At 35.8% G+C, this 72089-nt stretch overlaps 3 protein-coding genes and 2 non-coding genes across 10 annotated transcripts; all 5 read left to right on the top strand.

Annotated features, from left to right (window-relative positions):
• Positions 1 to 5669: 5669 nt before the first annotated feature.
• Positions 5670 to 29280, top strand: LOC18432050 (casein kinase 1-like protein HD16). Of its 6 annotated transcripts, none has more exons than XM_088868167.1 (19): positions 5670 to 5921; positions 6410 to 6523; positions 6946 to 7555; positions 7872 to 7997; positions 8130 to 8203; positions 8310 to 8379; positions 8514 to 8569; positions 8658 to 8729; positions 8825 to 8919; positions 9165 to 9231; positions 9419 to 9548; positions 9648 to 9866; positions 10493 to 10623; positions 18458 to 18632; positions 19069 to 19159; positions 27754 to 27911; positions 28184 to 28372; positions 28844 to 28936; positions 29154 to 29280. In XM_088868167.1, the coding sequence occupies exons 3-18, from the start codon at positions 7151 to 7153 to the stop codon at positions 28901 to 28903; spliced, it is 2118 nt and encodes a 705-aa protein (XP_088724293.1). In that variant the 5' UTR covers positions 5670 to 5921; positions 6410 to 6523; positions 6946 to 7150; the 3' UTR covers positions 28904 to 28936; positions 29154 to 29280. The 6 variants fall into 6 exon arrangements, with proteins under 6 accessions (XP_088724293.1, XP_088724291.1, XP_088724292.1 ...); XM_088868165.1 differs by having other exon boundaries at positions 29051 to 29280; XM_088868166.1 differs by lacking the exon at positions 6410 to 6523.
• A 5939-nt stretch (positions 29281 to 35219) lies between these two features.
• LOC148782135 (uncharacterized) lies at positions 35220 to 35561 on the top strand. The gene has a single exon (XM_088866289.1). It carries the CDS (start codon positions 35220 to 35222, stop codon positions 35559 to 35561), a length of 342 nt encoding a protein of 113 aa, XP_088722415.1.
• Positions 35562 to 56402: 20841 nt separating this feature from the next.
• Positions 56403 to 56479, top strand: LOC148782134 (small nucleolar RNA snoR53Y). The gene has a single exon (XR_016056738.1). It is a non-coding gene; the product is annotated as a small nucleolar RNA snoR53Y (small nucleolar RNA).
• Positions 56480 to 57020: 541 nt separating this feature from the next.
• Positions 57021 to 57110, top strand: LOC148782133 (small nucleolar RNA snoR69Y). The gene has a single exon (XR_016056734.1). It is a non-coding gene; the product is annotated as a small nucleolar RNA snoR69Y (small nucleolar RNA).
• A 5456-nt stretch (positions 57111 to 62566) lies between these two features.
• Positions 62567 to 65851, top strand: LOC18432054 (disease resistance protein RPS2). The gene has a single exon (XM_020665768.2). The coding sequence runs from the start codon at positions 62866 to 62868 to the stop codon at positions 65749 to 65751; it is 2886 nt and encodes a 961-aa protein (XP_020521427.2). The 5' UTR covers positions 62567 to 62865; the 3' UTR covers positions 65752 to 65851.
• Positions 65852 to 72089: the final 6238 nt, after the last annotated feature.

The following is a 72089-nucleotide window of genomic DNA, read 5'->3' as shown; positions in this document are numbered from 1 at the left end:
TTTTATCATTTTTGAGAAATGTGAACATCCTTTCCTCTGTAGCATTTCTAGTTGCCGAACTAGGGATTGCTTTACTGAACAATAAATTTCAACTTCTGGCAACGAATTTCCCATTCCCCGATGTCTGTGAAATTTCTTTAAACACCTTTCCAATTCACTATTGGAGGTTTGCATTGCCACTAGCCTCTCACATGATCTAAGTCCATTTGATGATTATCACTTGTTCATTGTCCTGGAGTAGTTTTATAACCCTAGAGCAAAGACAGAGCTTCTGCATTGTTCGACTGCACATGGGTAATGCGTTGAAGTAGCAGATTAAAGTTCTTCATCATGGTCTCAAGTTATACCACATACTCCTGCCTATCCAGGATTGCATCTTATGTTGCGATTGAAGTTAACTGAACCTGCACTAATAGATGCAATTCCTGTAGAAACGAAAAACAATCTACGAAAATAAGAAAGAAGAAACAAACATAAAAGAAAGAAATAACCAGTAGTTAGGCAACATGCCTATGTCCATAGGAGATTAAAGCTTATTTACTGATAATGGAGAATAGGGTTACACTTTGCTCTCTTCCTCACGCCTCTCTGTTTTTATCTAATTATAAAGATATATGTGTTTTTTCCTTAACCCTTAACCCTTGATTTCAATTGCAACAATATATATCTTCAGGCCTCTTTGTTTTTATCTAATTACAAAGAGATATGCGTTTTTCTCTTAACCTTTAACCTTTGATGAACCCCCAATCACAATAATATATATCGAGTCTTAGATAGATAGTACAAATTATCGAAATACCCTTGTATGGATATACATTAAGTCCCAGATATATCCCTGCGGGCCTTCGGCCCTTTGAGCTTTTAACGGCCATCCGGAGTCGTCTTTTTTACTTCACCTTGGCAGATCTATTTCCTCATAATACAATACATCAATCCTCAATAATTCCTTTACCCAGAAGAACCATAGGTAACTTTCTTTCATGTAAACATTGCCTTTGGTGTTCTGCATTTTAGTTTTTCTATCTCAAGAGTTTTGGTCTTTTGGTCCCTTTCTTCAGCTAACCTACACATGGGATGATTTTTGGGATCATCAATCTCCTATTTCTGAAGTGGTTGACCCAAATATCTTGTCCATAACTGATAACCACAAAAATGCCGGTGTTTTGTGTGGCCTAAGGCATTTATAGACCAAAGAGGTGTTGGGTATTTATGGCTATTAAAAGGTTTTATGAGAGCATGTAATCAAGTTTTTGATATAGTGGAACAAAGAATTCTAGTGAGAGTATGGTCCAGTGGGACCAAAATTAGTAAATGATGTTTGTCAGACTTAAACTAGGCTTAACGAACTAGGCCAGTCGAGTTACAAAATCCTAAATACTTGGGTATAGAGCACAATCGATAAGAGTTAGTAGGATAATTCCTTGATGAGGTCGGAGTTGCCTAGGATAGTGAGCCAAGGGATTATATGACTCTGATGTGTGATAGTAGGCATGTAGGGATGAAGGCCAAAGCCTCATCTTCAACCATCATGTGGCGTGTATATATGATAGCCATCTCCAAAAAGCAAATCATCGTTGAGGGTGATATATGTACATGTGCGAGAGATGATCCCCATATGTACCATAGAGTTGTATTGTGTGTGCACAGGTCTGTGTGACCTTGGACTTGTCTTACCTGTAATCCATAGGCTAAGATTATGTCATCTCGTCTATTAGCAGACTTTGGTAGCCCAATTATAAACCATTACGATTGTTAGTAAGCCATGGGAAATGTTGGATTTGTTTGAGGCAGTGAGTGTGAATTATGGTCCGCAGTGGAATATAGAGTGCTTTAGTAAAATTAATTATTCCTTCACACAGTTGGATCAAAATCCTATCAAATTAATTTATAATTGAGAAATTTGATCTTAAATGATTTTTAAATTGATAGATTGAATTTTTATAAGTCTTTGGATTTTTTATTTTCTCAAAATGGATTTTATAAATAGAGAGAAACTTATTTTTCACTATTTTTATATTCAGAGAGAAAAATAAAATAATAACTATTTTCTAAAATTATTTTTAATTTTAAAATTACTCTTACACATGGGGGGTATTATTCTTCATCCACTAAGATAGATCATGTGGGTGGTGCGTGGGGCTCACTAGAGGCACACCTCACATTGTCCACTTTGTTTCCTTATTTGTGTTGAGGCCATCAAAGCACTCAATCCAAATGAAATAAAATCGAAACTTTTGAAAATTAAGAGATATGATTTTCAAATTAGAGTATGTATAAGAGAATTATGGAAGAGATAGGAAATTATAATATATCTTTCATATTAATTTTATTTGAAAGGATTAGGTTAACGAAGCTGAAGGATAATGTTATAACAAATTACTTTTAATTATAATGACTGACTTAATGATTGTGAGGCTAATATCTCTCACCTCGGTCTTCTATGATCAATATTCTAGATTTATTCTCCATAATGGCTTACCCTAACAAACCATGACCTTGGAGAAACCATACAAGGCATTGAGGCCTTCTAGTTTGTGCTTATTCCACAAATGGTTTAATTTGATTAAGGGTGATAGTCTAAGGTTTACCATATTTTGAAGGTATGAGATAAACCATTGATCTCATGCGCCGTTGGAGGAGGTTTACCATATTTTGAAGATGTGAGATAAATCATTGATCTCATGCGTCATTGGAGGACCTTTACCATATTTTGAAGGTATGAGATAAACCATTGGTCTCATGCACCATTAGAGGAGGAGAACCGGAGTAAAGTCTAATTGAAGTAATTTTCTGGCAATTTACTTTATACTTTGCATCGTTGTCCCAAGAGTATTATGCAATTTTGTTTATTGAATAAAAGAAGTTTTATTAAGTGGAAGCAAGTGAAAACATCTTTTGTAATTGATCTTTGTTTATTTTGAATTGAATTTATTGTATTTGGACATTTGTAAGTGTTCTAACCATTAAAATGAAAAAAAATTAAAACAATAAATACTATGCTAGATCACCCTATCCAACTTTCAGGAGGCTACAAAGCTATCATTTGATGCACCTGCAAGAAGATACTCCATTGATTTTATAAAGCATTCTGGTTCCAAATTAAGTTGTTCTCCATTGCAGGTGATAAATCATGTTGTTGCTCCATAGGCATCAGATTGGTTATGTATTGATGATTCAGTCACAAATTATTTCAGACAAATTCTTTGAGATGTAGTTCAATGGATCAACTTGCGTTACCATTTATGCACTCCTCCTCCATTGTTGTTCCGGAATTCGTGGTCATGATTTAGCAGGACATAGCCATTTATCCTGCTAGAAATTGGTTATGCTACCATATCCGATGGATATTCTTGTAGGGGCATGAATAGCGAGTGGTAGTCATTGATTTCCTTCCAAATCGATGAGTTTATGCTCAGTCATTGAAATTCTAGATGAATCAGGTAGATGCGTGTAAACCATATTTATTGGTCGTGTTTATTTCCATAGGCTTTTACTCTACTGTTCCGCATCGATGCTTACACCTTGAGTTGCCTTGAAGAACCAGCTTGAGGTTTCACTGATCAACAGTAGAAAATGAGTTGAGGATGAGCAGCCATTAATCCACTTTCTCCATCTTGCGCCAAAGCCCGGGAGGGCCATGGTTTTGTCTAGATGACTTCAATATACCTTCTCAACGGTTTTTTGGAAGTTCAATTTACATGTAATGCCCAGTGATCTTTCTCGATGTGGAATGCACACACTCATGAGCTATGCAGTCTACCGAACAAGAGAACCCCGTAATCTTGGTTTTTTTTAGTGACCAGTGCAAGCCAACATAAGACGAGCTTTAGGTCCTTCATCTTTTTTTTACTTGCATTTTAAAAGATAAGAGTATCATCAATATATTGAAAATATAATTTATCCAACCCTCCAGGACACACCCTAAACCCTATTAGCGTGCCCATTGCGATCATCCTACCAAGCCTATGAAGCCCATTGTTTTGTCTCGATAACTTTACTCGCTCTCCCATAGGCCTCCTCGAAGTCCAATTTACAAATGATGCTTACTAATTTAACCTAAAATGCGCATGTTCATGAGCTATGAGCACCCTGTTCGATGCGTACCTATTCTCAACAAACACAAACCATGGTACTCAGATGTTTCTAATCTTGACCCTCATAATGTCTGCTAAAATCTTTGTCAATATTTTATGGAAATGAATATGATAAGACCAACTACTTTTGATATAAAGAGGTCACCGTCATCATTGGCCGTTAGATTTGATATTGTGCGGTTGATGATGTTTTATTGTTTGGACACAAAGTCCAAAATAAAATTTTTCAAATGTTGTGACATTTTTTCATCTATTGGATTTCACATCCAATGCTTAAAAATAATTGAGATTTCTTTATACTAAACAAACTTATAAGCTGGATATCACCGAGTGGTTCTCTCCATTTTTGGGAATAAAGCTACAAAGATTGGCATTCATAGCTTCATTTACTCTCGCTTTGATGAAATGCGGAGCATTAAAACATAGTTTCATGAGAGAGGGGCATTTTTTTTTTTGGGCAAGCCAGTGGGGATTTTGGGCTAAAGAGAGGAACGTTGATAGAGAGATAATACACACTCAAGCTAGGGGTGGCAATGGGTCGGGTCGACCCAGATACGACCAGACTAAGTTTTACATGGACCTAGATGTGACCTCATCCTAGGTCCGGTCCAAGTCACTTGGATCCATACCCGACCTGCATGGTGTTGAAATTTTAAAATAAAAAATTTAATATATATATATACTTCATAGGAATATATTTTATATACTTTATACCAAGTTGGCTCGACCCCGACCCAACCCACAGGGTCTAAAACATAGACTTGGACTCAAGCCGGTTCGGGTTGACACACTGACCGGCCTGATTGCCCGCCCTCACTTAGGTGGCAGAGAGAATGGGCACCCGAGGGAATATGGGCGAGAGAGAGAGAGACACACTTGGTCATCACTCTAAGCTCGCACCCACACGCTTGCGTGCACTGCCGACTTACTCGGGTCCTTTCGAGTTTTGAGTAGAGAGAGAAGGTGAGGTTTAGAGATAGAAAGGATAAGGGAGCCCCAAAATCCCTAAAAAAATCTGGCCCTTTTGAGTTTTGAATAGAGAGAGGAGAGAGTTTTGAGAGAGAAAGGAAGAGGGAACCCCATAATCCCTAAAAAAAATTGTCTTTTTGAGTTTTGAGTAGAGAGAAGGAGAGAGGTTTAGAGAGAGAAAGGAAGAGGGAACCCCAAAATCCCTAAAAAAAATTGTCCTTTTGAGTTTTGAGTGGAGAGAGAAGGAGAGAGGGTTAGAGAGAGAAAGGAAGAGGGAACCCCAAAATCCCCAAAAACAAACAAATTAAAAAGGGCCACACTCACTGCCTCACTAGACATTAATCGTAGCGGGTAAAGTAACGTTTTACACCACCGCATGTTTAGGCCAGTAAGAAAGGGTACGGTTCCTTTCTCTCTCTGTCGCTCTGTCTCTCTCTACCTTCTCTCTTTCTCTTTCTCTTTCTCGCTCTTCCTTTCTCTCTCTAGAGCTTGCCCACATTTATTTTCCTTTCTCTCACATACCCTAAATAATTCCCATCCCCTTGCCATGAGAGAGAATCACTCAAATCTGTTAGAAACAGTATAGAGGAGGAGAGGAAATGTCCTTCCTCCTCCCAACCAATATCTCCTCCTACCCATTCAGATAACCCAACCATTCTCTCCCCCTTTATCTCTCTCTAGAAATCTACATGTTTTCTCTTTCTCTCTCTACAAACTCATTCACTCACTCACTCTCTCTCTATCCTTCTCTATAACTCTCTATCTATCTATTTTCTATCTACCCATTTGCTGGTTCAGTTTTATCGGTCTTCTGTTTGTGTAACAGTAGCCCACCTTGATGCTCTTTCTGATCAAAAGGTACATGTTTCATCTATAGCTTATTTCATTTTAGATCATTGTTTGGTCTATTGCATGGGTGCATTTTTGTGTTAATGGATTATTGCGATGATTCTTTGGGTGGATGATGGTGTATTGACCTTGCCGATGTTGATTTTATGTCTGGTTTTTTTATGTGAGTTTCTTGGAATTTCACTGGTTTTCTTTTCTGGGTCTTTGTGGGTTTTAGTGTTAATGGATGATTGGTGTTTTGGAAGGCTTAGGGTATTGGTACCTTCATGATTTGCTTCAATATTATTTTGGATGTTCATATAAGTTAGTCTGTTATGCATATTTGTTTTGGATTAGAATGTTTTGCTGATCAAAAGCTAGGACTCTGACTTGATTAATGCTTCAGATTTATTGATCGAACCCTGTATCTCTTCTGATTACTGATCAAACAGCCATTTTTGATTCTCTCGTTGTTCTCTCTTTATCTAATTTATTCCACATTATTGGATCTTTTGCAGAGTGTTCCCTGATTGGAATCCAGACATGATATTGAATATGCAGATTTTGTGTTGCATTTCTTTTGAAGAGTGTTTCCCACAATATCTGTTTGTCTAGCTCTGCGGGATTATGAAGTATTGATTTTCTTATATATTTTGGAAAATGGCTAGTTTTTTATTTTTTATTTTATGTTCAGATTATTCTTTATAGCATACTTCCAGTTTTTGTTAGGGATTATAGGGATTTACTGTTTAAAGCTTTTATCTCTGGTTGGTTTTGCTTGATTATACTTCAGTGTTCTCTGATTTCCTTCTGCATTGAGGTGGGGTTTTGTGCATTCTTTTTAAGCTTTCTTTCTCTCCCGTTGATTTTTTCCCATCAAAATTAGTTTTTTTCTGAAATTTTTGTTGAGAGTTTGCACCACTGTGTGCACTTGTGTGTGTGTTCTGAAAAAAGAAGATTGGTTTTATATTGCTAATAACCTCAAGTGCCTTTTTGATGAATTATCATTCCACAAATCAAGCTATATCTCATGAGATTGAATCGATTGATACAGGTTATCAGAAGTGTAAGGACTGGAAATTAATTACCCATCTTTAGATCCATCAGGACAAAAGAAGAAGAACAACAGAAGCCTAAGAATTAGCAAATCAAAAGTGAAATTTATTGCGAGCCTCTTAAGAGGCTAGAAGGGAGGACAAAATCTCTCCCACACTCTCTTTCTTTTCTCTCTCTCTACTGTATTTGTGTATGGGGAAAGAATGCCGGAGCTGCGTAGTGGAGTAAGGCAACCTCGGCTTAGATCGAAGAGAGTTGAGGAGTTACAAAACCCAGTTGTCGAAGCCATAGCTGACCCTTGGGGTCCACCCATTCCTAATAAAACCACCAAGAGAGGTTCAGGTAGAGGCAAGAACTGCAATGGCACAGTAGTAAAATTACCTTCTCCTAAACAAAGGGTGGGTGGGAGGGGCCGAGGTGTTAGATTGGCGAACTTGGATCAACCTTGTGAGAATTTACCGATTGGTGTTGGAGGTAGGGAAGAAGCCAATTTGAATCTAGGGGTTCGAGAGAAAGTGGCAGTCCCAGACCAGGCAATGGAAGAGAGAAGCGCAGATAAGTTGTTGGGAGCTGAAGAGGAAGGAAGCACAGCGAAACTTCCTGAAAGAGTATGTATTTTGAGCTTTTATTTTTTTAATCTTTTAATCTCACATATCCAGGTAGCCTTGTAATGTTTGTTGCTTGAAGAAATAGAAGTATACATTCTGAATTGGACTGTATGCCAATGCGATTTCCTTGGTAACTTTCCCAAGGGAACATTGTCTCGGCAGCCTCCTCTTCAAATGAGATGAACCCATATTAAAATAAATTACTTTCCCTTACTAAAAGAAAAACAGTGGTCTTCGTAGTTACAAGACTAATATTTTTCATTTGAGTAGCCTATTACCAATCCAGTAAGAGTTTGCTTTAATTTTTGTTTTGCAGATACAGTTAGGCAACTCCCCTGTTTACAAGCTAGAAAGGAAGCTGGGTAAAGGGGGTTTTGGTCAGGTTTATGTCGGGAGAAGGATTACTGGTGGAACCGAACGGACTGGACCAGATGCTGTTGAAGTATGAGCTGACTCTGCATATTTTAGGGACAATTCTTAACTATTTTCATATGTTCGACCTTGTTAAATTAGGAATGGAATCATGAACAACATAAACTTTTGGGGTTAATGAATTTGGTGTTGTATTTTGAAGGTTGCCTTGAAGTTTGAGCACCGCTCCAGTAAGGGATGCAATTACGGGCCTCCTTATGAGTGGCAGGTTTACAAGTGTGTATTTCTCTTGGAAAGTATTTAATGTCTATTTTGAACAAACTGGCCCTATTTTAGATCTCATTCATCTAAATGATGTACTATCTTCATTGTGATTCACTAGCACACTGAATGGATGTTATGGGCTGCCTTTGGTTCATCACAAGGGGCGTCAAGGGGACTACTACATTCTGGTTGGTTTTTATTTGGCATTTGAATGAGATGAAGTTTCCAACTACTCGACGTTTATGTTTTGGTTAATTTTACTTGAATTTATATAAATCTAGTTAATGAGTTTTTATTTTTTCGTGTATGATGCGTATTGCAGGCCATGGACATGCTTGGTCCGAGTCTTTGGGATGTCTGGAATTCTTCAGGCCAAGCGTATGATGAGCCAGCTTCTTTTGTATTATATTTATTGTCTTTTTCTAGCTATTGATACCATTTCGTTTAATACTGAGCGAATGAACAGGATGTCTACTGAGATGGTTGCTTGCATCGCAGTGGAGGCAATATCCATATTGGAGAAACTTCATTTAAAAGGGTACACCTTGTTCATCAGTCTCTGTTTGGTTTGTGGGGACATTGTCTACATCATGCTCTTATCACTGATTGATAGCTACTTTTCTCTTGACTTAGATTTGTTCATGGTGATGTAAAACCTGAGAATTTTCTACTGGGTCAGCCAGGATCAGCTGATGAGAAGAAGCTTTATCTTGTGGATCTTGGATTAGGTATGACAGCATTCACCAGATCTCATGTTCTGATCGAGTGTATCGCTTGGAGAGGGTCTTTTTCGAGATATTAATTCTATTGCCGGGAAAACTCATTCTTTCCTTTTCTTGTGAAAACTCTCTTGAAACTTAAGCTTTCTGCGACACATTGTTGTTAAGAATATAATGTGGTTTGTGTAATGTGGGAACCTATGAAATATTACGAGATCATCTGCATTTTTATTTTAACGCTATTTATTTTCCAGCATCTAAATGGAAGGATGCATCATCTGGTCATCATGTCGAATATGATCAGAGGCCTGATGTTTTCAGGTTTGTGCTTCCATCAAAAGTTTGATACCTTGTTTATGTGATGGATGATACACACGTAAGACAAATGCACATAAGAAATGTATAGATTCATACATACTCTCATATATACATCCATATACACATACATTTATATTGCTATTTTAATGAGTTTATGTGATGAGAAATATTAAATTGATCTATTTTGCAGGGGTACTATACGTTATGCAAGTGTGCATGCTCATTTAGGTAGAACAGGGAGCCGAAGGGATGACCTTGAGTCATTGGCATACACTTTGATATTTCTTCTCAGAGGGAGGCTACCCTGGCAAGGTTATCAGGTAGTTTTTTTTTTTCTTTTTTTTAAATAGTTTTTGTTTTGATATTTTGATGTTCACACCACCCTTATTCTCATTCTCGTTTTGTATTTAAAACTGTAGGGAGACAACAAAAGCTTTCTTGTGTGTAAGAAGAAGATGGCAACTTCTCCAGAGATTCTTTGCTGCCTTTGCCCTTACCCGTTCAAACACTTTCTTGAGATGGTGACAAACATGAAATTTGATGAAGAGCCAAACTATTCAAAACTTATTTCCCTTTTTGAACGTATCATTGGACCCAATGCATCTTTGAGGCCAATAAGAACTGATGGGGCTCTGAAGGTGGTGATTCTATTTGTGGTGTATTTGCTAAGGTCTTTCCTTTCAAAAGCAACCTAGGTGACCACCTAGGTTGAGATCTTTTACGTACTAGTAGGATGGCTCTAGGTGATGGTTGCCAAGCAAGTACCTAGGTTTATATTGATCTAGTGATGAATAGCTTTAGTTATATGTTGTAAGGGATGTTTTCTATTAGACTGTCTAGTACTTATCCTTGGGTATGATGTTTTGTCAGTTGTATCATATCATGCTATCATTGATCATAGTATATCATTGTGAGTGTTATATTTTTGCTGTGGACATTTTTATTTATTGTTTTTATTTTATTTAAAGTTATAGATATGCTAAGAATGCAATATTATATAGTTATAAATTGCCCCTAATATTTTTATTTACATCAGAGTGGGATATTTTCCTTTAATATAATTTTAACTGGTGTTATTTCTACTATACAAACTGTGAATTCATGGTTTGTTTGTATTATTGAAGTTCGTCCTTGCTTGATTTCTAAAAGCTAACTAGTAGGGGAGTCTAAAGATGTCGTATGCATATTTTGTGTATTCAGGCCTTCCATTTGTGGGGTTGACTTTTTTGCATTTTTCCAATGTTCTTGCTCTTTGGTTCATCAGGTGGGACAAAAACGTGGAAGATTACTTGTTGAACTAGAAGATGATGACCAACCAAAGAAGAAAGTTCGTCTAGGCACCCCTGCAACCCAATGGATCTCAGTGTATAATGCCCGTCGGCCCATGAAGCAAAGGTAAAAAGTACCATGCTTCAAATTCTAGAGGTTTTTAGTGTGTTTCCTTTTGATATGCTAGATACTTGGCTCGCTCTGGACGTCAGTCATATGTTAGAACTTAATTGCCACTAACAATAAAAGCTAAAAAATAACTGCCACAGTTGATTTGGTTTGGTTACTTTGGAATGGACAAATGTAGGGCTGGCAATGGGTCGGGTCCTGCTGGAACCGTACCCGGACCCGTACCCAATGGGTCCAAAATGGTCCTTCTCGTACCCGTACCTGATTGAAGATTTTGGACCCCGGACCTAGACCCGTACCTGAGCAAAATCCTACTGTGGAGAACCAACCCATTCCAAATCCTAGAGAGGGAAAGATGAGCGAAAGGGAGAAAATGCAGGCAAGCCAGTGGAGGAAGCCCTAGACGATGCAGAGAATGGAGGAAAGGGAGAAAATCAAACCTCAGAGAGAGAAAGATGAGCGAAAATCATCAAATTTGTAGGTGAAGACCAGGCAGCTTGAAGAACACATCTTGCAAACATTAGAGCAAAATCAAACCCTAGAGAGAGAGATGCGCGAAATCCCTCCCTTTTCTTTGAAAGAACTCAGAGATCTTTTTGTTTTTTGAAACGCAGAACAAAGAGATATTCATTCATTCATTCCAAATCCATCCCTTTTCTTCAACATCATTTACATCCCGCTAAAAGTCAAAGAAAAGAAGTAATAGAAGAAACTCTAGATCAACAAAAGATCCAGCTTCCATTGTGAGGGCATCCAAGAGAGACAACAAAGCTGCCATTAACATGGCAAGACAGTAAGAGAAAATAACATGGTGAGAGAGAGAGAAAGAGGAAGATGAGAGGGAGACAGAGATGAGTGGGTTAGAACTGCAAAAAAAGGTAAAATCTTAACCCCCAAAACCATAGAGGGTTCTCCCCTGCCTCTTGAGAGCATAGACCACATCCATGGCTCTCACAGTCTTCCTCCTTGCAGGCAAGCTAGTGGAAGAACCCTAGACGATGCAGAGAATGGAGGCAGATAGGCAGTTGCAGAGCAGGCTGAGCAGCAGAGGAGTGTAATGGCATTTGGGAATTTAGGGTTTGGGTGAAAATAATGTTAAAACAATGGGAAACCCTAACTGGTAGGTTATAATTTAGTTAAAATGTTAATTATAGTTAGGTTAATTATTTAACTTAAATATATAACATAAAAATTTATTAATTACGGGTCCTGGGTTGGGTATGGGGCAGGTCCACTAGTACCCGGATCCGTACCTGAGAATTTTTGGGTCCATTTTGACAGACCTGGACCCTACTCGCAGGTCCAAATGCTGGATCCATACCTGGACCCATGTCAGGTATACCCGGCAGTGCCCGGGTTGGGTCCGAGTCCAATGCCACCCCTAGACAAAAGCTAATCTGCATGGTTTGAAGTGAAAGCATTTGATACTCATAAGTGCTTCATCAATTATATATAAATCTGGATACAGCCAACAATTACTAATTTGACTCTTGGGTTATGTGTATCAAAATTGTCCTTTTCTCAACTAATCAATTATCGTAAACATTATAATGGTATGTCCATGATGTGCTCGGACCAGATTTACTAAGTTAGGGCTTTTTTTGACGGATTAATGTGCACACAAACAATTTGAATGTAAATTTGCGATGTGCATGCATGCACCTGTATGGTATTGTGCCGCATGGTTAAACATTTGTCGTGCGAAAACATGCAGGCATGGGCATATGTGTTGAACTAGGTTATTTTGTATTGCATTGATTTCGGTAGGTTTAATAAAACTCTAGGTGATCTTGATAATGTTGCACCCAAGGTTGTCACATTAAGGGCCTGCCTGCTTGGGCATCATGCTGAGTTTCATTCTTACGATCTTACCTCATGATACAACCCCATCAATGTAGTAGGTTGGTAGGCTTAAAGTATTGATCATGCCATGCAAGCAATGCTTGTAGAAATGATACATGTAAAACTCATCAAATAAAAAGAAAAGTGAAAACAAACATGAGTAAATATCCCTATATCCATGGGTTCATGACATTCAGAGGCAAGATTGGAGAGTTGCCTCATTGGATCAGTGGTTTTTTTATTCAAGGCATAATGAATTTTATATTTACTAGTTGGAATAACAGTCCAGCGCTAGAATTTGATTCTTAGTTTATTAACATGGGGATTGGTATCACTTTCATTAGCTTTTTTGCATTTCTAGCCAACGGCCTGTATGTAAGTTATCATAAGCCTAGGAATGTTCCAATCATATTGATAGTCGTTTCTTTAAGTGATGTATAGTTGGATCATAGATGTGTTTTAGCATCAAGCTTGAATGACTGAAGTTTCCCTTCAGTCTACGAGGATTTCTTACATATCTGTTTCCCATGATTCTTCAATTTATAATTTTGCAATGACTCTCTTTGGCAAAGAAAGGGGGGGTGATTAGAATGGACTTGACCTTCAAGAATTCCATTGACTCTCCTTTATTGATCTCCTATATGTATTTGAATCATAGTTAATAAATCTTTATTTCAAGCATTTGCTAAGCATGATATTGTAAATCATATCCTTTCCATTGAATGAAATGGTAAACTGTTTTCTTTTTGAGCCACCCCTCTTTTTCACGTTGGGTCCATTGTGAAGTTATGGCTTATGTCTAAACTAGTCGGCAACGAGATTGCTAGACACAAATACAAAAAAGGATAGACAAAGTCGAGAAGAATAATGCCTTTTCCTTTTTAGGATAACAAAAGAAGTTACAATAAACATGGGAAACACTAAGTTCGGAGCACTATTTTCCTTCTTCTTTTGTTATCGTAAGAAGGAAAAGGCATTACTCTTCTCGACTTTGTCTATCCTTTTTTGTATTTTGTCTGGGAATCTCGTTGCTGACTAGTCTTAGACATAAGGCATAACCTCACAATGGACCCAACGTGAAAAAGAGGGGTGGCTCAAAAGATAACAGTTTACCATTTCATTCAATGTGAAGGATATGATTTACATTATGATGCTTAGCAAATGCTTGAAATAAAGATTTGTTAACTATAATTCAAATACATATAGGAGATCAATAAAGGAGAGTCAATGGAATTCTTGAAGGTCAAGTCCATTCTAATCACCTCCTTTCTTTGCCAAAGAGACTCATTTCCCGCCACAGGACATTGTGATCCAATGCATTGTTGATCTTGATGTCCTCCAAGTTATCCATATTCTCAAGTAACCTTTTTATTTTTCCAAGCTGCTCATGTTCAATGTGTCACTTTCCACTAATTGGCGTTCAAGGAAGTGTTGGTTCTCTCAACCTCCTTAGTACACTCCAGCTTATGCCTTGGTAGAGTTGCGAATTTCCAGTGATCCTCTGCAAAAACAACGTGGTCTCTACTGGCAATTTTTCTCTTCTTACTAGTTACCATGAAATGTCTGTGTCCCTGTTCATCTCCATGATCCTCACACAACCAATCTTAGAATGTCAGAAGACTATATTGTTTTCCTCTTCCAGGTTACCTAAGAGATTGTTTGCAAGTGCATCATCTAAAAGATTCTCTATCAAGGGGCACAATGACTGGCCCGATCCTGAAATTCCGATTAGTTACATAATGTTCGAAGTGTTTAAATACTATAAAGAATGTTTCTCTTTTTGATGTGGGACAATGTGAAAAGTTTTGACATTTTTTTTAATATAAAAGATTAACATCTTTTATATTCAGAACGAGTTTTATATTCAGAATGATGGTGTGCCCTACCCAGAGCACAGCCATATCTGCTCCCTGGTTCAATTCAAATGGGATAATAGATTTTGTAAAGGGTCACTTCCTGAATAGGTGATTGACTATTCAATGTCTTGATTCTTAGCCCAAAAAAAGAGGCATGACCTTTTCTACATACCCAAAAAATTCTTGCCCCCCCAACCCCTTCATCCCCTCTTTCTCTCTCTCCAACAAACCATGAGCAACAACCCCTTCTGCCCCTTTCTCTCTTTCTGCTGTGGGGAAAATAGGAGCCCAAACCAATGTCTCTCTGGCCAGGGAGCCAAAATTCTGCTTCTCTCTGCTGCATCCTCCTCTCGACTACAAAGATATAGGAGATTGAATAAGGACTTGTCCACTTTCTGTCATACCATTTCATCGAATTTCTGGCGAGTACCCTCTCTCAACATGCTTTTCACCTCCCTCCCTCCACTTCTTACTCTTGTAGTACTTACACTCTATTTCCTCCCCTTTGCTTGACATTTTCTTTCCCATCGCCCTCTCTCAACCTCTCTCTATCGCGAGCCCTTTAACCCATTTCTCTATCTTTGGACTCTGCAAATGGACTTTAAAATCTTGTTGAAGTGTTTTGGATGCAACTTTCCTGCTCAATGTTTCTCATGTGGTATGGGATGGGTTGTGAATTTTTTGGAGTGGTATTGTTTTGATGTGGGCACTTGAGGTGAACATTAATTGTTGTCTTTTTTTGAAATTGTTAGAAGGGGGCTGGTTTTGGAACTTTGTCAGGACATCTACTGTTTTAATGTGTACCCACTTGAAGGGTATATCAATTTTTTGTAATATGACATGGGCAGGTAAACGCTCTTTTCTCCTCCCTTTCTCTACCTCTAATTCACTCTCCTCTCTTTATGTCTGATACTTTTGACTCTCTACTCTGCCTTTTTCTTTCCCTTTAAGCCCTCTTCACGCATCTGTCCTTGAACTCTGCAGTGGACTTCAAAATCTTTTTTAAGTGTCTCACAAGCAACTTTGACCTGCCAACTGTTTCATTACAAAATTAGGAAAATCTAAGCTCAAGTTACATGATATGTATTAACCTAACCTTCTTATCATACGACAAAAAATGCCTTGCTCATCAAGTGCCTTTGCACATCAGAACAGTACCATTCCATAAAAAAGCTAAAGAAAAAAACTGACAAAATTGTGCAGAAAAGTTGCCCTTAAAATACCCAAACTAGATTTTGATCTTTATTTAGAGTGCAGAGAAGGGGGAAGATATGGGTAAAAGGGCTTGAGTGACATAGAGAAAAGAGGTTGAGGAGTTAAGAGAAAAGGTGGGAGCAAATAGAGGATTAAGACGAGTAGGTTAGAGATGCAGAGAGGGAGGTCAAAAAAGTGTTGAAGAGAGATGGTAAATCAACAGAAATTTGATGAATTTTTTATCCTGAAGAGTGGGCGAGTCATTATTTTGTCTCTTGGTATTTCCTTGCAGCAAAGAGAGAAGGCGGTGGGGATTTGACTCTTGGTCTTTCTGATTACTGGACAGGGAGGGGGGAGGATCATGCAGATTGGTGTGGGTTTCTAGGTATGGTTTAGTGTTAGATTGATTCCAAGGTAGGGTTTGATTAGAAGGTGGTATTGATGGTTTTGGTAGATGGCATGGCTGGTTAAGAGATTAGTATTTGAGAGGCATGGGTATGTGTAGAAAGGGATAGATGTATGTGCTGAATGGAGGTTGATGGATGTGGAAAGAAGTGAACATATATATATGGGGGGAGAGCATGGTCGGCAGAGAGGGGATAGAGGAAGAAATAGCTTCTTGAGGATGAAAGAAGATGGACAGACTGGCCTTGTATAGATTTGGCACAACAAATATAATCAATAATTTTTTTTGTTTGGAATCACTACAAGAAGGATAAAAGCATCACCACGCCAGATAGAATATTCAAGCAATTTTATTAACCAAAACATGGTGTGGACAATTGTCGTGTACATGTACTTATAATTCCTTTTTATTCGTAATTCTATTTTAGCTTGATGTCCTCCCAAATCTAAAACTCGGCTACTGCTCTAAAGAATAAAAGATAACCCAAATAATTTGGGAAAGAGTTATGAAGACCGGACAAACCAGCTGGTCAAACTACTGTCCTGGCCGTTCACTTCTAATATAATCTCAAATCCGGTGTGGGCCTAGACTCTTAGTCAACGTAGTGGGTTCTTCCAACCAAGGGATCAATTCTGCTCTAGAATTTCACCCCTTTGCTCCTAGGAAATCTTGTTCCTCCCAAATTTTTGACCTTTGGAATCTGAAGCCCTCCTATTAGGATCGATTTCTTGAGTTACAAGGGTTTCAGATTTCCTATTGCAATATAGTACAACAATATCGTATCTCCGTATGGTATAGCAGTGTGATAATGTAGCTTTTTGCTCACTAGTTTTTTTAGCATTTAATGAATACTTTGATACCTTTTTAATAGTTTCTTTTTAAAACTTGTCAGGCCAGTCTAATTGTTGGACTGGTTGGGTCAAACCCAACTCTCCATCAGTTCAACCTTTGGTCCAGTCCTTTTAACACGAGGAAACCGCTAATCCATGTAAATAAGGGAACCCAAAATAACTAAATTAAAATTGAGTTAGAAATCCTAATTAAAGCTCAACGCTTATTAGATTGAAATTTCCTTGCTGATTTTGTCACTGGACTTCTGGCCAAGATTTGAAGCCTGAAACACTGGAATTGGGAGAAAATCATTAAAAAGGTTGCGATAGACTTGGAAAGATCTTCAATTTGAGCTTTGGACCATGTAAGATCGACATCTAGGTTCAATATTACAGGCCTTGGAAGTAGATTGCATCAAAGTATCCTATGATTCCCCCTTCATATGGCAGCCTGGTTGTTATCTTTCGCATTTGACACATTTTTGCTTTAAAACAGTGCACAGAATGCCCCCAATGATGGTGTTGAGAACCCACATGTTATGATATACAGATATAATAAACTTAGCAAAAACAAGGTATACATATATAGTATTACAGGACACATTCATTGCGAAAGTGCACTCAAATATTGAATGCAGCAGGCACTACCAAATAGGAAATAAATCGACAAAAGGAAATTAAATTTAGCATCTGTTAATTCAGAATTATTTTAACAAAAAGAAACATCCGTTAGAAATTAGGAGAAATTAGTGGGACTTTATTAGAGGAAAATTGGGAGCACTTTTATGTTGTTACATTAGAAACTGTACCCTACACAGTATGTGATTTATGTGACCATGTAACGTACTATCTAATGCACTAGAAGTTCTGTTTTGCATTTTGAATCTAACGCTAACTTGGTGAGACACAGGTCAACACGATCTTTGGCTAATATAACTGGAGGCCATGATTGCGGGCTTGAAAGAGCATTTATCTCACAAGTAAATTTGTTTCTTAATGGACAAGTATATAATTATTGGTATAGTTCTTTAATTCTTTTAAATCATTATTGATTCTTAAAGAAGTATGTTTTTGCATACAGTGGCTATGCCAGAAATTGGGTTTCTATGGTTACTATTAGATGAAGCGTCTTCTCTTTCTCATGAGGCTCCCTACCATTGCCATCTCCATTTGAAACAATCGCTAGTACAAAACTCAAAGTTGGGTACCAAACCAACAAGACGAGGGAAACTGACTAAAGTCCTCCTGTAGCTCCTGCCTCAGCCAAACATTGAATAGAAAACCTGATTCTGAGACCTTTTTAACACCCTCTACGATAAACCTAACTCCCCTAAATATGTCTTGCTCCTATAACACTAATACTTCTTCAAGTCCGAAGAACCCTCATATGACCTACTTGCCGCCAACACCCTTCCTCCTCCCTTGTACTTAATAGAGCCATACTTATTCTCAATGGCCCTTTTCGGAAGCCATTAATTCCACTTGATCATTGGAGCTATTGCCTTGGGGAATCTCAACCCGATAGATAATTGTTGCATAATTGTTTCGCGTAAAAAAATTGCAAATACATCTGTATATATGTATCGTATGTGTTATTTATCCATGTATATATGTTTGTGTGCAACTCTTCTTACATGTATATATATATTCATGCACGTAACCATGTCTTTATGCGTGTATATGTTTTTCCTTGTATGGTGCAGGTATCATTACAATGTTGCGGATTCAAGACTTCACCAACATGTGGAGAAGGGAAATGAGGATGGATTGTACATTAGTTGCATCGCTTCTTCATTGAATCTTTGGGCTTTGATTATGGATGCGGGTACAGGATTTACTTCCCAGGTTTATGAACTCTCAGCAATTTTCTTACATAAGGTTGGTTTCTTCCTCTACTTGAGAAAAAAAGGAAAGTGGGTAAAATACGTTGGGTTTTTTTTTTACTCCCATATCATTTACTGTATCCATCATTTATGCCCATGCGAAAAGTATACGCCCTTGGGAAAAGTACACCATAGTCCAATGGATTGTGAAGTGTCATAGTTTATTGCGGTCATCACCTTCCAATGAAATGATGGATGGTAATGGAGTGGGGCCTACCATTGTGATTTCTTCCTGCTCCAGCAGTATCTACTTGATTTCCATTGTTGTTCATCATTCTGTTGGATGACGATGACCCCAAGTGACTATAATGTGTTGGACTATAGTGCACTTCCCCTTAGGACAACAGTGTCCTATGTAAATCCAACGGGTAACTAGTTGAGCTTGGCTTTTGTCACTTGTTTGTGTTCACTTAAAGTTCTTTCTGGTTCAGGACTGGATTATGGAGCAATGGGAAAAAAATTACTATATCAGCTCAATAGCTGGGGCAAACAATGGAGGCTCCTTGGTTGTAATGTCTAAAGGTAAGTTTAGCATTTTCTTCTTTCTCTATTAATTATAGTTTTACTACAACTAATTAATAAAGCTGATTGTTAGTTAAAATTCTTATTTTCATGTGTTGGTGCCCAAAGTAAGTAAAGAAATATGATTCCATAAGTGAGAGAATGGGTTATTTGGATTAACTAACTTCGATAAAATTCTTGTTTTCATGTGTTAGTGCCCAAAGAAAGTAAAGGATTATGATTCCATTAGAGAGAGAATGGGTTATTTGGATTAACTAACTTCGATATCTATCAGCTTCACTTCGGTTGTGCGTGCTTGTGTATGCATGCCTCAGAGAGAGAGAGAGAGAGAGAGAGAGAGAGAGTTTACAATTTGACTTTTTTTCTTTTTTTTTACTGTGGCTGTATTTTATAAATTGCAGCTTACAAAGTGTCTCTATATGTGTAAGGAATAGGCTAAAAAGTGTGCTGCAATCAATAATTACTGAGAGAATGGTCTAACTGAGGGTATGACCTCAATGTTGGGTTTTGTGGCCTTTAAAGGCCAATAGAGCATGTAAATAAAATTTTTATAGTGATTTGTGCACTTTAGTGGGAGATTATTGTGGTTGAGTGACTTAGGATTGATCGGTCTATGGCTCAAGTCATGTCCAAATTCTTTATACCTGGGCATGTGGCACTATCGTTGAGGGTTTATTATGGGTCATCTCTTGTTCAGGTAGAAGAGATGCCCATAGATGTTGTTTGTTAGGCTAGGAGAGCTGTTTGGCCTCTTGTGTGAGGAGGAAGTGCTTGTGAGAGTGAGGGCCATTCTTTCAACAAAACTTTTGCACAAAATGTACATTTGACAACCGCATTTTTGGTAAGCAACATTATATAGAGGGACACGTACATATGCATAGAGAGACTGTCCCCCTTGTGTTGTGTGTGCATTTGACTTGCTCTTAGGGGGGGACCTATAGTCCACATACTGAGATAGTAGTTCCATTGTTTATTGGCTAACTTTGATGGGCTAATCATGAACCCCTATAATTGACTGTGGGTCATGAGTTTTGTTGGGTTAGTTTGAGAAGACAATAGTGGATCATGGATTCTGGTACGTGGAGTGTCTTGATATTGACTTATTTTTTACCCATTAGGTACCTATCCACTTCTAAGTTGTATTTTAGTGTGTTTTAGATTTTTATGAAACTCCAGAAATATTGATTTCAACTAAAAATATGTTTCTATGATTTTGGGGCGTTTTTCAGTATTTTAAAACAAATTTTAAATGTGTGAAAACCCCCCAAAGGTATTTCTATAATTCTCCATAATACAAATATTTATGAAATTTCGGATTTTGGTTTTTTAAATTGTGTGGAATCCATGTGCGGGGTTGAATGTGGGGCCCATTATGGGCCACACGTCCCACACAGAGGGCCGCCCACTTTATGTGTGGCATGTTTTAATATAATGTTTTAAATTATAAATAATATTTTCTTAGTGGAAATGTTTTGGATATGGTTGTCTTATTGATTTTCTTGTTATTTAGAATATTTGATCAAGTCAAAGTTCTAGATGGATTAGAAGTGGATATGGCTCAAATCTCGGGGGATACGGTTTTTAAATATCCTCTCTAAATTATGATGGCCGATCTCAGTGGACGGCTCAAATTAATTTTCTCTCGCATCTCACATATCACCTAAATAACTATAGATCAAGTTGAACTCCTAATTTGATTGGGACACCCTAGGCCCTAGTGGTCTATAAAATAAGTTTTCCCCCAAATCTGATCTCTCTCCTCTCTCTCTCTCTCTCTCTCTCTCTCCCTCTCCCTCCTCTCCACACCCCCCTTTGACTTCTCTCATCTCTCTCTCTCTCTCGCTCGCTCTCTTTCTCTCTCTCGCGCCACACCAACCTCCATAAGTGTCTAGGGCGGCACACCCAAAATCTAGAAGGGAGAAAGAGAGAGGCACGCTAGCCCTAGGCTTAGGGTTTGAGCCTTTGTGGCCTGCCCTACTTTTGGAGGGTCTTCTTAGTGAAAGTCTAGTTGCTCTCTTGCTCCATAAAATTCAGCAAGGTTGTCCCAGAGATGCTTCAGAGTTTCTAATCAGTGAGTTCAGTTGGATCTGGAATGATAAGTACGTCATTAGTCAGGTGATCGAGTGTTTTTTTTTTGGGTAAATCAATGAGGGAGAAGGCCCTCTACCCGTTTTTCATTAATAAAAGATAGAAAAAATTGCATCATACTCTCTTATAACCCTACAATAGGGTAATTGCACCACATCATGAAGTAAAGGAAGGTTAAGAAAATCTGGAGGCCTAGAGCGCCAAATGGTGGCCTCCGCAAAATCTGTAGCCTTTTTGGCAAGAACATTGACCACCATATTAGCCTCACGGTAAACATGGAAAATGGACCATGAATGATTCTCAACTCTAGACTTACAATTAGCAACTATGGTATGAGGAGCCCATGGAGCTTTACACCTGCCCTGTATGACCTGGACAAGTAAGGAAGAATCACTCTCAATTTGCAGTTGGACGCATTCTATTTTTGTAGCTAAATCAACACCCTCTTGTAAACCTCAAAATTTTGCATAATTATTGGAAGCAATTCCAAGAGGAACCGAGAAAGCAACAATGAAAGATCCATCATCCCGTCTCAAGACGGCCCCACAAGCTCGACCTGGATTCTGAATAGAAGACCCATCAATATTTAGCTTAAAATGTTGTGAATGTGAAAAAGCCCATGTCACTGTTATGAGTAACTTGATCCTTTGCTTCTGCCTCGCAAGTCTTAAATTCTCAGTAATTACCTTTTTTGAGATGTGGTAAGTCCATGCCTTAGCATCCGCCAAATCACGAACATGGAAGGTGATCCTTCAAGTCAACTTATCAAGAGTGAGTGTCCTTCCTTGAAACATACGGTGGTTCTACTTCTCTCAAATCATCCATATAATTGTGAAGAAGAGAGAATGCCGAATGTTGATAATACCATCATACTTGAACCTGTATGCTAACCATTTTCGTAGTGTAGCTGCAATAGAACAATCTGTAATAAAGCGTTTTCCACATTGACATGCTATCGACCTCCAAATCCCCTGTGAGAAAACATATTCAAGCAAAATATGACAAATATTGTCATCATTAAGATGACAGAAAGGGCACACAGAAGCAAGGGTGATTCCCCTTCACTGCATGAGAGAAGACGTAGGAAGACGATGATTAAGGCTCAACCACGAGAACCATTTAGCCCTTGGATGACACTTGGAAGACCATAGTGCCCTGAATGCCAGTTGAGAAGAGCCCTTAAGACAAATGAAATTCCATACCTCTTAACAGAAAACATTCCATTTGCAGAGTGAATCCATGCCAAAAGATCGAGTTGGGGTTTCGGAGGGATTGAAGCAACCTCCACTGCCTTGCAAATTCTGATCCATTGATTCACAGACGCCTCACACTAGCCCCTTGACACCTGACCTTTTGTTGGTTTTGAGATGGAAGACTTAGACTCCACTCAAAAGCCATTTTCAAGTCATGGCGTCCGCCCCCATAACTGACCCATATCTTTTTTTCAGGCTTCTTGGATCATGACCCAGGTGTCTGTTCACAGGGCCTTATCCTTGAGGTTCTCAAAGCTTATCCTGGTGCAGGGGGAAACACCAGTATTGTGGAGAACCATGTAAGTAGTCTACAACCCTAGGCTTGGCGAAACTTCCTAGGTCCTTCTGAATACGAGAACCATAAGAATCAAAAATGGATTTTTCTGATCACCATGGATCTTTCTAAAAATCGAGTGTTGAATGTGCTAAGCTCTAGTAGGTAACCTTGGGCAAAGGCCAATAAGTCTTCCCTTATTTCTTTAATTTATTTGATGTTGTTTTGTCTTATTTTTACTCCCTAAAAATTGAGTATTGTATTAAGTTGAATGAAGTTTATTTTGGTAGTAAGTTAAAAAGATCATATATTGTAGTAGGCTGAATTTATTGTATTTGTGGCACGTGTAAATAGAATTTTCAGTAATTAATAAAGGAACATAAATAAATTTTTTGAATTTATAGCCTGGAATTCTACAATGCCATCTTTCACTCAGATGGTTGAGATGAGGCTCTGACGATGAATAATTACTGAGACAGAGGGTACATAAGAAAAAAGAAAGATAATCTTCGAAATTCTGGTTACACTTCTATTGCAAACCTTGCGTTTTTCTCATTACGTGCTGCTTTACATGGTGGTAACATGACAAATATGAGATTACACAGGCTAATTGAAGTCTACCCCATCTCGATCCGTGTCCAAATTTGATCAATGTTGAGAAAGAGTGGGTTCCATCTAATTGTGGTTTATGAAAAGTCAGTCCCAAAAGACCTTTTCTCACTAATTCTGCATAAAAACCATTAAAACCTTTAGAAAATTGTAAGGAAAATAAGAGGAGTTTTGAAAAGATTTTAGCAAAGAAAGCAAATAATAACAAGAAAAATAGAAAAGAAGTTAAACAAAATAAAGTGATACTTGAGAGGCTGAGCCCAGTGGCTCGGCACTCGTAGTTGGCCTCGGGATCAGGCGAAGATGTTTTGGAATCTCCTTCTCAATCTTTGATTTTCACCTCAACTAGAGAATTCTCTTGAATTGAAAGGGATTTCACCCTAGGAATTTGCCTAGGGCTTTCTTAAGCTGGGGGGTTTTTCTTTTCCTAAGTGTTCTGAAATTTGAAGAGAACTAGGGTTTAGAGGCAGCTAGGGTTTGTAGGGGTTAGGGGCTAGAAGTTAGGGTTTCAAAGAGCCTATGAATTCTAGGGTTTCAATATCTAAAGTTGCATGAATGGGCATGGCAAAGGGTCTACTTACAGATAAGGACTTTCCAAATCATGGATTTGACTCCATGTAATCAATCTGGACTACCCATGGTCCAATGATTTGGTGTATGTTGTTGTGCACTTTCTGGTCCTAGACACATGGAAATTCCCATGGTTTAATATTTCTTGTGATTGCCTGTCAAATCTTGCCTTGTACGGGTTATGGTTTAGGTTTTTTCTTTTTTGTAAGCTTAGGACATACCTATTTTGGGTATTGATCTCCTAAAATGGGTTTAGTGGAATATCTGGGGATATTCTATGGCTGGAAGTTCAAGTATGGATCGTGGTTCGGTGTGTCCTATAGTTTACTAGGTTAGTGTCGTTCAGTGCATATTAGCAAGTCTTCTTTGCAAACATGATTTTCTCAAAAACTCTTTTATCTATTGAAATCCGTTAAGAACTACTAGTTTTTCAAAAGATATTAAAAAAATCAAGTTTTTTTAATGGAACCGACATAAATCCGTATTTGTTTTTTCAAAAAAACTTCTTTCCTACATCTTTATCTCTTCATTGATTTATTATCTATGAATTTTGGTTTAGAGATAAGCACATTAAAAGCGGGAATAAATTAAGAATATTGATTTAACAAAAAATTCCATAAAAAAATTCACAAATATGTTCCCTGAAAAAAAATGCAATATATTCTCCAAAAACAATCCATCAAAACAATCATATATCTTAAAATAATAGAGTTAAAGGAAGAGTAACAAATGAAAAATCTTTTTTTATCTAACCATAGAGCATCATTATAAAGAGCAAGAGAGAGATTCAGTGAACCAAAGATTTATGCAACTAGGAATTCAGGGTGAGCTTCGAATTTTTGGAGTTGCTTAAGCATTTTATTGATTGCTTTCTGCATACAGAAGTATGATTAATTTCACCTTTTCAATTTTTTTCTATTTAATTAGTGTGCACAACATGCAATTTTGATGGACCACTATTTTTGGTTTCTTTGTGTTTTAGTTACCTACAATATTATACTGAGGGGTATTTTTTGTTTTTTTTCGTCAAATAATAATCCCATAACTTGGGTTACTGATCTTCTTGTTTGCCAATGTAGTTATGCTGTTTAGTATTGTTGTGCACTTATTGAAAGTTTGGACAAAAATTTGTCTAGTATGACTCTAATGATAAAAGGTAAGGGCATAACAATTGTAGTTATTCATCACAAAAAAAAGACAACAATTGTAGTTCAATGGTTTTGATCTATCCATACAATAACCGCAGCTCGTTATTTTATATTTCGTTATCTTTACATATCTAATTTTTAACTCCGTTTTTTTGAGTCAAATCTGAGACATCCACGATTCTAACTTACCTAAATTTTGGCGATCCGTAGTTTTGATCCAATTTTTTCCTGTTGGCTTTTGGACCAAAATCCATTTATTACCGGGATTTTGGTCCTCCGACATATTATTATTCCCGGACTTGTTAACTGTGGTTCAGGGTTCAGGGACTTAGAAATAAAACCCATTCCAAAGGGGGTGGCTACATATGGATATGATGGATTTTCTGCTAGAAGTGGGGATGGCGCCTGACGAAGGGCTGGAAGTGGGAGCTAAGGCAGTGTTAGGTGAAATAGAAGGTCGTTGTTCAATTCTATGAGTCACAAGTTGTGCAGCAAGAGCCCTGTGCTTTGCTAGACTCTGTTCCTCAGAGTTAAATCCTCTGCATACATGCGGTGCAAAATTCATGTAGCTGGTTATAGCTGAGATTTTGATGCAGGATCAAGTAGAATACCTGCTTGAAGAATAGTTGAAGCAACTTTGGAAAGACCTCACGAATTCTCGAATAGGGGCAGTAAGCAATTCCAGATGGGGGTCGCTATGCATGGATATGATGGATTTTGCACTAGAAGTGGGGTGGCCCCTGATGAAGGGCTAAAAGTGGGAGCTAAGGCAGCGTTAGTTGAAATAGAAAGTGGTTGTTCAGTTCTATGAGTCGAAAGTTGCGCACTAAGAGCCCCCCGCGTTGCTATACTGTGTTCCTCAGAGTTAACCTTTCTCCATACATGTGCAAAATTCATCTGGCTGGTCGTATCTGATATTTTGATGCAGGATCAAGTAGAATGCCCACTTGAAGAATAGTTGAAGCGACTTTGGAAAGGCCTCACAATTTATTGAATAAGGGCAGTAAGCACAAAAGGGCCGAGGCCGGATACAAAGTCAAAGAGAGGATTACAAATGTTTCAATTAGGAGAGAAGATCCCAACTGTTGTCAATTGCTTTTATACCTTCTGACAGTGCATGAGTCTCTGCAGTAATGTAATCAGCAGTTCCAATGGGGCCTCAGAAAGTAAGCAGTACTTGCATTGGCTATTTCTGAAAATTCCTCCAATCCCTGACTGCCTGGGGTAAATCAAGCATCCAACTTGAGCTTGATAATACCTGGATCCAGGGGGAGCCATGTTGAAGCTCCTTCAATTTCCTTGAGAAGTTATCCTCTGAATTATCTTCAAGGACATTTTGATTCCTAGCCCAAAAAATCATCTTCGCCATGATCTGATCTATCACTTAATCCAATAGGCCTCTTGGCTTTTTAGTTTGGGCTCGTATGTTCTATCCAAAAATACCATACTGTAGCCTTTACTGCTGCCCTTCATAAGAAGAGGCCTGCAGCCGTATAGGGAGGAGATAGAAAAGCCATGAAAAGTTGTTCAACAAACTTGGGTGCGATCTAGACCCCAACCAAAACGATTGAGCAATGAGGACCATATCTTTGTGCTTTAGTTAAAATGGAAGGAGGGATTCCCCTAGGTTGTAATTGATCACAGATCAAGGCCTTGTTGGGGAGGTCTACCCATTCGCAATTAAAACACCTTTATCTTTGATGGTTGTGAAGAAAGCCAACCTTTGCTTGTTGTCTGAGGGCTGCTCACATTAGAGCAGTTTAGTGAGGGGTCCATATCATCTTGTCTCTGCCTGTACAGAGGATATAGGTGCAGTTTGGGATCTCCAATGGTGCTGCCAGGTCTTAAATCTCTCCGTCTTTAATTTCTCCTGAATTTAGGGTTCCAAACTAATTGTTCCCTGCTGATTTCATAAAATTGGGCAATTCCTGGTGTAATGTCACCAAGTATAATCTTGGGTAGAGGGACTCTAGGGTTGTTTGCCTCTGGCCTCCCGGGCTGGGTGGTTGGGGTGGTGGGGGGCCCATGACGTGATCTAAAGAGCTCCATTTCTACCACTAGACTACCAAAAATAAAAAAAGGGAAAAAAGGCGAAAAAACATTAAAAAAGAAAGGGACCCTTGAGTGGAGCTCCCAAAAGGCAAAAAAACATTAAACCAGAAAACTTTCTACATGCTTACTCTATCTCTGTTCCCATTCTGTAATGGGTTTGCCTCTTTATGCCAAGAGAGTGCCCTTCCAGGCCCCTTGTGCTCTTTCTGAAGTATAGTTAGATTGCTGAACCTCCGAAGCATAGGTGAAATTCGTACCACAGGTCTATATTTCTTAATGTGTTCTATTTTTCTATACAATATTTTATCAAAATCTCACATATTGGCATGTAAAAATTCGTAACTCGTTGCATTCTCTGCTTGCCTGGTCCATGAACTCAATAGTTAGTGTGGTGACTGTCGATCTTAACAGTTATCAATCTCTGGATCTCAAGGAAGTAATTAGATAGATGCATTTGCTATTGAAAATTATCAACTATAGAGAGAATCCTATTACTTTCCATGTTGAATGCACTTGCTACTGAAAAGTATCTCTTCTTTTTCTGTTTGTTCTCAAGAGGACAATGAAAATGCTTAGACTGCAGTTTTTACTTTATTGAAGGAACACCTTATTCTCAACAATCATACAAAGTGAGTGATTCGTTTCCTTTCAAATGGATCAACAAGAAGTGGAGGGAGGGATTCTATGTCACCTCCATGACAACTTCTGGCAATCGATGGGGTGTTGTTATGTCACGAAATGCAGGATTCTCCGATCAGGCATGTATTTTTCATCCCCTTTTAGAAAGCATGTGATAGATGACTTTCTCTCTCTCTCTCTCTCTCTCTCTCTCTCTCTCTCTCTCTTTCGTTTTTTTACTGAGGGTATATGGTCTCTCTTTTGTCATTTTGTGTTTACTTATGTTCGCTTTATAGTTCCTCATTTCTTATTTCTTTCTATTCTACCAGAATTAAACTGAAACGTTTTGACTGGTCTACTTATTTGGACTCTCTCTCTCTCTCAAAATGCCTTTGGTTTTTCTGGATTGCAGGTCGTGGAACTTGATTTCCTATACCCAAGTGAGGGGATTCATCGAAGGTGGGAAAATGGGTTCCGGATAACTTCTACTGCTGCCACAGTTGATCAAGCTGCATTCATACTCAGTGTCCCCAAAAGAAAAATGTCTGATGAGACTCAAGAAACTCTTCGCACTTCCGCTTTTCCTAGTACCCATGTCAAGGTAAGACTTTTGCAACAGAATTTTTCTATTAGAAAAAAAAAATTCGAAAAAGAAAACCCAAGTTAAGCTCAACTATTTATAATTTCTCTCTCTCTCTCTCACTCTCTCTCTCTAACACTCTTACACTTGTCCATCTTAACCAGATATTTTTTTTTCAGTATGATTGTTATGGCCCTTATTCTGAGTAACCTTAACAGCTTTGGTTATTTATTTCTCATCTCTTTACTTCTGCAGTCTTTCTTTATTTATTTAATTTTTTTTAATGTTCTTTCTTTATTTTCTTTTTTATCAATTCTTCAGTCCGACAATTTTACTTGTGAAATGTAACACTCATGTCTCCGAGAAGTACATTGCTTCCTCTTGTCCTTTCCATTTTCTGGGCTTTTTGTTATTTCTTTGTTCAACTCTCTCTCTCTCTCTCTCTCTCTCTCTCTCTCTCTCTCTCTCTAATTAATCCACAAATCTTCACAGGAGAAGTGGTCGAAGAATCTGTATATAGCCTCTGTCTGTTACGGGAGAACGGTGTCCTGAGGGACTCTAGCCATTTCCTTAATTTTGGCTCAAGTGGGTTCCATTTTCTGCAACTTTTTATTATTTATATCCTCTCTGACTAGTGGTTTTATCCATTATAAATTCCTTCCATGTTAAAATTGAATGTGTAATTGGATCTTGTTTCAGGCTTCAGCCCATATAACAAATCATCCCTTTACCTTGTAGAGACTCTGTAAGCTTATTATGTTGCACCTCAAATGTATTTTCTCTTTTGAATATATTGTTGCAGAGTGTAGATCGAGAATCTTGCTTGTAATCAAAGGAGAGGTTCACTCCACTTTACAGCATAAAAGTCGGATTTCCACATTTGCTTATGGATTGTATACAATGGGACATTGGTGTCGTGGCTTTGAAAATCTCTCTTCCTCACTCATATTCATATTTGTTTTTACTTCATCTAGTTTCTTTGAATGATTCTCTTCCTCTCTCTCTTTACCATGCATAGAGTAATGTTTCTCTAAGGGAAATTTTAGCATATAAATCTCGTTTTTCTTTCATAGTTTAAAAGTATGCCCACTTTCTTATATTTTTAATTTAGGATGCATTTTTTAAAAGGCCCAGGCTTTCTAAAAACAAATTAAAGCCTCAAAGCATTTTAGGCATCAAAATCTCCATGGGGGCTCTGAAATTAAATTTCCAACACGAATTATGAAAGTTGAAACTCAACTAAGGTATAGATGTTGTAGATGTGTGAATACTTATTTTTAGGGTGAAATAGATGATTTAGATAATGTATTACAATATGGGATTATCTACAAAGAGGCCATTTACCTTTTGTACTTGGTCATAATCATTTTTGTTTATTGAATTTAAAATGGGTGGTTGTAAGAGGGTCATAATAGACAAGGTTTTCAAAAAAAAAAATTCGTTGGACTTCGTGACTCATATTAGGCCATCCAATAGACAGTTTTAAAGAAAAAGAATTGCTGGACTTCGTGATTCATTGTAAGCCACCCAATTTGACATCTAATGAGAGGGGGAACGATTGACTTTTATATATAAAGGATAAATAGTCTCTTTGTTGATAATGGTGGTGAAGGGTTTTTCTTAGTTTTTTTTCACCACCGTAATGAAGGTTTGATTTGAAGGTTGTCAAATGTGTAAAACTATAATTTTTTGATGAGTTTTGAAGTGAGGTTTTACTTGATTTTATCTAGAATCGGTCGGACTCAGTGAAGAATAGGTGGTTCTATGAAAAAACCGGCGAGTTTACTATTTTGAATCGACCGAATCCCCGGTTTTTGTTGGATTCGGGATGGCCATGACAGTTCTCAATCCGCATCACTCGATTTTGGATCGGATCACCAATTTTTAAATCACTAGTAGTAAGTGTCAAACCAATTATATATAGTGGGGTTCCAATACTTCATGTACCATGTACCGGATTGGTTATTTAGAAAAATTTAAAAAATTATAAAAAAAGGGACTTGTGCATAGAGTACTGAAAGTGTCGTTGTATTATACTATGATACAACTGTTGTATAGAGTACTATAGGTTTTTTTGGGTAATTCAGAGGGGATGATGAGCCCATACCCGTTTTAAATTGTTAGCAGTTTGCATAAAGTGGCAACTTTAAACATCAACGTGCACCTCAAACTTTATCCAGAGATGCATTTTTTGTGTTGAAAATTTCTGGGATGGTGTGAGATTCTATTTTTATCCTAATTATAAAATTTTGAATTAAAAAAATGGTTCAAATCAAGCAGATCTATAAATACATGAAAATCTTGAAAATGGATGGTTTGGATAATGTCTTACCAGTGGTATTATGTTTAGGACTTGAAATATATGTTTTTCTCCATATCTATATATCTTGATATCACTATAATAAATTAAAATGCTTTTCCAACACTAAACAATCTTTTTTCTTTTAATAATTTTAGAGGTGCGTCTTAATTCTACCTTCTAATGTGTCAACTTTATATAAATTTTTTCCTGTCTCAATTTATGAGCAAGAAATAATAGATGGGGTATCCTTACAAAGTTGAATTCTTCAAACCTGAGGATTGACTCAGTGTCAGTGTGGAGGGCTGCCAAGGGGCCAGCCCTCTGGCCTGGTCAAAAATATTACTGCTAGGCCTGAGCCTGGAACATTTTAAGCAAGGGATAGGCCCAGGACCACCCTGTGGGACTTGTGGTTGCCTGAACCCGACTCAACTAGCAGCTCTAGGCATATAGGTAGAGCTGCCATTGGGCCTAGCCTGGCGTGGCTTGCCTGAACTTTTATAATCATCAAGCCCAAGCCTGCCCCAGGCCAGAATCATAAGCTCGGGCCAGGCTGAAGCTCATTTGGCTGCTTGTGCCTCTGCTTGAAACTACGCTGCTGTCGTAAAGGCCCATGGGCCGGCCAAGTCCACTGGGCTGCCTAGCGTGGAACGCTAGAAGTGTTCCTATTATGACAGAGAGGAAGAGAAAAGATGCATTCCCTCTCTATCTCTCAAGAAGAGTATGGGGAATGCTCTCTCTGTAGGGGTTCTCATGGATGATAGCTCAAATAGAGAACAGGGAAGTGCGTCTCTTACTCTTACTCATACTCAAAAGGCTCTATCTTGGTCAACCCTATCAGCAGTGGAAACAAAATTTGAGTGAAATTTATCAAAATGGAAAAAAACATATGGGCAATGCCCTAAACAATCAAATTACGACACACTTCAAAAATTTCACTAGAAGAAGGTGTTTTGATGCTCAAAATACTCAAGTTGATCAACTCGACCTCAAGATGCATAGACATGAGAAAAAATGGATTTCAAATCTCGGAAATAGTGCATCGTGTAATAAATTTTCGGACGGTCAATTTATAAGTATTCATAGATCTGCTCGATCTATACTATTTTTGAAACTTTAAATTTTATAATTAGAGAGAAAAATAAATTTTCAAGCCATCACAAAGATTTCCAATATTGAATCATCTTTCGACACTATTTGAAGGAGCACCTCACTTTGATTGTTAATGCCTTGGCCTTATAAAAACCACACCGTATCAAAATATACGGCATTTATTAAGTATTTAACATTTTAAAGTTTTCGACTATTTCAACTCATGTATATTTTAATGGGCGCTTTGAAATTACATAAAAATAAAATAAAATATTGACTAGGTCATCTCTAGATGCATTTTGATAAATTTACCTAAAATATCTTTTAGTGGTGCTGGTATCGCATGTTGGCGCGTTCTCATTCAAGGCCACAGTTGCAGGAACGTAGGCCTGTTTATTATCCAAATTCCACCAATATCTAGGTTTTGCGATGGTACACACAAGAACTCTCTTGGCATTTTATCAAAAGCTTGAATATTGTTACTAAGTCATTATGACAATTTAAGAGTACTTATTTTCACGACAGCTATAAATAGGGAAGTTTTTTAAAATATACCCAAAATTTGAATTATTTAATATTTTAATGAATTTCAAAACCCATTTTGATGCGTCACTTATTAGGGTATTTGAATTTTTATCAAAAGAATAATCACAACTTGAAATCAAATAAAAAAAATACAGATAAGACGTTAAATAATTCAAATCACTAGTGCAATTTAGTAAATTTCCCCTAAGACACTAATCGGCCTATTGTTAGGACCTTAGTTTGCTGCATGTGTATTTCTCAAGGGCATGGTCAGAAAACCTCCCTTAGTGCAATCACCGAACCAGGCGGCTATCCCCTGGGCTCATAGCATATGCACCTATGCTACTTTGCAATGAACAACATACACTTGTAGCTGCCCAGTTTTTACGTTCTTATTTGAGAGGGTCGACCAGTGGACAAAACAAGTCTGCATTATCGTGTGGGGGCATGAACCTCCACAACACATGATGGCACTAATCAAAGATGGGTTAAGTGAGGGACCAAGGCACCTAGGCTGCAGGGCCGCCAAGTTTGAATTTGAATTCGAATTGACCGAGACATGCTGCGATGTGTCGAAAACAGCCGAGATGTGGGTTGCTAGAAAGGGAGAGTTAGTTACACACTTGATTAGGCTGACCGGCCAAGTGGCTTCACCCCAGGACATGACCTGCGTATGTCCTGAGCAATTACAAGAGGGATCTTGTAATTGCTCAGGATGTATGCATCAATAGCTAGCTAGCAGGTGCCCTAGACCAAGCTATGTACATTGGATGGTCACCCCTTGTAATGTGATTCAAATGAGTTGAAAGTAACTCAGGGTCTATATATACCCCAAGCCCAGACCTTGGTGGACATCTCTGGCAATAATCAGTGTAACTATACAGATTGAATAAAGCGGGCTAGGGACCTTGACCCATATATTTTATTTGTGGGTGAGTGGGGGGTGTGTGTTCTCTTACTTAGTGCACATAGAGATGGGCTGAATTTGAACATTGGCAACTTGGCTAGAAGTGAAGGCCACAAGGCATTTTTTTTTTTTGGAGTAATTCAGGAGGAAAGAAAGGCCTCTATCCATTTTTTCAAATAGTTCGAAAGTTATTTTTTTAAAATGTTAGTAAGTTGATATCAGTGAGAATGAAAACCACAATGTAACGTGATGATTAAAATATGGAGATACTACCACCACGACCCCGACCCCGACGCATGGTATTACGTAAAACAGTTGTGCCCTTGATAGCTGCTCAAAAGGGGCCTCGAAAATATCTACATGACCAAACGTCTGTTCTGTGATCTCTCTATCAATCTCCCTCTCTTTCTACATCTCTCTCTCCATTGTGGCCTGCAAACTTTCAAAAAATAAGTGCTGTCATGTAGTTCAAAATCCTTTATTAAATATACAAGTTGCAACCATCTGCGTGACCAAAGTGGTCCAAGTTACTGCTTTTGATATTTTTGTGCAAAATAATAGATCCTGTCAGAGATTATAGTCCCTGTGTAAATGCATTAGTCAAATTCAACAAAACATTAAAGAAATGAATTAGTCATAAGCCTATGTAAACACATGTGACCTCACTGACAAAAAAAATTAAATACTAGAAAGAAAAACACTTGTGAGCCCATGGTGCAGCCCAAATTGACCAGGGGTGAGTTTCATTTTCCACTACATAAAAATGATAAAATCTCTTTGTTTGTAGCCTTTTTTTTTAAAAAGAAAAAGCAGTTTAGTTGGATTACCCTGAACTCTTTGGGTGAAGGACCAAAGTACCCTTTCCTATAAATGATCCCTAATAATTATTTTCAAAATGCATGAGTTATTGGCTCCAAAACTTCAACTGTGTGGCCAGTGATGCCCTTGTTTAGCATTGCTGCAAAGTTGTCATAAAGAAAAGTTAGGTGTGTCTGGAGTCTGGATCAGTGCTATAAAATTTGGCATTTTGATCGGGAACCGCCCGAGTCGAACCGGAATCGGCAGTTAGCTGGTATGATTTTTACCCCTACTCAAAACTTGGCCTTATACACCTATAAATCATATTAAATAATTTTTTAATCTTTTTAATTTTTTTGTGCTTTTTTTAAAAAAAAACTTAGCCGAGTCGACTGAGCCTAGTTTCTAAATTGATTAATTTAACTGAGAAGCCTAGGTGATCGATTTGACTCCCTAGTTTTATTTTATAAAGCATTGGATTTAACAAATTAACATCTCTCTCTTATGGAAAAAGTTTATATAAGGATGCTACCTTATAATGTAGAACTACGGATGTCTCTCAAAAATCTATCGAAAAAGGTAGTTTTAATGTTGAAAAACCCTTTGATTGATCATCTCGACATCGAGATGTATGACGATAAAAAATAAAAAAATTTTAAGTCTCAGAAATGGTGCATTTCACAACATATTATCTACAACGTTCATTTTCAAGATTTTCATGTATTTATAGATCTGCTTGATTTTAACCATTTTTAAAATTTAAAATTTTACAATTAAATATAAAAATAGATTTTGAGATAATCTTAAAAACATTTTACATCAAAATTATATACCATGCTAAATGTGAAGGTGCACTATACCTCTATACCTACGGTTGCATCCGTATGCAAACTGCACCCCTCTCTTATTGGGTGGTTAGATTGAAAGTAAAAAGGCCTTTTTTTTTTTTTTTTCTTCTGTGGCATTCCCGATATTCCAGCACAAAAGCAGTGGCAATTTCGTCATCGTGATAACTATTAATTTATTTAGATAACTAGATCTATATGCTCATCTATATATATATATATATATATACAATTCTTTTTTTTCGCATTCCCGATATTCCAGCACAAAAGTAGTGGCAATTTCGTCAACTTGATAATTATTGGTGTATTTAGCTGACTAGATCTATGTAATCTCTATTTATATAACACATAATTTTATCAAGCGTTCCTTGAAAGCCTGTGGACTTCTCAAGTGGGTTGAGAATGCAAAAATCTTGCTCTTGCGTTAATGGTCGGAATTTCATGGCATTTGGCCAAAAATCAATCGGAAAAGATGCTGATGAGTCGGAATCTCTGATTTTCCCGGTTGGTAAGGGTTTTGGAGTGAGTTCATCAATGTGGTGGTCCATATGGAGGAAGTTGAAGAAGGAGAAGAGTGAGATTTTCAGGCCAAGACTCAGAAGTGCGAGAGTTTCCTATGATCCTGAGACTTATGCCATGAATTTTGATAACGGGGTGGCGTCATTTGAGCCGGATAATCTGAGCCGTTCGTTCTCGGCGAGGTTCGCAGATCCGTCGTGGATATCCAGAGGTGTGGGTTGGTGATCGCTCTCATATGAAGAGTGGAAGGAAGATTTGCAATTTGATCAAATGGCTCCTTTCTTTTATCTATGTATCCGCGGAAGAGTGTAAATTGGTGCAGGTTGGTTTTGAACCATTAGATGTAGTGCACTTTTGAAATTTCAGAATTTTGATGCTGTCCTCTCAAGAGGATTGTAAATTCGGATCCTTGATTTCAATTCGAGCAATATGATCAACTCTATGTCAGTCAATCTCTCTCTCTCTCATTTATGAAGGGTTTAAAAATGTCACTTTGAAAAGTCCTTTTAATAAAAATGCAATTCGCTCAATTGCTAATATTAGAACTCGGAATTTGGGCAATCTCTTTCTCTCTCTAAATAATCAAAGTAAAGCCGACCTTTAAATATTATCCAAATAAAATATTATCCCAATAAGAATTTTTTGTTATAACCTTAAAATATATTTTCATATCTAATTATAAACTTTAAAGTTCCAAAAATAGTGTAGATGGAGCGGTTCTATGAAAACTTGAAATCTTGAAAATTGATGGTCCAAAATGCTTTACAAGATGCACTATTCAAAAAACTTGAAATCCATTTTTTCTCATGTCGGTGCATCTTGATGTTGAGATGATCAATTTGAGGATATTTGAGCATCAAACCAAACTCTTCTAATGAAATTTTTGAGGTCAGATCTAATTTGATTGTTTAGAGCCTCGGCTCTATATTATTAATTATAAAATGACAAAAGCATGTGGTACTAACATTTGATATTATTGTTCACTCATTATCCAGTCTTGGGTTGGTTGGGCGATTTTTAGTATCCAAGCAAATATAAATTAGCGCATATACTTAATTCCAATTATTACGATAAGACTAAAAGTAAATTTGGTATTATCAAAAGCTTTTTATACTCTAAGACCACCATTGGTGTTAATCTACTCCCTCTATCAAAAGACCTACCTGAGGATTTTTCACCATGAAATTTTGAGAACTATTTAAGAATAACTAGATTATTTTTCAAAAAAAAATTTTAATTTCAAGTTTTTTTTGGATAGATTTCACCCCCTCAAAACTTGAACATTCTCTGTTCAACCTTGAGGCTTTATATTTTGGGTACATAGAGAGTTCAATTCAGAATTTTTCTTTTTCTAAAGGGGTTGAAGATGTTTTCGGGTCTTAAAATTACTTCGATATTGGGTCGTATCCTAAATGGTCCCTATATTCCTATAGGAATATAGTGTTCATTGAGTACTATAGTTTCATTTATTTTTGGTACAAAAAAATCACAATCACTAATAATCATCATATGTGAAATTTGATAACTTGAAATATGGAAAAAAATTCAAAAAAATTTCTTTTTAAACTAAACCCAATAAAATAAATACTCCCCACGGCCACATTTCAATTCCAAAGACCAAACTTCATTACGACTTCCTATTTGAAGCAGATTGTCACATTTTATATTTTTCCCTAAAACTAAAGATAAAGAACATAAGAAGTTCCCAAGAATAACAGAAAGGGAGAAGTAGTTCCCCAGAATAAATTACCATTTGAAGCGGTTTTTTCCCCATTGAAAGCTCTAATACATAACAAATCAGTATTCAGAAACTCGACTCACCCTAAGTTTGACTGACCCGGCCGATCGGTGTCGATTCAATGGACTCCTGCACAACCAAAAAAAATGCACAAAAAAAAATAGTAAAAAAAAAATAAAAAAATGTAAAAGATGTAGTAGAAATCATTAGAGTTCTAAAAAGATGAAAAAACTCTATAAAAGATTTGATAAAATAGAATGTAAGTATTTAAATCTCTAAAAATTTTAACAAAATGATTGCCATATATGAATTATAAATTTTCCAAAAAAAATTTGATTTAGATTTGAATACTTTAAAAAAAAATTAAAAATTTAAAAATAGAAAGTCTTAAATAAATTTAAACCAAGGTTTAAAAAATCGGCCAACTAACTCAGGATCAGTCATTGGTCGATCCCGATCTGGCCCGATTCCAATGGTAATGTATACATGAATTGCTTTCAGTGCACTAATCAGCCAACTGATCGGACTAATTTTTTTCAGTGCACTAATCAGCCAACTAATCGGACTAATCAACACTAATCAGCACTAATCGGAAATTTGTTCTAAAAATCGGCTGAATAGTGCACTGTCACAATGCTAAATCTTCTTCTCAGCTCAAAACTTTATATATTATTACAAATTTTTGGACACGGTTTTTATAATCGGACTAATTTTTTCAGTGCACTAATCAGCCAACTAATCGGCACTAATCAGCACTAATCGAAAATTTGTTCTAAAAATCGGCTGAATACTGCACTATCACAATGCTAAATCTTCTTCTCAGCTCAAAACTTTATATATTATTACAAATTTTTGGACACGATTTTTATAATCGGACTAATTTTTTTCAGTGCACTAATCAGCCAACTAATCGGACTAATCGACACTAATCAAAACTAATCGGAAATTTGTTCTAAAAATCGGCTGAATAGCGCACTGTCACAATGCTAAATCTTCTTCTGAGCTCAAAAATTTATATATTATTACAAATTTTTGGACACGGTTTTTATGCGACTAGCCCACATATTGTAGAAGAAGGAGGCGGGCGGGGGGGGGGGGGGGAGGGGTCCCAGCTCAAAAATTTATATATTATTACAAATTTTTGAACACGGTTTTTATGCGACTAGCCCACATATTGTAGAAGAAGGAGGAGGAGGAGGAGGAGGAGGAGGAGGAGGAGGAGGAGGAGGCGGGGGGGGGGGGGGGGGGGGGAGGAGGAGGTATATTATTGAAGGAGACTCTATGAATGAAATTAATTGGTGCAAAAAAGAGCATCGAATTCCATAGGAATTGAAGTCTAGCTGGCTGCAAATTATAGATTCGGTGGTTCCACTTTCAGTTTCTTTTTGTCATGTCTATCGCGATGCGAATTCCTTGGCTGACTTTCTTACTAGAAGTGGGGCATATTTGTCCGCTCTAACTATTTTATCAGATGTAATTTTTTTTGAGTAAATTTTATAAATAAAGTAAAAAATATTAGTTCAAAAAACGAAAAAAAGTGTTACATGAGTCACGGCCATCACAAAGATGGAATTTCTATAACGTGTACCCTCCATAGATTTCATACAGACGGTGCACCAAAAAAGGTATTTTTAATTTTTGAATTTTATTTTTCTTTTCATATCCATGATCAACTTCGCTAGATGACGAATCCAAAAAATATTAAATAAAAAATCCATATCTAAATTGGACTTCGGAGAGGGGCCACATGTGTGCATGAGTCGGTCCACTCATGAAAATCCACATCTAAATTTTTGAAGTTTTTTCAAATCTGCTGGAACTACACAATTTTTTAAGCTTTAAAATTTATTATTAAAGAAGAATTGTATAGAGCCAAGGCTTTAAACTATCAAAGTAAAGCCCACCTTAAAAAAGGTGACTTTATTATCATTAGATGAACAATGTTGAAAAACAAAAAAATATGATTTTGAAAATGTAAATGCTAAGATCCTGAAATTCACCAAATGAATGGTCTAGATTCATTATTGGAGGGGACTCATTTTGACCATATCTAGGGCTCAAATAAATTTTTTTTTTTTTTTTGGATTGATTATTGAGATGAACATAGTGTGTGTGTAAAATTTTGGGTCATACAAATACCACAAACATGATTTTCTGGAAGTGTGGTTGCATTATACTATATATATATATATATATATATATATATATAGAAAAGTTTTCCCAAAACCTATAGGCGAAAATGAATAGTGATTTCGCCTACCTTCATCACCGTCCAATTTTTATCGTACCCCCAAAACTTTTTAGGGGTATTTTGGTCAATATTTTTTACATAATTTTTTTTTTTTATATTTTTCAAATATTTTATTATTTTTGATGAATATACGTTTCAAATTTAAGGTCATTCCGATTTGTAAAAATAAAAAATAAAAAATGAAACACTACCGGACAATCGTGACTGCTGGATGAACTTTGGACGGTGATGAAGTAGACATAATTACTATTCATTTTGGCCTATAGGCGTTGTGCAATATTTTTTCTCTCTCTATATATATGTATATATATGGGTTTGTCTAGAGTAAAAAACTCCTCAAAATACAAAGGTTAAAGTTAGGACAAATGTTTCTATACTTCTCCTACATCATAGATCTATGCTTTCCCTATAATCCAATCGTCCAAGTTCTAAATGATAACTATTGATTTATTTAGATAACTTGATCTATATACTCATACCTATATACAAATTTTCTTTTTGCCATTCCCGATATTCCAGCACAAAAGCAGTTGCAATTTCGTCATCTTGATAATTATTGATTTATTTAGCTAACTAGATGTATCAACGCACCCTAGATATATACAACGCAGAATTTTAATATCAAGCGTTCTTTGAAAGCCCATGGACTTCTCTACTGGGTTGAGAATGCAAGAATCTTGCTCGTGCGTTAATTGTCGGAATTTCATGGCATTTGGCAGGAAATCGTTAGGAAAAGATGGTGATTGGTCGGAGTCTTTGATTTTCCCAGCCGCTAAGGATTCTGGTGAGAGTTCATCAAGGTGGCGGTCCATGTGGAGGGAGTTGAAGAGGGAGAAAAGAAAGATTTTCAGGCCAACACTCAGAAATGCGAGTTTTTCCTATGATCCTGAGACTTATGCTATGAATTTTGATCATGGGGTCGCGTCATTTGAGCCCGATAATTTGAGCCGTTCGTTCCCGGCGAGGTTTGCAGATCCGTCGCAGATATCAAGAAGTGTGCGTGGGTGATCTCTCTCTTAAGAAGAGTGCAAATTGGAAGATTTGAAATTTGATCAAATGCTTCCTTTCTTTTCTCTATCTATCTCCTGGAAGATTTGCAATTTGATCAAATACTTCCTTTCTTCTCTATGATCCCCGGAAGAGTGTAAATTGGTGGCGGTTGGTTTTGAACCATTAGATGTAGTGCAATTATGAAATTTCAGAATTTTGATGCTGTCCTCTCAAGAGGAATGTAAATTTGGATGCTTGATTTCAATTAAAGCAATATGATCAACTCTCTGTCAATCAATCTCCCTCGCTTTCTCATTTACGAAGGGTTTAAAAATGTCAATTTGAAAAGTCTTTTTAATTAAAATGCGATTTGATCAATCGCTGATAATAGAACTCAGAATGTTGGCGATCTTTCTCTCTAAACAATAAAAGTAAAGCACACCTTCAAATATCATAGAGAAATGTGCTTTCAATACTGAAAATCTTTGTGATAGCTTTAAAATATATTTTCATCTCGAATTATAAAATTGAAAGCTCCAAAAATAATGCACATCGAAGAGATATATGAAAATCTTGAAAATTGACAGTCGAAAATGCTTCACAAGATGCACTATTTTTACAAAACTTGAAATCTATTCCATACATCTTGCTGTCGATAGGCTCAATTTGAGGATATTTGAGCATCAAACCAACCTCTTCTAGTGAAATTTTTGAGGTGGGATCTAATTTGATTGTGTATAAACTTTTTCCTTTAATAAATGGGTGTGGTTTCTATAAGGTTTAAGCTTTAAAAAATCAAATTAAGGTACACCTCCAAATTTTATTATAACATGTAATTTTTGTGTAAAAATTTATTAGGATTATCTGAAAATCCATTTTTATATCTAATTATAAAATTTTAAACTTAAAAAATGGTTAAAATCAAGTAGATCCATAAACATATGAAAATCTAGAAAATGGACGGTCTAGATAATGAGTTGTAAGATACACTATTTTTGGTACTTGAAATCTCTTTTTTATCCATATTCATACATCTGGATGTCCAAATAATCGATCAGGGGGTTTTTCAACATTAAAACAACATTTCCCAATTGATTTTTTAAGTACATCTATAATTCTACATTTTAAAGTTGCAACCTTATATAAAATTTTTCATTAATAAATTAGCATCATACATTAATTATAAAATAACAAAAGCAGTTGGTACTAACATTTGACATTATTATTCGCTTACTCTCAAGTATCCAATCATGGTTTGGTTTGGCGATTTTTAGGATCCAAACAAATATAAATTAGTGCATATACTTAACTATAGTTATTACGATAAGACTAAAAGTAAATTTGGTATTATCAAAAGCATCTTACACTATAAGAGCACGTATATTAGGCTCCCATTGGAGCATACTGTGAATCTACTCCCTCAATCAAAAGGCTTTCTTCGGGATTTTCGCTATGAAATTTTGTGAACTATTTAAGAATCACTAGATGATTATTTTTCAAAAGAAATATGAATTTCGAGTTCTTTGACAACATTTCACCATTTCAAAACTTGGACATTTTTTGTTCAATCTTGAGGCTTTATATTTTTTTGGTTAACAAATCATTTTAATGTAAAATATTTTTAGGATTATCTCAAAATATATTTTTATATCTAATTGTAAAATTTTAAACTTCAAAAATGGTTAAAATCAAGTAGATCTATAAACATACGGAAATCTTGAAAATGGATGGTTTAGAAAAAGTGTTGTGAGATGCACTATTTGTAGGACTCAAAATTATTTTTATTTTTCATAGTCATATATCTCGATATCGAGATGATAATCTAGAGTGTTTTTAACATTAAAACAACATTTTCCGATAGATTTTTGAGGTGCATCCGTAGTTCTACATTTTAAGATTGCAACCTTATATAAACTCTTTCCAATAATTATATCTTTTAAAAAAAAAAGGAAAAAAATTGACCTCCCTAACATTTGAATTAGGATGCTATTTTTTCTAGCATTTACATGGGGCATATGTTTGTTTTTAGTTGGAAACCAAAATTTGAGTTTTTAAAAATACTTAGGGTTTTGTCCAATGGAGGCCACCAAAATTTGAGTTTTTAAAAGTACTTAGGGCTTTGTCCAATGGAGTGACTCTAGGATATGCCCTGTGGAAGCCTCTAGTTTTTTGGCTTCATTCATATTACCATGAACCACAAAATACTTCATAGGTTTTTGAATGTCAGCATGCTTTATTTTTTATAGCAACTGATATTGAGTGCAATGGATAAGTGAACCTTTTGAATCATCCTTCACTTTAGTTAGAAGCAAAGCAAAGGGGAATCTTGCCTTCTTTTCCTTTTCCCCTTTACCATTCTTGTGCTTTTGAAAAATTTATTTGTATGGAAGGTGGTTTGGAGATTGGGGAGCTGCCCCCCCTCCCCCCCAAAAACAAAAAAACAAAAAAAAGAAAGAAAGGGTAGCACATTGGTAGACCTTAACAACACATTCAACAAAAGTCCATTGACTTGTAGAATGACCAATCTAACCAGGTTACAACATTTATTGTTTGATTTTATTTTAGGGAAAATTTTGAAACTACCTATAAGAAATCGACTATTTAGCATTTTAGACATATTTTTTATTTAATTTCAAAATACTTATACAAAAACACAGTCTTGAATTGGAATAGTTCCAAATAGAAAATTTGTTAAATAGCTCTCTCATATGGGTATTTTTCGTAAATTTCCCTTTATTTTTGTTTATTAGTGTCAAGTATGGTGCTTCCTTTTTTTTTTTTTATGAAAAAGCAAGACCCGCTGATGGCTCTTATATAATGGGGTTGACTCAGATGATATGGTTGAGGGCATTAAAAGTCAAGGGAGCTTATAGTTGCACCCAATGAATATGTCTTTTTAAACAATTGATCGTTTCCTCATCACACCAGCTCCTAAAGCCCCACTTACATAAATGCATGGAATTGTCGCGTTCTCTCTCAAATATCTCTAAAAGCCTTTATTTTATTTTTATTTTTATTTTTTTGGTGTAATTCAATTGGGAAGACGGTCCTTCTCATTTCTTCAAATAGATTAGGAGTTAGTTTTTTTGAAAGTAGTGGTGGGATTGTGTTAGTGGTAGGAATGAAAACTACCACGTGGTGATTAGAATGTGGGGTGCTACCACCACGACCCAAGCCCCTTTCCCACCTATAAAAGCTTATATGCTCATAGCAAAATACATATTTTTGAAAAGGGGCGGGGATTGTGGTTGTAGCATCCATATGCCTTAGTTGCTCATTGTGGTTTCATTCCCACTAACATTTTGAAAAACCATCAACCATTTCAAAAGCGGGTAGGGATCTGTAGTCCCACTAAGTTGGCCAAAAATTAAAAAAAAAAGAATATTTGCTCCGTTTGGCAAAAATCTTGGCTAGGATATCTGGAGATTAGATCCACTCAACTTAATAACTAACCTAGAAAAAAAATTGAATATACATTCTACAGTGCCTGAGGAAATCATGCCTTATAATTGAATGTATATTGTATAATTTTTGGACAGACAAATCTCTATATCCTATTTGTTTATAAAATTATTCATCCAGTTTCTCTCAAGTGGAACTGGAAATTTCAAATAAAGAAAACCCTCTTGAGTGGGTCTTCTGCTGAGAGAGCGGATGTACAATTTGCTTCTGATGGAGCATAGTGTAAGTGCTTGAAAAGCTAAAAGGACAGAGAAATAAAAAGAAGAATAGCAAATTAAGGAGAGCTCGTAAGGATGAGGATAAAAAATAAACCAAACTAAAATATCACTTCAAGGAAAATATGCGATACGCAAGTTTATTAGGGATGATCTTATTAAATAAATTCACACAAAAATTACCAAGCCAAAAGATTTCCTACTCCCGCAGGAGTATGTTATCCATTTACTCCCTCGGGCAAAACTGGGATATCATCTTTTTTTTATCACAAATTTTGGGGATATGCTCTTTAGAATATGGCAAACGATCTCAAAGAAAAAAAAGAAATTTCAACTTGCACTCTCTACATGCCTAAAAAACATATAATCCGAATATTGCACCGGAACCGTTCAATTTTTGGAGGGAATGCATAGATGTTTATGAACTCAAAATCTAAATTTTTTTTCTTTCAAAATAATCATCTAGTTATAACTAGATAGATGTCAAAACTTCAAATAATAAAAAACAAAAAAACCCCCACGCTAGTATTTTGCCTTATGGAGCAAGTATATAATATGCTCCCAAGATGGCATTGTATAAACACCAAATATGAATTACGTGAGAGTGAGGATCCAAACACTTCTAATTGCGCTCCTTTTCTTTCTTATATCAAGAAATATAAAGGCTTTAGGAAGAAAGTAAAGTTACAGTTCAAAACCCAGCAAAAAAAAATGCAATTTTCATGCTAAAATGACAATATCATCATGACCTCAATAATTATAAATAAAAAACGAATTTTCATTTCTTAAAAATAATTGATCATGTAACATGTTATCTGGATAATCCATTTTCAACTGTTCAGAAATCCGCCAAATTTGCACCATGTTCAGAACTTCAAATTGGAAATAGATTATCAAGCCTCGTAGGCTTCTCCAACGCTAAAATTGGCTTTACTTTTTGCAGCCTAGTCTAGACCTTATGTTAACCACAGGCTTAAAAGAAATCCAATACCCGAATTTACTATCCTAAGACTTGGCCTCTTTGGCCGAAAAGGTGCGAATCTGACAACATTGATACATTGTGTTGAGATATGGATCCTTGCCCTTTATAAATTCTTTGAAAAAACCCCTGAATGGAAGAGTGGATACGCAATCTTCAGATAAAAATAATAATAAATGAAGTGTTGAGGTAAAATAAGATGAGATACATTGTATTGAGCCTCACTGGAGGATAAATTGAGAGAAATCTTTCAAGAGAACAAGCTTTAAATAACTCAATAAGTCTGGGCGATCTCACTGTCTTCATAAGGATGGACAAAATCAACATGATCATAAGTATGAATAAAAATCAATAGATTCAAGCACCATGTGATAAAACTCGTGCCAAAAACTCTCTGATTTTCACACCTAAAGTCCAAAAGTTACTCATTTTCATTCATGCATTTGAGCTAAATTCATTCTTTTTGTTTTGCCAGTGAGAGTATTGTCCTCTTTCTGTTGTTAATACCATCACAATTAATTTAAAGTAATATATTGATTTGAAATAGCCATTCTGAGCTCCAGCACGCAGACAAATGTCCTTTTAAACTAGGTTATTGCAGTTATATGGTGATTTTTTACAGTGAGATCAAGTGATTATCTATCTATGAATCCTTAATGGTTATAATGCTATAAGTATTTTGCTTATATGACTCGTGCCTTTTCAAATGTGTTTATCTGTGATGTCAAAATTTATGACAAGTCTGACCTCCTTGATGTAATTTGAGGCATTTGTTTGAGAGAAGCGATTCGTTTGCATTTTTCTACTTTCATGTAACTATCTACATTGGTAGGTGTCAACGGTTTCAATAACCGAAAACGTTTGTAGTTTTTTTCTCCTGTTTAGGTTTATTTTACATGTAACCTTAAGCATAGTTACTATCTAGGAAATTGGATTTGTCTTTCTTCATGTTTGTACATTGCTATGAAAAATTCCACTCATTTCTTATTTTCAGCATTTTTAATCCCCAATTAGGAATAGATTTCATCATGACGATGTGTTCTCACTTATTTATCTATTTTATGTTTGTGTGTTATTACTGCATATAATGAAACGTCAAAAAGATGAACTATGGTAGTTTGTTCTCAATGATACTGGTTCCATGAGTCATGATGTCTTGTCACTCTCTCTTTGTTGATCATTGAGAGAGTATACTGTCTCATCCCATCGTCTCATCGGTAAAGTTTAAGTGTTGGAGTTAATTGTATTCAGAATACTCGTCGTGCTGGTGACCAGTGTAAGTCGGGGCACAAAATATGGTCTCTTGAATACTGTGTTTTGTGTACAGAAACTCTGGGTCTTGTTTCTTCACTAACAGAATCCATCAAAAGCTTTTAACCCCCATTAACTGTCCCAATACCAGAAGCTCTTGTAGTCTCTGTTTGTGTCTCCCTCTGTGAAGTTGCGTGTTTGCTGTCATGATCATGAAAATCATTTCATACATACCTATTATGGTAGTTCATATGCCGCATTTTGGCTTTACGCTTTACGTTGGTGCTCTTTCGAATCCATCTCATCGCTAATTGATTGTATTCTTAATTTGACTTTTGCTTACAAACTGTGACTCATTTTTTCTTAATCTTGAGTGCTTCTTAATGTTGAATTGTGCAGGAACCACCGTGGGTTAAGGCACCATTGGGGTCTGAGGGTCAGGGGTCAGCACACAAAGACCACCGGTCGCAGGGGGAAGACTGTTGGTGTCTGGAAAAAGCGTTGAGTTCCCTTTCCAATCTTCCCAAGTTTTCCAGTAATTCTAAAATCTTGTTGTGCCTTTCTCTCTCTATAGATGTTTTTGGTTTTGTGATCGGAAGATTTATTGGTTCAAGTGATGAGCTCAATTTTGTGTTAAGAATTATTTGACTATATTGATCTTTTATTATTATGGTGTTAATGGGATTTGGGATTAGCTATTGTGTGTGAAACTGTAACAGTTATTATATGTTTGTTGTTTAGCAAATTGCCGAATCGGGGTATTGGAGCTCATTGAATTGATGTGGCATTGTATATATTGAGAGACCATTCACCTTTGTCACAAAGAATTCACAAATACCTCAAGCCAACCGATTTCATATTGGACAAATTGATATACGAGAATTTCTTTTTGAATTTTTAACTTAATGAAGGACACATTTATAACCACAATTTGATGGACAAGAGTGATGGTGATTTTTGTATCAAAGGTAAATGGCCTCTTTAAAAACTTTCTCAGAAGGAAATGGTTTCTTTGTTTACTTTTTCAAAAAAGAATTTGTTTTAAAAATCATTATTATTCTCATCATCCAACCTTATCCCAATTTATTGGGGTTAGTTAGGCAAATCATGTTTTGCCGTTCTATCGAGGGGTATTCCCTTAGTCGGACCAGAAGAGCATGATATATCTTCTCACTACTTCCATCCATTCCTCTCAACTGATATTGTTCTAAGTTGATGCTACATGTGCTATGACCATCTAAGTCTATTTTTCTTCATCTCATCGTCTAATGGAACTACCCCTAAGTCCCATCATATATGTTCATTCTAAATTCTACCCTTTCTTATCTTGTCACTCATCCATCTCAACATTCTTATTTTAGCTGCACTTGTAAAATAGGTGTAATAATTTCTGACAATATTTTGTCCCATGAAGCACGGTTAGTCTTATGGCCATTCAATAGACCAGTTGTTTTTATTTTAAAAATTTTAAAAAATAAATTTTAAATTTAAGTACTTTTAAAAAGTTCCATGTTTAAGATTATCATAGCTAATCACGCATCTTTTAAAAATTTAAATCTAAAATCCATCTTTAAGATTATCATAGATTTTAAAAATTATGCCCAGCATGCACATGTGAGTTCGGGGACACATAGAACCCCATCCTCACATCCTTCTTATATGTACTTGTATTGAAAGTTTAAGATGGAGCTAGACTTGGGATTGAGGGAAACTTTTAACTAAAAATTAAGTTTTTATGTAATACTTGAGTAAAACTTTCATATAAACAATGGGCACCAAGTTTTATTTAGAATTTCATTGATGCTTGGCTAGGAGTTTCAGTTTTATTTTTTTGGGTTGCATAGTGAACTTTGGTATGTAATTTCCATAGTAAAAATTTGGTAGTGGGTGTGATAATTAAGTTTTATACATTTGGTATTGGGTGGTGTAATTCAGTTTCAAAGTTAAAAAATCTGATTGTGGGTACAATAAAAGGAAAAATTAATAAATAAAAAAAAAAAAACCTAGAAGGATACCCCCAATAAAGTTTTATTTAACAACTTTTACCCCAAGTTGAGGTTTTCTAACATACACCCCCCCAGTCAAAAAATCATATTTTTTGGACGAAAATGCCATAGTGCCGAACCACCCCCATTTTGTGGCGGACCGCATGCCCAATGAGTCGGACTGCACCTATTTTATGTTGGGTTGCATGCTTTCTAAAAGCCCAAAGTGCCGGACGGCCCCTATTTTATGTTGGGCCTCATGCTTTTCAAAAGTTCAAAGTGCCGGACCACCCCTATTTTGTGTCCGACCGCATGCCCAAAAGTGTCAGACAGCCCCTCTTTTGTGTCAGACCACATGTTTTTCAATAGCAAAGTGCCGGACCAACCCCATTTTGTGTCGGACCGCAAGCCCAAAGCACCAGACCACCCTTATTTTCTGTCGGACAGCATGCTTTCCAGAAGCAAAGTGCCAGACCGCCCCCATTTTGTGCTGAATCGCATGCTTTCCAGAGGGTATTTTGATCTTAATTTGATCTTTTTTTATGTCTTGGGGGTATTTGTTAGGAAACTTAAATTTGGGGTAAAAAGTGAGAAAAAAAAGTTTGGTTAGGGGTAAGTTGCATAGGAAGTCTATTCTTGAGGGTTATTTGTAATTTTCCCTACAAAAAATTAATATTCTCCAATACTACACTTTAATTTTTTTTTAAAAGAAAATGAATTTAATTCTTTGAATGTGTAAAAGAAAAATAGATTTCAATTATTTAAATGTGGTTTGTATTTTTTGATAGAGGGAAATTATATGGAAAAAATATTATCCAAAACTACACTTATAATTTTAAAAGAAAATGAATTCGAATCAAATCATGCGCTACAGAATTTACATGTTATATATTATTTTGAGGGAGAAATATTACATAAAAAAAATTGATGCGGCCATGCCCAGCATAACCAAAAGTTTGTAACTCCGAGGACCATTATTAGGGGCAAGGTTAGCCATTTAAATTAATTCCATTTAAATTAATAATGAAGGGCTAAGATTAAAAAGAATGGTTTCCTAGGAGCTTTTCAGGTTTTGAGTTTGCTTAAATACTTGTTATTAAAGAGTTTTGAGGGAGATATATTATTATTTGGCTCAAAAACTTCGAGTGAATAAAATTTAATCTTTAAGGACTGAGTGAAATGAAAAGAGAATTTTTCTTGCAGGGGTGCTTCTACCTTGGAGTATTAGATTAAAAAATTTTCTCAAAGTAAAATTTTTAATTGTAATATTGGTATTGAGCTCTTGGGAGAAGTTGTCGGGGTGGCGATTCCACAATGTGATATCCAGTATTCCATCTACATCATGTCTAGAATAAAGAAAGAGACGAAATTTTATCAAAATTCACCTGAATTATTTAATATTTACCTATTTTTGCCATCAAAATACCTACGATTGTGATTTGGAATAGTTGAAAACGAGTAAAATTACCAATTGTCATGTTAGATATATTCTATAAATTTCCCCAAATATTTATTTCTAATATATTTTAGAAACCTTTTGTGTTGCCATGTCTTACCATCCGAATGATTCTCATATTCTAAAAAAAAGTATATCTTGCCATCCTAATAATGAAATTTCATAGTCTTTTTTGCAAAGTTCATCATAGTGTCACTTCAAATTGCAAATTTTTGTTCACTGGTCACATTTTATAAAAAGCTTTCCATTGATTTATTATAGTTTTCTACTCATTTACTTAAGGAGAAAGTTTATTGAAAGTCGCAACCTTAAAATGTAGAATTAAAGATGCACCTAAAAAAGCCACAGTAAAAGGTTATTTGAATGTTGAAAAACTCTCTAATTGATCATCTCGACATCCAGATATATAAATATGAAAAAAAAAAAAAAAAAAGATTTTTGAGTCACATAAATAGTGCATCTTGCAACACATTATCTACACCATCAATTCTCAAGCTTTTTGTATGTTTATATATCTACTTGATTTTTACCATTTTTGGAGTCTAAAATTTTATAATTAGAGATAAAAATAGATTTTTAGATAATCTTAAGAATTTTTTACACCAAAATTACATGGTTATTAATAAATTTGGAGGTGCGCGTTAATTGGATTGTTTAAGGTTCCAACCTTATAGAAATCATACCCTTTATTTAAAAGATTTAATAGGACTCTATTCATTTATTTAAAAGATTTAGAAATTTCCTAAATCTGAAATAAACTTGGCAAAATTCCAATCTAAGCAATTTGTTAATCTAGGGGTGTCTCAAAGATAGTGACAATATATAATGTATTGGGAATGGTTTCTATACTTCCCCTACAACATAGAAGTTCTATCCTTCCCCTACCATCAAACCATCCAATTTTGATCAAGAGAGCCACTCTCCATTTGATCTTTTATCCGACGTCTCAAAATATTTTATTTTTAGTCTTTTTATACAAATTGTATGAATATGAAATTTGGTACGTGCCATCTTCTCATTGGGGCACACCTATAAAAATATTTAAAATCATTCTTCGATAAAATATAATAACTAAAATACTCATTGAAACTTTCAGAGGTATTTTGGTCATTTTATTTATTGAAAATATACATTTTTATATTTTTCGCTAGTGCGAGTTTACTAGAGGAATGGATGTCCAAAATTTAGTCTCAAAATAGTTTATGGAAAAAAAATAAAAAATAAAATAGTGTAGAGACATGACAATGTGATTGGGGCAATCTTAGCCCTCCATTCAGAATGGACGTTGAATAAGGGGATGTATATAAGTTTTATGTTGTTGGGGAAGCATAGAACGTTTGCCCTAATGTATTATAGGGATCTGTTTCACCCTAAAAAATAATTACTCGAAACAACTATCTTGAGTTTTGTTAAAGAGGTGACCCTTTCTAAGGGACAGTTAGGCTAATAGGTAATCACATTTTTGCGCTTCCACTAAATAAATGCCCATGCTGCTCTATATAACTATGTACTCTATATTAAAAAAGTTAGTAAAATTTGTTAGGTAGAATATCAGGAGGGAAAAAGTTTATATAGGTGCACATAAAAAAAACCTGTAGAAGAGGGTCTTCTAGCATCGGAGAGCCCTTCAATTGATCATCTCGATCTCGAGATATATGGATATGAAGAGAAAAAAAGACTCTAAGTTTAAAAAATAGTGCATCTTCTAATATAGGAATGATATATCGAATTAGTTTTTTATATATGTACCTTACTTCTACCATATAATAAAGCAACTTATACAACCTTCACCCTGTGATAAAATGGTCGAACCACCTCAAAAAAATAAGGAGGTGGTAAAATTTTTTTTTTGGTTGGAGTTACTTTTTAAAACTACTTTCATTTGGGTACCTCCTCAGGAATCTTGCTATAATACCCAAAATGCCCTTATTTTATGTATGTGGTGCTAAACAAGCAATGGCATTTAGGTAATTTGTCTCACTTAAGTCGATTAAGCCAAATGGCCTATATACACCACCTTGTTCTTAGATCAAAACCGAGAACATATTTTTTTTATTAAAAAGTGTGGATTTGTGTAAGCAAAGGCATTTCGATAAGGGTGTGGTTTCGATAAGGTTGCAATTTTAAACAATCCAATTAAGGCACATCTCCAAATTGTATCATAACATATAATTTAGGTGAAAAATATTATTAGGATTATATCAAAATCTATTTTTATATCTAATTATAAAATTTAAAACTCCAAAAATGGTTAAAATCAAGTAGGTCTATAAAAATATAAAAATCTTGAAAATGGATGGTCCAGATAATGTATTACCTGCATTATTTTTGGGACTCAAAATCTTTTTTTTGTTTTTGTTTCTATATTCATACATCGCGATGTTGAGATCAGCAATTACAGGTTTTTTAAAAATTGAAACAACCTTTTCTAATGGATTTTTGAGATTTTAAGGATGCAACCTTGTATAAACTTTTTCCTTTCGATAATTTGGTGCCACTTAAGTCACCCATATTAAAGAAAAGTATGGTTTGTATAAGGTTTTAACCTTAAACAATCCAAATAAGGTGCACTCCTAAATTTTATCATAAGATATAATTTTAAAGTCCAAAATTCTTAGTATGGCCCTATAATCCATTTTCATCTCTAATTATGAATTTTTAAACTCCAAACAAGATTCAAATCAAGTCATGAAAATAGAGGTCTAGATAATATATTGCAAAATGTATTATGTTTGGAACTCGAAATCTTTATTTTTTCACATATTTATATATCTTATGTTAGTGATGATCAATTAGAGAGTTTTCCAACATAAAAACAACATTTTCTAATGGATTTTTGAGGTGCACATTATATCAATTTTTTTCATGAAAGAAATATAAATATCATGCTTGTTTAAAGTTCCAAACCCGGAACATGATTTTTTCAATGAAAAAACATGCTCTAGTTTAGCACATGGAACAACTATAAATATTTAGGTTATTTGGATAGAGTAACTTGAGTGACCAATTAACCAAAATGCCTTTGATTATTTAGGGTTCCGAACTTGTAACAATCGTAGAGTGGGCATTTTACTGAATACTTGAAGAGGCACCTATGCTAAATAATTTATAGAAATTAACCATTTTGTTAAATTCGTTAATTTTAACCGCTTCATTATGTTTTGAAATGGTGTGATGCACCTTTGGAAGATCTATTAACATGTGAAGGCTACTCATGAATCCTAACGTATGAAGTAAAATGTGTACATAAATGGGAGGGTTAAATGTTTTAAAATCCAGTTATTTTTTATCCTTTGGCCTTAAAAAGATTGCCTTCTTCTTATCCTCTTCTGATGATGTTTACAGAGCTCTAACTCGGATCCATGCGAAGCTCCTGTCAGTGGATCTTTGGAAATCCAGTGATCATGCCTCCCTCACCTCTAAACTCAATACTTGATTTTGGGGTATTCCCTTGGAATCTTGGTGTTTTCCGAAGCATTGCTAACCTTTGCGGGGAGGCAGAAGATTATGTTTTCCCTAACCTGCATTAAGGGTAGCAAGGCGTTTTGCTAACCTTGTTTGCAAGAAGGCAGATGTTGATATGAACAAGAGGTAAACCTTCTTGTGTCTGTCATTTTTTGCTGAAGTTCTATATATATTTTAGTGTAATTTGTTACAGGTTATGTATTAGTTTTTTACATTGTTTCAATTATTTTAAAATGTTTTTGCATATTCATTGGTTAGTTGTACTTTTATATTTGTGTTTTTCTGTTATTTTCTGCTGGAAGTTTATATACCCTTTTCTCTGCACATTTAAGTTGGCTGATGGTATTCAATTTATATTTTATGGATAAAGAGTCTGTATTGAATTACATTTATTTTATATAGTTGTGTTAGATATATTCCCCAATATACCTCCTTTGTATTGTTATTATGTAGACATTATGTATGTTTTATGGGAGTCTCTTTTTTCCACACCGGTTTTCAATTTTGTATTGTTCAATGGGCATTTAATTTTCTATTTACCTTAAAGCTGAGGGACGATCTCGAGCTTTTGAAGAAGATCAGATGTGTAATAACTAAAAACTCATGATTCAATTTTTTTCACTGTTAAGTTATTTTAATGGTGGATTCCTTACATGTTAGTGCTCTTGGGAATGCAAAGAAGTGTTACACACAAAATCTCTTTGATTGGTTTTTGATATATGATTTCTGCTTATAATGCCGGAGTGTATTCGTGCTTGTTTGATCATGTTCCCAATATTACAGTTCTTCTGTTTAACTTGTTGGTTTATACGTGATTAAATATTTTGTAGTGTGAATGGAAGTTAGTTTAGCTGGAAGTTGAGCAATTAACATGCATTTTTTTTGTAATCGACATCATGTTCCATCACGATGGATGAAATATTTAACAGAACCATGATAAATTAAATTTGGTTTGCACTCATGACTAGGTTTTGGTATCTGATTGTACATTTTCTGTTATGGTGCATATGAAAGGGTTGATTTTGACATTTCCTTTCTATCGATGCATGCATTATTTGTGTTTCTTGATTGATTTTTTTTATTAGGAGGAGATTACTTGTATTTATGAAATCTTTTTGTTGCATTTTGGAACTAAAGAACGATGGTTGATTGAAGAATCCATAACTAAGGTTTCTTAGTTTGGTTTTATCAAACTGTAACCCCATGCAGCATCTTTTGAACTGGAGTTTCTATTGACCATCCTTGATTGTCTTTTTTGGTTGGCACTTGGCAGTTTACCAAAACATTCTGATGTTATGGTCCTTTATATTATGAGTTTCGTACTCTTTAAATATTGATGCGTTGTCATCTTGGCCTTTGATTCTGTTCAATGTTAACTTGATTTGTAATGTGTCTGATCTGGGAATGAACAAGATAATCTGGTTCTAGTGGAAAGCCTGGATTGACTAATTTGAAGCTTGGGTTCATATCCCGAACTGGAAGCACATTTTATTTTTATGATTTACTATGTTGTGCTTTTTTGACATGGAACTTACTCTTAATTGGAGGTGTTCTCATGGGAATAGTTATGGCTCTTGATGTTTGAATGTGGGTTATGTTAGAAAGATTTATATGAATCATCTACTTTTTTTGTACTGGTGTTATATTTTTATGAAGCATTTCCATGCTGTTTATAATGTTGCTGACTATTGGGAATTGTATGTGCATGACTGGCTAGTTCTAATGCTGCGGAGCAAGTGTAGAAAAACAGAGGCTCCTATATATTGCTGAAGGTAGCATACCTATAAGTGAAAGCATTATGCAAGTGTAGAAAAGGAGAGGCTCCTCTATATAGCTGATTGTAGGACACCTATGCCTAAAAGCATTAGGCATATCATTGCTCTTGAAGTTGGCTGGGATTCTTATCTGCGACAGGCATACAGTTCTTTAGTTGTGTATAGCAAGCTATGGAGGACCAAATTCCTCCTGGACCCCCCTAAACCTGTCCAAGGCTTCCTCAGTCTCAAACATACTCATTTTGGAGATCCCTTGGCCATCTTTCTGATGGCTCAAACTGTCTGGTTTCGATTGCCGTGATGCGTCATATTAGTGTACCGTAGTTTTAGGACTATGCTCTAACTTTTCAATCTAAAAGAAAGAAAGCATGCCTCAATTTATAGAGTTATGATGTTTTTGTAAACTTTTCCATTGACACTCTACTTCCTGTAGTTAGGAATTTATGGAGGGATGACATTCTTGTAAACTTTTCCAATGACACTCTACGTACTGTAGTTAGGTCTCAGAGCTCTTGAAGTCATGATGACTCCTGATGATTTGGTTGTCCTTATTGTAGCTTGTCCATAACATTTATTTATCCATATTTTGTAGAAAAAAGAATTTGTAACATATGAAATATGCAGGGAACTCTAGTTGGACACACCCTCACACTTTCTTTCGAATGGTGGATCATCATAATCTGCCGTGATATTCCAATATTCCGCACTTCTATGCGCTTGACATTCTTTAATGTTAAAATGTATTCGTTTTGTTCAACATGGTTGTGCTTCAAAAAAGCAGTTGTTTTTGCTCTTACCAGCTATATCCATGCATTACAATTTATAACTCAAGGAACACAATTAATTTATTTATCTTAGAATGATCATATTATTTTTATTTTACCCATTTTATTAATAATTCCTTTTGTATGTGGCAGTTTTAGACAATTATTTGTTCAAATTCAAAAGGAACACAACATTTCTTTGTTGGATCTTTTATTGTGTGTTTCATTTTGTATAGATGTAAGAGGCTAAATATTCTGTTTTTTTATTCTTCATTCCTTTGGGGAATGGAAGTGCTTGATACAAGGGAAGTTCGTGTTAATCGTGTATCCCCACTTCAACTATCAATATCTGATGTAAATATGGGTTCTCTTGCCCGTCTGTTTTCTGGCTTTGTATTCCTTTTTTTTTTATGGTATTCTCATGTTTATTTCTCCTGAATTTATCATTGATAAGTGGAATTTTTTATGGCACTTGATTGAGGATGAGTCTGATCTCTAAGTTAAGTGGTGTTTTTTATTATTTTCTGTCTTTTTACCTCTTTTCAGTTTTCTGGAGTTATTATAGCTTCATATTCTTTCTTTGAAAGAAATTGTTCGAGGATGATTGTGATAATCCCAGCTCATAATGAGACCTTTTGAGGTCTGGGAAAATATCCCTTCATGGAGTCTGAGAGCAACTATGCTGTATACTGCTTCTTCTTCTTCTTCTCGTTCTTTTTCTTTTTTTGTGAGTTTGTTCCCAATGATGGTCCTATTATTGACCATGCTAATATTGAATTGATTATGATTTTTTCGATGTAACTGAGGGAATGTTTCCTATATGTCTTTCTTGCAGAAATTCAATTTTGCTATTTCAGTTTTTGAAAAATTATTTACCTCAATGTGAAATAGTTTAGTTGAGTTGGAATTGGCCATTCCTATAATATTAGCATATTTCTCAGAGAATATTATTTATAGAGTCGCAAACTTTATCTCGGGAGTCTAGGATTCATTGGTGGATATGTGTTATGCGATGTGGTCTTTTTGCTTTGACAACTATCAAGGAATACTTTTTTTAGGTTATTCTTGTTTAAGTCAAATAGGGGACAACAATTCCCTCAAAAAATAGTTTTAGGGTGAGTTGGTTATCTTTGTATGTTAGTGTTGGCTGAAATGGGTTTTTCAATGATGTCAAATCGATGACGAGTCTAACATGTTTTATATATTTAGATGCAACCTGAGGCATATGTCTGAGAGAAAAATTCCCTACATTTTAGCTTCCCTTATTACCAGTTTGCTAGATTGCTGATGGTTTTTTCTTGTTTTCTTTTAATGGAATTTTAAGAATTGTGTTTTTGCTTCTTGTGTGTTTTTTTTAGAGGTAATGATTGTGATATACCCAGCTCATTATGAGGCCTTACACTAGGTCTGGGAGAAAATTTTCATTCACATTTCTGAGCTAAATTCAATCTTTTTGTTTTGCCAGTGAGAAAATTGTCCTCCTTTCCGCTGTTGATACCATCATAAGTAATTTAAAGTAATATATTGATTTGAAATAGCTATTCTAACCCCCTTCGTGTAGGGTGTAGACATATACCTTTTAAAATCGGTCACTGCAGTTCTATTGTGATTTATTACAGTGGGATCAAGTGATTATCTATCTATGAATTCTTAATGGTTATGATGCTGAGTATTTTGCTTATATGTCTCGTGCTTCCTTAAATGGGTTTCTCAGTGATGTCAAAATTTATGACGAGTCTGACCTCCTTGATGTAATTCGAGGAATTTGTCTGAGAGAGGCCTTTCATTTGCATTTTCTACTTTCATGTAACTACTTAGCGTATTTCTCAGAGAATATTATTTGTAGAGTCACAAACTTCATCTTTGGAGTTTGAGGTTCCGCTTGTGGATGTGTTACGAACTGTGGTCGTTTCCTTTGACAACTATCAAGGAAAACCTTTTTTAGGTTATTCTTGTTTAATTCAAATAGGGGGGAAAGAATTCCCCTGGAAAAAAGTTTCAGGAAGAGTTGTTTATCTTTGTATGTTAATGTTGGCAGAAATGGGTTTCTCAATGATGTCAAATCGATGACGAGTCTGACGTGTTTTATATATTTTGATGCAACGTGAGGCATTTGTTTGAGAGAAAAATACCATACATTTTATCTTCCCTTATTACCAGTTTGGTAGATTGTGTTTCTTTGTTTTCTATTAGTTGAATTTAAAGAATTGTTTTTTTTATTCTTGTATGTTTTTTTGGCGGTGATGATTGTGAGATACCCATCTCATTATGAGGGCTTACTAGGTCTGGGAGAAAATTTTCATTCATGTATTCTGAGATAAATTCATTCTTTTTGTTTTTCCAGTGAGAGTATTGTCCTCTTTCTGCTGTTAATACTATCACAATTAATTTGAAGTAATATATTGATTTGAATAGCCATTTTGAGCCCCAGCTTGTGGACAAATGTCCTTTTAAAATAGGCCACTGCAGTTTTAATTGTGATTTATTTCAGTGAGATCAAGTGATTATCTATCCATGAATCCTTAATGGTTATAATGCTATGAGTATTTTGCTTATATGACTAGTGCCTCTTCAAATGGGTTTCTCTGTGATGTCAAAATTTACGACGAGTCTGACCTACTTGATGTAACTCTAGGCATTTATCTGAGAGAGGCGATTCATTTGCATTTTCTACTTTCATGTAACTTGTTACATTGGTAGGTGTCAACGGTTTCAATGACCCAAAAAGAAATGGTAGAATTGGTTTTTTTCCGATTAGATGACATGGTAGAGCTTTTCAGATTTGTAGATGTCGTTTGTAGTTTGTCTCCTGTTTTAGGTTATTTTACATGTAACCTTAAGCATGATTACTATCTAGGAATTGTTATTTTTCTTTCCTCATTTTTGTACTTTGTTATGAAAAGTTCCACTCCTTTCTCATTTTCAGCATTTTCAATCCCCAATTACGAATAGATTTCATCATGGCGATGTGTTCTCACTTATTTCTCTGTTTTATGTTTGTGTGCTGAACTTTTATTCTTATGGTGTTCATGGGATTTGCGATTAGCTTTTGTGTATGAAACTATATCGGTTACGGTTATTATAAGTTTGTTGTTTAACAAAATGCCGAGAGTTGGGGTATTTGGAGCTCATTGAATTGATGTGGAAGGTTCTGATTCCCTACACCATTTATTCAAGGGATTGTATATGCTGAGACCATTTACATTTGTTACAAAGAATTCACAAGTACCTCAAGCAATCCGATTTCATATTGGACATCTTGAATTATGTCTTGAAGTTCGAGAATATTTTTTTTGAATTTGGAACTTAGTCAACAGCACATTTATAACCACCTGATTTGAAATTTGATGAACAAGAGTGATTGTGACATTTTTGTGTCAAAAGTAAATGGGCTCTTTGTATACTTTCTCAAAAGGAAATGGTCTCTTTGTTGACTTTTTTTAAAAATAATTTGTTTTAAGAATGGTAAATCTTGTGGTAAGTTATTTAAATATTTTAATGATTTTTAAGTGTTTATGTGTTTTCGAATCTAAAGTTCATCATAGGGCTGAATATCGATTTTCAAGCCATCTGCATCATATAGTCTCCTACAGTGTAACCTACGGTCAAAATTTTAGTCTCCAACAGTGTAACGTACTGTCAAATTTTAGGGGTACACCTTCGTGGTACATTATACAAACCTTACCCTTTAACAAAAAGGGAAAGTACGTAAAAAGATTATTTATTTTTTATACAAAGAGGTCACTAGCACTTTTTTGTCCGATTTAAAAGCGGGTGATTATCAATGTGTCATAGACTAAGTTTAATTTTTTAAAAAAAAATTTCTCGAACTTTGTAATATAATTGAAGTTGTGCAATTTGAAATAAGATGCTTTGAGGTATTTGTGATCTCTTTGTAATAATGGTGACATTGTATACAATCTCTTAAAAGAGAATATACAAAGCGACTATTAACTTTTGATACAAGAAACAATCACTATTGTCTATCAGATTTCAAATCGGGTGGTCATAAGTGTGTGATTAATAAGTACCAAGTTCAAAAAAATATTTGTTGAACTTTTTCATGCTAAAGTGGCCCAATTTGAAATCGGATGGCTTGAGTTATTTGTGATGTCCTTGTAGCAAAAAGTAAACGGCCTTATCATATACAATTCTATACATAAATAAAGTGAAAGCAGGAAGGAGAGATGAAAGGAAAGAATATGGCAATAGAAAGAATAGAAAAAAAGAATAAAAAATGAAAAGAACAATTGAATGGGATAATTTCTTTTATCAAACAAGTATATGCTTTTTTTTTTCTTCTTTTATTGGAATTGAGTCCCTTCTTTTTTCTGGAGAGCTAAGAGATTATAAGGCGTTTTTTTAAAAAGTTCAGTAACTCGCCTTGGAATATGCCAAGATTGAATTGAAACTCGAATTGATTTTATCAACTACTCTGCCATACAGGCCTAAATATTGTATTCCAATATTTTTATTACAAATCAATTATTTTTTGAATTATTCAGGGTTGTAAAATTTTATATTTAAGAAAAATATTGTATAGGCCCCTAATTCCCATCTTATTTCACGGTAGAACTTCATATTTTTCTTTCAAGCGGCATAAAAAATCCCTCGAGTATTTCGTTGTACACCCTCATATCTTTTCTCCCACGTTTATTCATTTTTGGCCACAAAAACTAGCCCCAACAAATTGTTTTATTTCATCTCAATTCAAAAACCTTTTTAACCATATTTTGGGGCTAGTTTTTATGGCCAAAAGTGAATAAACGTGGGAGATAAGAGATGAGGGGGTACGGTGAAATACTTGAGGGTTTTTTTATGCTTGAGGGTTTTTTTATGCCGCATGAAAGAAAAATAGAATGAGGGTCTACCGTGAAATACGATGGGGAATTAGGGATCTATACGAAATTGTCCCTTATTTTATTTTTAAAAGTGCGGTTTGCATAGAGCTTAGGTTCTAAACAATCAAATTAGAGCCTACCTTCAACTAATGTTGAAAAATATAGTTTTAATACTGAAAATTTTTGTGATAGCCTTAAAATATATTTTCATATTTATTTATAAATTTTAAAGATTAAAAAATAATGTAGATCGACAAATCTATGATAACTTGAAAATTTTGAAAATTGGCAATAAAAAAATGTGTTACAAGCTACACTATTTTCAATACTTGAAATCCATTTTTTTCTTATGTCTATGCATCTTGATGTCGAGATGATCAATTTGAGCATATTTGAGCATCAAAACAACCTCTTCTAGTGAAATTTTTGAGGTAGGTTCTAATTTGTATAAACGTTTCCCTATTTTTAATTCTTATCTTTATATATTTGGTGTGGTTTCCATATTGCAACCTTAAACAATCCAATTATGGTGCATCGGCCAAATTTTATCATAACATGCAATTTAAGGGTAAAAAAATATTAGGATTATCTAAAAACCTATTTATATATATCTAATATAAAATTTTAAACTCCAAAAATAGTTAAAATCATGTAGATCTATGAAAATCTTGAAAATGGACGGTTTAGATAATGTTTTACAAGATGCGTTATTTTCGGGACTCAATTTTTTTTTTTTTTTTTTTCATATTCATACATTATGATGTCGAGATGGTCAATTAAAGAGTTTTTTAACAGTAGAACAACATTTTTTCGATGGAATTTTGAAGGCATATGTGATTCTACATTTTAAGGTTGCAACTTTATACAAACTTTCTCCTTATATATTTTGTTTCCTTTTTCTAGGTTGGTTGTGTAAGCTGAGTAAGTCTTTAACTATGCTAGTTTCACCCTGACCGTTCCTTCTGTTTTTTTCTTTTAGTACTTTCGACCTTTAAATGTGAATTCACCTTTAAAGTCTATATTTTTAAAGTGTACACCTTGAAATTTGAATGCAGCTTTTTAATGACTACACCTGTAAAGTTTATATTTTTCCTTGTACAGCTTTTTCTTAAGGGTTGTGGTTTCTCTAAGGATGTATCATAATTTATAATTTTGGTGAAAAGATTGGATTATCTCAAAATCTATTTTTATATTTAATTTGTTAAATTTTAAACCAAAAAAATGGTTACAACCAAGGAGATATATAAACATATGAATATCTTTAAAATGGACGGTCTAGATAATATTTTCCAAAATGTATTATTTTTAATATTCATAAATTTTTTTTTTTCCCATATTCATACATCGAGATGATCAATTAGATCAACATTAAAACAACATTTTTTGATGGATTTTTGAAGTGCATTTATGATTCTACACTTTATTTGGTTGCAACTTTTTATAAAGTTTTTCAGCTTCTAAATTTTACATGTCTTTATTTTTTTGGGGAAAAGTTTATATAAGGTTATAACCTTAAAATGTAGAATCATAGGTGCACTTCAAAAATATATTTGAAATATTGTTTTAATGTTGTAAAAACCAGCTAATCGATCATCTCGAGATTGAGATGTATGAATATGGAAAAAAAAAAGTTTTTGAGTCTCTAAAATAGTGCATCTTACAACACATTATCTAGACCGTCCATTTTCTAGATTTTCATATATTTATAGATCTATTTGGTTTTATTTAGAATTTAAAATTTTCTAACTAGATATGAAAATAGATTTTAAAGTAATAAGAAGAACTTTTTATAACAAAATTACAATAAAAATTTAAAGTGCGTTTTAGTTGGATTGTTTAAAGCTGCAACCTTATAGAAACCGTAACTTTTTATTTCTTACTTTCTCTTCTTCTTCTTCTTTTTTTTTTTTTTTTTTTTTTTTGTGGTACAATCATTTAATGGGACCTTTGGACCAAGTGGGAAGATGTAAAGCTTTTCCAACGACCCTGACGGGCAATGATTCCATGACTTTGCTAGCTTACTTTATTTACTGTGTCCTCCTTTTTTATGATGTGGCTCCACTTTAATGAATTCATTCGACTTTTTCCAGTTGAATGAATTCAAACGTGCCGAGCCCTCCATTGCAAACTACACCATCATTTTCTTCTTCTTTCCCTTCAAATTTCTCCTGCCCTCTTCCTCACTTCAACTAACCAACATTCAGACTGAATTCTAATACTTTCTTCTCAATCTACTAGAACCACTTTGCTTTGCTTGCATCTCTCTCTGATAAGTGCAATCTTGCATCCACCGAATTGTTTCATCTTTCACTAAGATTACTTTCTCCAAAAAAAGGCTCAACCTTGCACTCTCACTCATGGCTTTCATAAACCCAGTTGCAGATTTTGTTACAAAATACGTGTTTGACCCCTGTATTGGGCAGATCTGTTATTTAGTGCGATTGAGGAAGAATATTGAGAAACTGGAAAGCAAAACGAGAGAGCTAACAAGCAAAAAGAATGACACAGATAGTGCCCTAGCAACAGCAGCTAGGAGAGAGGGAAGAATCCCCACAGAGCAAGCGAAAGAATGGCTCGACTCGGTCAGTGTAATCGAAGCAGAAGCCGTTTGGATTAAAGATGAGTATGAGCAAGGAAAGACATGTCTAAGACGCCTGTGCCTCGATTGTTGGTCTCGTTACAAACTCAGCAAGAGAGCTGTCAATCTCGTGGAAGATGTCGACTACAGGTTAGCAATGGAGATTGGTGCATTGTCTACCTCTCCACCTCCAAAGCGTGCTGTACAGTTGGAAACCACGCCCATCCCAAGCCAACGTACAGCTCGAAAAGCATTACGAGAGGTTCTCGACTGCATACATGACGACCAAATCGGGATCATCGGAGTGTACGGTATGGGAGGAGTAGGCAAAACAACTATTGCCAAAGAGGTAAACAATCAATTGCAGTCCAATACTAATTTTGATATTGTGATATGGGTCACTGTGTCTAGCAATCCAGATCTATCAGGCTTGCAGAAGAGGATTGGAGAGCGATTGGGTCTTCTGGATTTGTCGAATTGCAGTTATGAGACGGCCCGGGAGAATCTACTGACTAAGTTGAGAGGAATGAAGTATGTAGTGATATTGGATGACATTTGGAAACCTTTGTCACTCGAAGATGTCGGAATTCCTCGACCAACCATTGAGAATGTTGGGTGCAAGATTCTCCTAACCAGTCGAAGCCGAGAAGTTTGCAGTGACATGGATGCCAAGCCGGCGATCCTAGTAGCACCACTCTCGAAGGAGGAAGCATGGGCTCTATTTGTCGAGAAATCAGGTTCACATTCTACTTTGCCGAAAATAAAACCAGTTGCCGAAGCTATTGTTGAATGTTGTGATGGGTTGCCCCTAGCGATTATCACGGTCGCACGAGCCATGGCAAACCAATTGAGAGTGGAGGAGTGGGAGGATGCCCAACGGGAGTTGAAACAGTCGGGCACTGGTGTTAGAGGTATGGATGAATACGTATATAGGCCCTTAAAGTTCAGTTATGATAAATTAGATGATGATGATCTTAGATCTCTCTTCTTGTTCTGCGCTTTATACCCTGAAGACTATGTCATGGGGGAATATGGATTCTTAAATTGGTGCATTGGGGAAGGATTGGTAGATAGGGTAGGTGATCTCAAATCTGCCATTAACAAGATGTATACTTTAGTTGGAAGGTTAAAACTAGCATGCATGCTCGAAACTGAAGATGCATATGCAGGCTCGGACCTTGATGATAAAATAATGGTGAAGTTGCATGACGTGGTGCGGCACATGGCTCTATGGATCACTTCTATGAGGTCGAGGTCGGGGCAAGGTGCCAAATTCTTAGCACTGCCTAGGGCTGGTCTGAGTGAGGCGCCAGATGCTGCGACATGGAGTGAGGCAGACAGAATATCCTTGATTGAAAACCATTTAAAGGCCCTTCCTCAGTTGCCTGAATGCCCAAAACTGGTAACACTACTGCTTAAGGGAAATCGGGATCTATCGTACATCCCCCCAGACAATTTCTTTGAACGCCTGCGTGCCCTCCGGGTGCTTGATTTGAGTGATACCCGTGTTTCATCCCTCCCATGTTCTATTTCAAAGTTAGAGAACCTCCTTGTGCTCCGGTTATGCAGTTGCCCGATACAAGAGTTACCTGCAACATTCGGGGAGCTTCGGCGGCTTCAATTGTTAGACTTGTCATTTTGTATGATTCGGGAGCTGCCTATCGGGTTTGGGGGCTTGACTAATCTAAGACGGCTAGATCTGTTCTGGACCCCTAGTCTCACGAGATTCCCACCTCGAGAATTGTCTTGTTTAAGTAATCTGGAGGAGTTGTACATCCAAGAATGTGGCCTCCCATGGTCCATAGAGGAGCCTGGAGAGGCGGGTGGGGCAAATTTGTTGGAGTTAACTCGCTTGAGGCACCTGAGAGCTATCGACTTCCTCTCCATAGCAGGTGTAGTGAGTTGGAATTGGCTTGAGGAGTTAACCGGGAGCATCAGGGGATTGAGAATAGAGGAATCTACTATTACAGATGATGCCTTGATCACATTGGATAACTCCCCTGGCATAAGGATTTTGGTGTTTAAAGAATGCCTGGGGCTGACACGGACCCCCAACACCTTTGCAACTGTCCTTGAGATAGTAGGTTGCAGGGAAGTGAAGTGTGTGATGGTGGGGGAGGAGGCGGGAGACGGTGCATTCCGATGCTTGGAGAAGTTGGTGCTTCATGGCTTGGATGGAGTGGAGAGCATATGCATTGGGGTGCCGTCTCAGGGATCCTTTGCCCGCCTAAAAAAACTGATTTTGAGTTCATGCGCAAGACTGCGGTCCGTCTTCACAACCGGCATGTCGCAAATGCTCGGTAGTTTGGAAGATGTGTACATCAAAGGATGTGATGAAATGGAAAAAGTGATAGATGATGATGAGGAGATTGAAGAGGATGCCTTCCCCAGTTTGGAAAGTGTGATTCTTAGATCGCTACCAAAATTGAGAACCATATGCGGCCGCAACTTGAATTGGCCATCGCTGGAGACGATCGATGTGGGGAAATGTCCAAGTCTAACCAGGCTCCCTTTCGATGCCCGCAGTGCACAATGTCTAAAATACATAAGGGGAGAGAAGGAGTGGTGGGAGGGTTTGGAGTGGGCAGACCAAACCACCAAGTCCCGTCTCCAACCCTACTTCTGCGAAGAATTTTTAGAGAGAAAATTGAGTTTTCCTATCTAGAGGCATCTGGTAATTTTATTTTATTTTATTAGTGAAAAATCTGTCTATCTTTTTTTGCTACATATGAATTATGTAAAGTTCAGTTGTTTTTTTTGCATTATTTCTTTCCCCTTTTATTTTTTTTTGCTTTTGATTTGTTTGTTGCCGGCTCTATTTGTTTTTGCTCTTTCTTTCTAAAAAAAAAAAAGCGGTTGAATTTTAGAGCTTTCGCTGACAACACTACTCTACTTCATGGTGAACTTTATAGTGGAAAGACACCACATAAATCTGTGAATCGCGGGGGGCCAGAGAGAGAGAGAGAGAGAGAGAGAGAGCGCTTAAGAGAGTATTTATTGTACAACAGGATTGTTGTCGATGCAGCCTTATGCATCCACAGTCATGGTGCCAAGGCGCAACAAAACATGTATTCCTCCTCCGGCGGTGGAGTGGCAAGGTGCGACACTTTGACGTTTACAGTTCCATTGATAAAATTTGGAGAAAAAAAAATTGGAAACTTTCAATTTTTGAGAATATTTAAATGGTTAAGGAAGGATTAGTAATTTATTCATTTCCAACGACAGTCATTGTTTTTTTAGGAATTTTTTTTTAACAAAAAAGTTTGTTTTATTTTTTTTCTCACTCCATTTGTTTTAATGGTTGTTCATCAGCTTCTCACCTTGCCTGGTCTAGTACTTCATAATGGATTTTTAAATGAGTTTACATATTTAAAAGGAAAAGTACGTAATGAGATCGTTTACTTTTGGTACAAAGAGATCATAATTATTTTAGTACATTTCAAATCGAGTAGTTGTGAATGTGTAATTGACTAAAGACAAAGCTTAAATTTTTTTTCTTAAAACATCATCATACTTCAAGTCATTCAATTTGACACTTAATAGTTGTGGAAAATATAAAAACATGTATTGATGTTTAGGAACGATTTTTTTTTTTTTTTCCATTCTTGTTTCGACTCTCTGATCTGTCTGTTCCGATAATATCTATTCTGAATACATGTTGATTTACTGTTATGCGTGATTGCTCAGTTCGACAGAGAGCGCGCTTATAAGAGTATTTATTGTACAACAGGAATGTTCTCGATGCAGCCTTATGCATCGACAGTCATGGTCCCAAGGCGCAACAAAACATATATTCCTCCTCTAGGGGTGGAGTGGCAAGGTGCGACACTTTGACGTTTACAATTTCATTGATAAAATTTGGAGAAAAAAAAATATGGAAACTTTCAATTTTTGAGAACATTTAAATGGTTAAGGAAGGATTAGTAATTTATTCATATCTAACGACAGTCATTGTCTTTTAGGATTTTTTTTTTAACAAAAAATTCGTCTTATTTTTTTCTCATTCCACTTGTTTTTATGGTTGTTACATTGTGCTGGGACATGGAACCTTGCACTTTATAAATTCTTTGAATAAACCCCTGAATGGAAGAATGGATACGCAATCTTCAGAAAAAAAAAATTAATAAATGAAGTGTTGAGGTAAAATAGGATGAGATACATTGTATTGAGCCTCACCGGAGGATAAATTGAAAGAAATCTTTCAGGAGAAAGAGCTTTAAATAACTCAATAAGTATGGGCGATCTCACTGTCTTCATAAGGATGGATAAAATCAACATGATTATAAGTATGAATAAAAATCAACAGATCCAAGCACCATGTGATAAAACTCATGCCAAAAACTCTCTAATATAAACACCTAAAGTCCAAAAAATTTCTCATTTTCCCACATACAGATGTGTGTGCGTGTGTGAGGTTTGGGAAGAGGCCGAGATAAACATGAAGCACAACATCAGGAAATGAACCGCAGCATGAGACAAGGAATAAAAGTAAACTAGCTCTTATTATAATGTATTTACGTATACATTTAAATTTAATTTTGCCCAAGGAAATGTGACCATGAATTCCACATGATCACCAATTAAAAAGATCATCAATTGCTAAATTTATGGACAATGACTGTTTTCTTTTTCTTACTGTTATTTTTTATTAATTTACTGTTGTTGATATTGATAATTTCATCTTACATGCCTGTATATAAAATTTTCACATAGTAGCTGCCTTCGCAGCCCCATGCTTGCAAGCAAATCTCTGTGTCCGGTTCTTCATTTCATCTCCAGCCACAAGAAAGAAAGCAGTATGCCTACACACACGTACAGTCACATGAACAAGCATAATATTATGCATGGACACACGTGCATGCACAGACACACACAAAACATGCATACATATACACAAATTTCATAGTATGCATGTGAGTTTGTGTTTGCCAATGTGTGGGCATTTTGGTTTTTTACAAGTGTTTGCAAATAGCGTATTGCAGGATTATCCATGGGGAAGTATGCCCACCCGAAAAAGTTCTTCATTTTAAGCTTTGAATCAGGATCTATGTTTGATGTAGAGTCTAGGGCAGCGTTCATGTGGTGTAACCACCTTGCAGCTGCTTGGTGTGTGACCGGGAATGGTCTGTGGCGCCCAATTAGGGCAGGATGACCTAAAGAAATCAAATTTTAAGTCCAACTTGTAATAATAACATATGATAAGGAGAAAATGGCACCAGCATTATGTAATCACAAAGCAGAATAGAAATCATTTGTTTACCACAATGGCAGATGAATTAAGTAGATGAATAAAATAACTGAATCTCTCTCTCTCTCTGCGCACACCTGCAAGTTTGTCAACCAATCGACTGCCAACATCATGAATAATAGATGACCATATGTGAAATTCGTACGTGAAAATTTATTTTCTGAGAAGTAAGCTCTATCAATGACTATATGAGGAATACAAGTGGTACATCGTAACTGAAAACTCTTAGAGCGGTGAGAGGTCCCAAACATTCAAAGCCCCTTCTTAACTCCCAATCAAAATTATCAAAGAAAGAAAATGACCTTCCACCACTTCCACATTCTCCCACCTAGTTCAACGGTTCTAGTACCACAGCTAGTCTAGCCTCTTGCCACAGGATGGGACCTTCACCGCAGATCCAAAAATTGATATTCAAGGAATCCCATCTCTACCAGTAGGGGGGCGAATAAAAGACCCAAAAGATCCTAGAACAATGGAGAAGCACTTTAGATTCTTCCTACATGGAGAATACACACTAATTCCCCACACAATGTATTTTGTACAAATGTACATATGCATGCATGTCATCATCATCTAAGTCTTATCCCGACTATTTGGGGTCGGCTATATAAATTCTGTTCCACCATTCTACTCAAAGTCCAGGATTCATGACAAGATTTGGCAAAGTTTTACGCCGGATACCCTACGTAACACAACCCTCCTCCTTTACCCGGACTTGGGACCAGCATGACCGGCTTGGAGCTGACCAAGGCAGAATTATATAAGGTGAATGAAAGTTACTATCCATAAGATTATAAAGATAGAATTACCCCTCTGGAAGTACATGACTATAAGAAGCTAGAAATATTTCTTAGAAGAAACCCCGATACATTGCTCAAAACACGTGGCAAGGGTAAGTGCACATGTACTAATGTGTTTAATATGGGCGTGCTATTGATTTCTCTCCTCTTGTGATTTTATCCTATGTTTTAGTCTTCAATTTTCTTTCATTCTCTTATCATAGCAGTCCCTTGGTTGCATTTCAAAAGCAAATTGTTTCAACGCTTTCTTCGCTTTTATCCATCTTTTTTTATTATCAGTTATCACCAGAATCACTCAATGAAAGGACAAAATTTCTAACACCAATTTTGAATAATCTTGGTAGATTTTTGCAGAAGGAAAGGGGTCAGCAGGCCATGTTAGACCAATGCACAGCAAGCAAAACTTCGTCAGACAAAGACACCACGACTACTACGAGTCTCTTAAAATTCAAGGTATAACCCCATGAGAGACTTCGAGAAACGAAGTCGATTCTTGTCCTCCTAAACTTCAAGTTATCTCAAGCTATTGCTGGACTAATCGATCAAACTGATCCCGAAAGGCATGAAGGAAAATATAACAACGTAACAATAAATTAACATCTTGAAGAAGATTTCGACTGTCCAGTTGAAGTTGAACCGAAATTTCCTACTCCTGACTCGCACAATTTTAACATGTAATCAAAATGTGATGCAAGATATTCCCCCCCGAGCGCCATGAATGAAGCTTCAAGTCATTCTTTCATTTATGGTGCAGGTGTAGGACAATCACATTTTGGAAGTTCAAATCAGCTGTAGAAATTCAATTCGAATATAGAGCATAGGATAAAGTAAAAGAGCCCATATAGACAAAGGAAAATGGTTTGATAGGGCTGCATCACTATCAAAATAAGTAAAGTCTCACCACATAATTCATCGAAAATTACAATTCAAGTATTGGAAAATCTTTACATCGATCATCTCAGCTTGAACATATTAGTTGCGAAAAAAAAAAAAAGGATTTTAAGCTCTAAAAATTGTGTATATTGTAACTAATTATCTAGACCGTCCATTTAACCCTAAAAATAAGTGTTTGTAGATCCGCAAAATTTGTACCATTTTTTTATTTTCAAATTTTATTGTCGGTATTCGAAATTGATTTAGATATATCATGGAGATTTCCATTGCCAAAAGTGCTTTCTAGACTATAATTTGAGGTGACGCTTTATTTTGTTTTCATAAAGCCTAGGTTATAGAAACTTCATCCATAGACAAAATGTTGGACAATAGACAAGAAAATGATGGGCTAGGAGACTATTCTAGAAATTGATATCTCAAAATGCTAATTCATTAAAGACAAGTGCCTCAAAAATTAAAGATCGAAATGACTTGGAAACTTGAACCAGACATAACCATAGGATAACAAAATATGGCTAAAGAGTTATCAACCCTTCCATGGGAAAACAAAAATTCAGAAAATCTACTCCATCTCTTCTTAGGTTGGACAGCTTGGAAACCAGACAACAACCACTACAAGTGAAGCTAGCAAAGCACCTCCTTAGCTACAACTACTGAAGCTACCAAACCCTAGCTAATCGTTGCTACCAAGACTAACTTTAGCTACCTAGAGCCCCCAGCGCAGTGCATTAGCGCATCTGTTTTTTTGCTGGAGTGCACTAGTGTCCAGCAAACCACAGCTCGAAAGCAAGAAACAAGGGCTAGCCTTCCAAATTACAGAAGCTCCTCCAGATCAACCTTATAAATGATAATCCACCCCTCACAATATTGTCTAGAACTAAGAACTCCATAGGCCAACCCCCAATCACTATTTTAAACATTCTTTGCTCATATAAAACCCCATTTTCAAGGACTCAGAATTGTATGATACCCGTCAACTCACAGTAATGACATTTTGAAGTCAATGCTGGAAATAGTCTCAATTAAATTAATAGGTCTGAAGTGCCAAAAAATTATCGCCACCATCTTCTGAGAAATAAGAATAATACTCTTAGTTTACTGTGCTGGACCAGGAAGCGAAGTCATAAAAATTAGCTTTCTGCAATATTACACATTATAGATTGGTCACTCACAAAAACAAAAAAGAGAAATTATTGACTCATTTAGTTCAGCACTAAATGTGGTTCTTACATATGTTTCTCTCATTATATAGTGTAGAAGCACATGTGGTCCTTACATATCAAAAATATATTTGCTAATTTATTGTCGATATAGTGGAAGCCTGACAAATGCAGATGGGAAATATAGAGTTAGAATCAAATATGATAGTGCATACATTATAGAATGCTTTGATGGTGAGCCTCATACTTTGCAAGGGCAGATGGGAAATATAGAGTTAGAATCAAATATGATAGTGCATACATATATATATATATAAGATACTTCATACATATATATATATATATATATATATATATATATATATAAGATACTTCATCGTACGGACGGTCATAGTTGTCCAGTAGTGTTTCATTTTTCTTTTTACTAGTCGGAATGATCTGAACTTTGGAGTGTGTGTACATATTAGTGAGGCCCACCTAATAAAAGTATGAAAAAAAAAAGTTCGCAAAATATATATTGACCAAAATACCACCGTAAATTTTCGGTGGTATTTTGGTCAATTAATATTTGACGAATTATTTTTTTCATATTTTTATTAGGTGCGCCTCACTAAGATGTACACACGCTTCGAATTTCAAGTAATTTTGATATTTAGAATAAAAATAAAATTAAAAAACTTCCGGACAGTTGTGACCATGTGATGAAGTTTGGATGGTGATGAGGGTAGACGAAGAGATTTCCTATATATATATATATATATATATATATATTGTTTGAATCCATTATATGGTGCCAAATAAAAAAGACGAACAAGAACTTCAAAATTAAATTTGCGGAACTAAACAAAAATTGCAAGAACATAATCAATAAAGAGTACTAATTTCTCTCAATCTTTGAAAA

This window comes from Amborella trichopoda, chromosome 5 (assembly GCF_054954075.1).
Source record: "Amborella trichopoda isolate Santa Cruz 75 chromosome 5, AtrichopodaSantaCruz75HAP2 v2.0, whole genome shotgun sequence".
Lineage (NCBI taxonomy): Eukaryota > Viridiplantae > Streptophyta > Magnoliopsida > Amborellales > Amborellaceae > Amborella > Amborella trichopoda.
The sequence above is the reverse complement of the archived record's forward strand: the minus strand, read 5'-3'. Positions and strand labels throughout refer to the sequence as shown.

Excerpts from the sequence above, each read along its gene's own strand:
- LOC18432054 (XM_020665768.2), top strand. The coding sequence starts at position 62,866 with ATGGCTTTCATAAACCCAGTTGCAGATTTTGTTACAAAATACGTGTTT.
- LOC18432050 (XM_088868166.1), top strand. The coding sequence starts at position 7,151 with ATGCCGGAGCTGCGTAGTGGAGTAAGGCAACCTCGGCTTAGATCGAAG. Across the intron at positions 7,556-7,871 it reads CAGCGAAACTTCCTGAAAGA|ATACAGTTAGGCAACTCCCC; the intron begins GTATGTATTTTG and ends TTTGTTTTGCAG. Across the intron at positions 18,633-19,068 it reads CAGCAATTTTCTTACATAAG|GACTGGATTATGGAGCAATG; the intron begins GTTGGTTTCTTC and ends TTTCTGGTTCAG.
- LOC148782135 (XM_088866289.1), top strand. The coding sequence starts at position 35,220 with ATGCAAAAATCTTGCTCTTGCGTTAATGGTCGGAATTTCATGGCATTT.